At 35.9% G+C, this 72,089-nt stretch overlaps 1 protein-coding gene and 1 non-coding gene across 3 annotated transcripts; one reads left to right on the plus strand and one right to left on the minus strand.

The window, feature by feature from the left end:
• Positions 1-13,177: 13,177 nt before the first annotated feature.
• On the minus strand, positions 13,178-13,249 carry trnap-agg (transfer RNA proline (anticodon AGG)). The gene has a single exon. It is a non-coding gene; the product is annotated as a tRNA-Pro (tRNA).
• Positions 13,250-35,920: 22,671 nt separating this feature from the next.
• Positions 35,921-51,860, plus strand: wnt11 (wingless-type MMTV integration site family, member 11). 2 transcript variants are annotated; one of them, XM_051926280.1, is made up of 6 exons: positions 35,921-36,246; positions 38,476-38,665; positions 40,215-40,450; positions 43,154-43,431; positions 44,823-45,115; positions 50,283-51,860. In XM_051926280.1, the coding sequence occupies exons 2-6, from the start codon at positions 38,583-38,585 to the stop codon at positions 50,455-50,457; spliced, it is 1,065 nt and encodes a 354-aa protein (XP_051782240.1). In that variant the 5' UTR covers positions 35,921-36,246; positions 38,476-38,582; the 3' UTR covers positions 50,458-51,860. The 2 variants fall into 2 exon arrangements, with proteins under 2 accessions (XP_051782240.1, XP_028655950.2); XM_028800117.2 differs by having other exon boundaries at positions 35,921-36,242.
• The last annotated feature ends 20,229 nt before the right edge of the window (positions 51,861-72,089 follow it).

Genomic DNA, 72,089 nt, shown 5'->3' on the forward strand with positions numbered 1-72,089 from the left:
CAGTCATTAATTTGTTTCTCAAGTAACGCCTTATTTTGACACATGTGCTCTTTGACCACCATCCCACAAGCAGCGTTAGAAAGTACATTTACAAATTTGAGCCCAGAAGCATTAGCAGTTTGTCATAGTAAATAGCTGTCTTGTTGGCAAAGTTTTCACAAGGATGAAAGCAGCCCTTGAGTAGAACATGATGAGGTAAAGACGAACAGGTCCTAGTAAGGTGGGTAGGGAGGAGTAGAGTAAATGAAAACACACTGGTAAGATAGGTAGTTAAGCAGGGACAACCATGAGCTGGCATACTACTTCTCTGTAGACAGAGTTCCAGAATGCATCTCCAGGGTCATCAGAATGAGAGGCATGTCAAGGCAGCTACTGGGATACCTTTGGAGAAACACGAGACCACCAGGGCCAGCAAAGACTCCTTAGCCCTAACATGAAGTACATTGTTGGCTACAGTTGAAAGCTAGACTACCAACAAATGCCATGAGTGATGGGATTTTCAAGTAAGAGTGAGACCAAGGAGGAATTTAATGGGCTCTTTAAAACTGGTCTGAGCCACTAGGTGGCAGTAAAGATATTCTTTGTAGTACAAGTGGAATTCTTCTTTTAAAATCAGAGAGCAAAGAATTTGGAAGCTGTCTTTAAGGGCCAGCAGGGCTCAATGATATAATTTCCACAAGGACTATTGGATGCAACTTTAAGATAATAGCACTAATGCTTTGTAGGAGACCACTGAATCAGAAAGACAGCCTGGGATGTGAGTTAAAGGCTGCTACATGTCAATTAATCATTGAGTATAGAGTTGGCAGATGAGCTTGGCAAAGTGTCACTGCTAGGGAGGAAAAAATGAGAGATGTATGATCAGAATGGGATTCTTGTAAAACACGGTGAATGTTGAAAGATCTGGATACCAACACTCATGGCCCTTTAGTCAGATCCAGTGGGTGCCATGATTTTTTTTTCTTCCTTTTATGCATTTTCTTCCACCTTCAGCCATGTCACCTTTGTGTTGTTGGTGCATAACTCTGAATATGAGAATCTCTTCTGTTACAGTGTAATTACAAATAACATAGGGTTATCAAGTTCAGCATAATGTTTCTTGAATGGTGTAGATTAAACCACAAGCACCTAAACATCCCTAAGGTAAAGGACATAATCATAGACTTTAGGAGGGTGAGGCCCACTCTGCTCTAGGTTCTCATTGATGGTGAAGATGTGTAGGTGGTGAAGACATCCAAAACTTCAGAGTGCAGGCTTAAGAGGAGTATCAACACAGAGGCTGTATACAGTATAAGAAGGGTCAGAGTTGCCTCTATTTCCAGAGATATGATATCTATCTATCTATCTATCTATCTATCTATCTATCTATCTATCTATCTATCTATCTATCTATCTATCTATCTATCTATCTAAACAGGTCACAATTTCTAATTTATTTTATCTAATTTCAATGACAGTGAATTTCAGATAATTACTCATAAGGAAAACTCAATGAACAATTCATATAAAAATATTGCTCACTTTATAGCTTCAGCAACTGATATTATATTATTTTAATGCTGTTCTGTATGACATTTTCCCAAATGAGTTGCTCTAACTGTATGACAAAATGTCATACTATTTCATACTATTTTCTTATTAAGCATAAAGTGTACTGTGCACTTGATTTCTTTTAGTATCTTCTCCCAGTTATTAGTCTTTCCAGCCTCAATCTTACTCAGGAAATATTCTGTACATTCATTCTCTAACTGGATTCCTCCAATTCAAGGCCATGGTGGCCTGTAGTTTATCCTGGCAGCTTCGAACACAACGCAGAAACCAACATCTGTCCAGAGCACCAGTCAGTCACAGGGCACACTCTCAGACATTCACTCTTACTGAACCATTTTAGAAATTCTAATGAATGTACATATCTTTGGGATTTGAGAGGAAAACTGTAATATCCACAGATATGCCAAATGAGCAAGAGGAAAACAAAAAGTGACCAAACTGGGTTTTAAGCCCAGCTTACAGAAGCCAAGAGGAAGCAGCAGTAACCATTGCACCACCTTCATTTTACCTACTTTATATGAATATTTTTCCACAAATATGGAAAAATTATTGAATATTAAACTATTTTTACAATTTTTAATCTCATACAAAAACACATGACCAGACCAAAACCATATTAAGCACATACTGCAGTCTTTGTATGAATTATAGCCAGTGCTCAATATAGATGCTGACTTTTGAATCCATTTCAAATGCATGCAAAAAGTACATTTTAAAATGAAGTTTATAAGTTAGTCACTTGCTGAAGGCAAGTTGTTTTCTTTAAAAATAATAATTAAAAAAACCAAAACAGTGAATGCTTATCGCCCACTTTACTTCCATCCCTTATGTCACTATCTGCTTCTATTTTGCTTTGGTCCTTGTTATCCTAGGATTCCTTGTAAGTAGTCCACATACCAGCATAGGAGGCAGTGAACTAAGAGATTATTATTCTCCCAGTCAAGTGAGGAGTGATGTGCCATTATGAGTGTAGTTCCATTATGTACCTGATTTAATCATGTCACTACAAAAAGACCAAAAATGTTCATTAGAGGAGTTCCATAGTAAATGGCACCATTCATTCTAAGATTAAGAAGTAATCTGTAAGAATCTTCAACTAAAAATATTTTTCTTTTGTGGTAACACTTTAAAAATGTCAGTTGTACACTGTAAAAGCTGAATAAATAGATGCATCTGAGATGTGGAGAACGTTTTCAAAATTGTCTTTAGTTTAAGGGAAGGGAGCACAAAAACCAAGAGAAACAAACCAGCTCCACCATTACATCCTTCCTTATTATGTATTTTTTTCTGTTTTATTCATTGGGTTGATGTTTCCACAATAATTACTTGTTTTAGTTCCTTCTGACCACCAGTATTCCGTCTTCTGCTCCTCTTCTAGTCTTTTAGAATTCATGCTCCATACCGGATAAATTATTTTGGGGAAATCAAAAGATCTATTCCTGTGTTTTCTTGATTTGTTCCATCAGCAGCACTGGATCTGTTTGTCTTTTTAGAAAAAAAATTGCAGTCTAAGAAATACCAGCAATCCTCAACCCCAGGTGTCTCTTAAAGGGCCAGTCAACCTCCCCACATTTGTCTGTCCATGTGTTAGTTAACAGGTCTCCCACATGCCACCAAATGGCTTGGAAAACTCCTCACCTAGGCTCTATCCTTCATATTTATGTTTCAGGAGTTGATCTGTTAGATGGGGATGGTGGTCCTGTGTCACTTTCTAACTCTAAATCCTGTCCTTCAATAACTGTCCTGTTCTGCCTAACTCCTGTCCTACATTATGGAAAAGGTTTTACCACTGCAGTACCTACTGGTCCATCTGTCCCAATGTGTAAGTAGTGAAGCTTTAATTTGAGGACACCAGGGAAAACTAGTGAAAAGTGCATTCAGGACAGAAACCAGGAAGAATATCCATCCATCCATTGTCTAACCAGCTGAATCCAAACACAGGGTCACGGGGGTCTGCTGGAGCCAATCCCAGCCTACACAGTGCACAAGGCAGGAAACAATCCCGGGCAGGGTGCCAACCCACCGCAAGACACACACAAACACACCCACACACCAAGCACACACTAGGGCCAATTTAGAATTGCCAATCCACCTAACCTGCATGTCTTTGGACTGTGGGAGGAAACCGGAGCGCCCAGAGGAAACCCACGCAGACACGGGGAGAACATGCAAACTCCACGCAGGGAGGACCCAGGAAGCGAACCTGGGTCTCCTAACTGCGAGGCAGCAGCGCTACTACTGCGCCACTGTGCCGCCCCCAGGAAGAACATCTTCAAACAAAATTCATAAAATCTTGAGCTTGAAAAGATTTTAAAATATCTGTTAAATACTAGAGCAATTAAACCCATAGTTAACCTAACTAGCTTCATGGATTGAACGGTTTTGTCATGTTTGGCAAATGTCTTATGTTCTTGATATCCTCTGTGTGCATGATTTTATACATTTGTGATGCTTAACTGGTTCTACCTTCACACAAATTCTACATTCAAACATGTTACAGTATATGTCACTTGATGGTGTCTTTGGGTAAATATAAGTCACTCAGCATTTCTAGCATCTGCAACTGAACATTGTAATGGGCAGCACTTTGTGACCTTAGTGTCTTAGAATGTGGCATGATACTGGTGCTCGGTATGTTAGGTCCAGCACCTCCCAAATGGCTGTTGTCATGGGCCATTTCAAGGGTTTATTAACAATGGTGCAAAAAAGTAAAGTAACAGTAACGATAGGAAAATCTGTGGATAACAACAGCTTGTGGATCAAAGGAGTCAAAGGAGAATGGGTACGAATCATGTAAGCAAAAAGATGGGCTACATCCAGGAAAAGCACAACCAAATTCAACATTGGTGTGAAAATGTCACGTTAGAATGCATTGTGCATTAGGCTTTGTGTCAGATGAGATACAACAGCTGAAAACCAGGTCATGTTGTTAGCGGTAAAAAAGCATAGCATAGAAGCTCTAAAACTAGACTGTTAAGAAATGGAAAAAAAGTTTGCTTGTTTGGATGAATCCTGCTTCTCATTGCATCATGTTTATAGAAGTCATGATGTTTGGTGTCATCAATTCAGACTGGTGGTGTGTGAGGAAATGTTTTTTTTTTTTTTTTTGCATACTTCAAGTCCCCTTGGCACTCTTCAGGGAAGCTAATACTGACTTAAGAACATATGAAAGGCACAACATATCTGTATATCATTGCTGACCAAGTTCATCCCATCATGGCTACAATTTATTCACACTTGGGTAGACATAATCAAAACAATAATGTGCAAAGTCAAAAGACCACATATCATTAACAACTGGATCTGGGACCTTGTGGGCAGGTTTTCATTACGTCAGTGGCCTGTATCTTAAACCTATTAACCATTTTTGGAACCAGATGGAAAAGGCTGCTCATAGCAAGAATGTGCCACCACTATGCAACCAGGATTCCTGAGCATCACATCCAGCATTTTGTAGTATCCATACACAAACAAAGTGATGTAATTTGTTTTTGAAATTCTTAATAAATAGAGTTAAAAAAAAGTGCGGAAACATTTTGAAAGTCCCTCATATGTAATTCTTAAAAAATAAAGGGAACACTTAATTATCACAGTCTAACACTTAAGCATCAGGGATATAAATCTGTCCAGTTAGGCAGTGTAAGTGATCATGAATCAACTTCACTTGCTTTGGTGCAAATGAAAGTGACAACAGGTCCACTAGAGAGGCAACAGCAACCCCCAAAAATGGAATGGGTTTGCAGGTGGTGGCCACAGACAATTACTCTCTCCTTATCTTTCCTGACTGATTCTTCTCTAGTTTTGAATTTTGGTTTTCACTACTGGTACCTGCAACTGATTCAGGTTACACAGGTAGTCCAGCTCATCCAGGATGGCATATTCATATGTGCCATCACAAAAATGTTTGCTGTGTCTCCTAGCACAGTCTCAAAAGCATGGAGTAAATACCAGGAGATGGGCCTTTACACAAGGAGAGCGGGACATGACCGTAGAAGGGCAGGCACCAACCCAGCAACTTGAACGGTATTTGCTCCTTTGTTCAAGGAGGAACAGGAGAATTTCTGCCAGAACCCTACAAAATGACCTGCAGCTGGCTACTGGTGGGCATGTATCTGACCAAACTGTCAGAAACCGACTCAATGAGGGTGGCATGAGAGCCGAATGTCTTCTAGTGGGACCTCTTGTCACAGCCCATCACCATGCAGCTTGATTGGTATTCACCAGAGATAATGGGCAGCTCTGCCATTGGCACCCTGTTCTCTTCACAGATGAGAGCAGGTTCACACTGAGCACATGTGACAGATGTGATACAGTCTGGAGACTCTGTGGTGAATGTTATGCAGCCTGCAACATCATCCAGCATAACAGGTATGGAGATGAGACAGCAATGGCCTGGGGAGGCATATACTTGGAGGGTTGCACAGATCTCCACATGCTAGGCAGTGGCACTCTGAATACTGTTACAGAGAGAGAGAAAGAGAGTAAGAAATAAGAACAAGGTTAAACCACAGTGTTCAAAAATTGAAGCCATCCTTAATTGGCCCCATCCGATAACCAAGCAGCAGGTACAGGCTTTCCTGGGATTAGCGAGCTACTACAGCCGGTTTGTACCTCCTTTTTCCGAGAAAGCTACACCCTTGACAAACCTGACAAAGAAAAGGGCCCCTTTCAATGTGGTGTGGGATGAAATGACAGAAAGTGCATTCTGTGAGTTGAAGATGTCCCTTACAATGGCACATATATTAAAGACTCCTGATTTCTCCTTTTCCTTTAATCTCCAGAACGATGCTTTGGACGCAGGTTTGGGTGGCGTGCTGAGCCAAAGCATCTATGGGGCTGAACACCCCGTGATGTATCTGAGCCGGAAACTGCTTGACCGGGAGACAAGTTATTGGGCGGTAGAATGGGAGGCACTGGCAATAAAATGGGCGGTGACGCAACTGTAATACTACCTGTTGGGTCGGGAGTTCACCCTCATGACGGACCATGCTGCTCTCCAGTGGATGGCTGTTCATAAGGAATCGAACCCTCGGGTTACCAGGTGGTTTTTGGATCTGCAGCCATATAGGTTCATGGTCGTATATCATTGGGGTGCCCTCCAGGCTAACGCCAATGCTCTCACCAGCATTTATGACATTTCGGTTCGGGTTGCCCGACCGGATAGATCTGGGCCGAGGTTGGGGGTTGTGTCACACATGAGCGATTTGGGAACAGTGAATTTCGTCTCCAAAACCCTAGTCAGAAGTCCGAGCCGCTTCCGGGTTCCTTTATTTCCTCCGGTCCTGCAATGCAATCCTTTCCCAGCATTCCCACTTCCGTTCCCACCTCATAAAATGTCCGTGTTTTGCTCTGCTCATTGTCTCTTTTGATGTACTTCATGACTGACTGTGCGTTACTTGGAACAGGTACTTTACAGTATACAGGGACCCTTAAAAGTTGTTTCTGTGTTTTCTTCACAATATATATATATATATATATATATATATATATATATATATATATATATATATATATATATATATATATATATATATATACAGTATATATACAGTATATATATATATATATATATATATATATATATATATATATATATATATTTATATAGTGGCACCCGGCTGGGGTTCATGCCCGGGAGCTGGAGTGAGGTGGAAGTGGACAGAGCTTGTGAAAGAGGAGTGGAGGTGGCTGAAGGAACAAGGACTGAGTAATTTGAAAATAATATTGTATATAGTGTGTGGAATAAACGAGTGTGTGTTTTGGACATTCCGGTGTTGTGTCTGCCTATGGCCAAGCTATTTATTACAATATATATATATATATTTATATATATATATATATATATATATATATATATATATATATATATATATATATATATATATATATATATAAAATGTATCAGTTTTTCAATGTTGCCTTATGTTCATGTTTTAAAAGAGTGTTTCCATAAAGCTATAAAAAATACAAATTAAATCACTAATATCCATGCCAATAAAATAATGATAAGTCTATCATACAGTACCTTGTACATCTATTGATCTATCTATCCATCCATTACTACTGTATTTAAATTTTTATAGTATATTTGTAGCTTGGAAGTTTTTAATATATCTAATTATAAGTTACATGTACTGTTTAACAACTGATTACATACGTACAGTATACACTCTGTATATGTTGCCACTTCATTAAATCTGTCTTTTTAAAGTTTCTGTTTTACATAAGAAACCAAAAATAAATAAATAAATAAATAAATAAAATAAAAAAACAACTTGAATACTAGTTACTAGTTTCTAATTTCAGAATAAAAACAAAATATATACTGTCATAGAAAATTAGAGTTTATTTCTGAAAGGCTGAGCTGAGTTGAAAACCTATAAATGCCAAAGGAAAAATATTATATAGGAAACTAAGCAACAGGCAGCAGACTTTGGTTAAGAGCAAAGCATTCCATCCGAAGTAGTAAATATTGTACCGAGAAGCATTTTTATAATACTCCCATTTGTGTCTAGCCATCCTTCCGTTTGCAGACGACTGAGATCTTCATCTGATTTTGAATTGCCTTTGAAGAGTCTCTGTTTTATCCCTTGAAGCGATAAACTTCAGTGACTCTTGGAGTATCAGATTTTGGTGCATTTTGAACAGTCACATATAGTTAAAAGGTCATATAGGTCTAAAATAAGTTTAAAATGAACCATGTATGCCACTGTTGCACCTGTGCAACCCTCCCGTTTACAGGAACACCAGATGTGCCTAGCGCTTATGCAACATAGACTCTTGCATATTTCATTACAATTATATGTTTGTAACAAAAACAACAACAACGCAATGCTCACTTTTTTGTTTTTTATTAGATACTTCTGAAATGAGATTAAAAGGTTCAAGAGTTCATCTTGCAGAGCTCACGGCTTTTTGACAGAGAAGTATGAAGTGAAAAATCTGTAGTACTTGTATACTGAAAACAGAGATGTGCCATTGCTTAATATTACTTGAAAAATTTCAGAGCAGAAAATATTTTTAAGAAAATAAATACAGAAGCTTAAACACTCCAGCCTGGACTGCCCAGAATATAATTAAGATGTGCTGAAACCTGGGGACTAATCAGCCCCTTATGAGACATTCGTGTTTTGAGATGTATATCTCTACCTATGACCCCATCACTTTGTGGATTTCAGTCATTATATAAATATATTTACTGTGATAGAGATGAAGAAGATATTCCTGAGGCATATAACAAAAATTCAAATGATTGCCCAAAAATGCAGCAGTAGGTCCAAAGCTGAAACACAACACTGATTTTGACCAGGTGCTTGATTGGAGCTCTCCCCAGTTTGCAAGGAATTTTACAGATATAAGCATGGTAGAAGAATTTAGTCAGTGTATCTGCTGTGAAACTTTTCACAAAATAAAATTTGATTTGCTTGATTTTGGTCGTTCTCTCTTATGTAAGGTGACACGCACACTGCTTAACTAAAAAAAAAAGTATGCAAAAGGTCTCCTAGCTTTCTGTTGGGCTGTTTAAAAAACACCGAATTAATGCCATAGCATGAAAGACTTGCCTCACTATGCATAGCCCTTGTTTTCACTTAAGTATCATCTGTATGAATTTATTATGTTCTCCTTGTATCAGTATGAATATCTTTCCACAGTCCATGACTTCTAAATATGTTGTTCAATTCAAATATGGGGCTTAACTAATGGGAATTATTTGGCTTTTAAATTGCTTTTAAATTTCTAGTCAGTTCTTATTTTTGTCTCTGAACACTTGAGTCTATAGATCAGATCTGTTTAAGAGCACATAAGTAGGATGAGCTCATGTAACTTCAAATAGTTTTGCAGTGGGAACGACCAGATTATGTAGTTTCTCGGAGAGAATGAAGAGGACAGTCTAACACTCTATTTTACTGCTTATTTTTAGCAGGAATTCATTACTCATGGAATCAGAAAATGAAGAAACCTCTAAATCATAATCTACAGCTTTTACTGGGCACTGCTGAACCACTGAAAGAAATCGTCATAAGACAATGAAAGTCTAGGGCAGAGCTTCAAAATTCTAAAAAGCATCAATAATTACTTCTTTTTGTGTGCTGTTCTTTTAAAATTGAGTCCTAGATCTATTGGCAGCCTGGTTGTTCAAAGTTTGATCTAGAATTTAAAGGCTTCTAATTTACCCATATGAAATTGTCATTTGCTTGATTGTGTTGTTGTAAATCATTATATTAACCACTAATGGGGAAAGATTGCATTTCTTCTATTTCCTGACCCACAAGTCTGTGGGCTTCATATTTTTAATTGAATTTTCTCTGCAAACAATGATTCTTGTAAATCATAAGTTCACACAGTTGATGGTGTTACATATACAGAGTATGGTAAAATTATTACTTGTATAAGCTAATCAACATGCAACATGTTGGCACTACCTGACACCTTGATCACTTATAATTACTACCTTACGCTGAATCTTTCTTACACCAGAACTTCTGTCTTTCTTATCTGAAATGACACATTACCTTAACTTAGTAGTTGGCATTGGGACACAGGAAAAATATGCAAATTCCACTAAGCCAGTTGTCATGTATCTTGCCTTTGTAAATTAAGTTATTAACATTGCTAATTAACAAAGGTAAGATACATAACACAAATTAAGTTATTAACATTGCTAATTAACAAAGGCAAGGTACATAACACCAGTGACCAAGCTTGGAATTAAATGCAGGTCTATTAAACTACATGCATTCCTTTATTCATGAAGTTCCTGCAAGAGGATTATTCCAAGGCCATAATGAAAAAGTAAGAACTGTCTTTGTCTTATTTTTTGGCATGCCAGTCCAGGGCATGCAACTTATACTGCTTACTCAGGGAGTATGAATACAATGCCTATAAAAAGTGTTCACCTCTTTTGGAAGTTTTTATGTTTTATTGTTACACAATATTGAATCACAGTGGATTTAATTTGGCTTTTTTGACACTGATCAACAAAAAATAACTCTTTAATGTCAAAATAAAAGCAATTCTCTGCAAAGTGAACTAAATTAATTATAAGCTATAAAGCAGAAAAAATATGTTTACTTAGGTATTCACCCCCTTCAGTTGGTATTTAGTAGATACGCTCTTGGTGGCCATGACAGCCTCAAATCCACATGCACAGGTCTCTATCAGGTTTGCACACCTAGACACTACAGTTCACCAACCCCCCACCATTCTTCTTCGTAAAACTTCTTAAGTTCTGTCAGGTTCCATATCCAGTCTCAAATTCTCAATTGGATTGATATCTGGGCTCTAACTCAACCACTCCAAGACATTAGCATTGTTGTGTTTAAGCGATTCATGTGTAGCTCTGGGTTTATGCTTGAGGGTGTTGTCTTGCTGGAAAACAAATCTTCGACAAAGTTGCAGATTTCCTGCAAATTAGGTCTTCCTCCAGGATTTCCCTTTAATTTGCAACATTTATTTTACCTTGAACCCTCACAAACCTTCTAGGGCCTGCTGCAGAAAGACATCTCCATAACATGATGCTGCCATGAATACAATGCCAATAAAAAGTATTCACCTCTTTTGGAAGTTTTCACATTTTCTCACCATGCTTCATGGTGAGAATGGTGTGTTTGTAATAATGTGTAGTATTTGGATTATGACAAACATGACATTTAGATTGTTGTCCTAAAAGTTCCATTTTGGTCTCATCAGACCTTAGCACCTTCCTCCAGCTGAATTCAGAGACTCCTACGTGGCTTCTGGCAAACTCTAGATGAAATTTTGCATTTGGCAGTTGTCGTCTTCACAGGCTTTCCAATCTGTCTCACTGTAGGTTGTAACTCCCTCAAAGTTGGTGGCCTCTCTCACGAGTCTTCTCCTGGACAGTTATTCAGTTTTGGTGGACGGCCTGCTCTAGCCAGATTTACAGCTGTGCCATACTCTTTTCAGTACTTTTTAACTGTTTTATTTGGACTTCAAGATATATTCACTGACTTATTTTCTTGTATCTATCCCCCAGACTTGTGCTTTTCACTTTTAACAGAGTTGTTTGGAGAGTTCTTTTTGCCTTCATTGTGTGGGTTTGGCTGTGATACTGACTCATCACAAGCTGGACAGTATAGATTAAGGGACATTTTTATTGCAGTCAGTTAAAACCCCTTGACTACAGACTGATGACCTCCATTTAACTAATTATGGGACTTCTAACATCTAGTGGCTGCAGATGCATCATATTAAATGGGTGAATACTTATGTGATCAAGTTTTGGTATTTTATATTTGTAATTAATTTAGACAACTTTGCAGAGATCTATTTTCACTTTGGCACTATTTGTTGATCAGTTTGAAAAAAAGCCAAATTAAATCCGTTGTGATTTAATGTTGTATAACAATAAAATGTAAAAACTTTCAAACGGGTGAATTCTTTTTATAAACACTGCCCATCAGTCAGTGACACGACATGCTTTTGGAATATGAGCATAAGGCAAATAATACTGAGAAGACACAACAGGACACAAAAAGAGCATGCAGTCTTCATGCAGAATCCTTCCTAAGCAATCAAGAGACAGAAGGAGTCAAAGTTAACTTATCACTGCATAGAACTTCCCTGAGATATACTGTAGACAAATTCCAAATAAATCAATGTTTAAGCCTAATTAGTAAATACACAGTATAATAAATAATTAGTAAATAAACAATATTATAAATAAATGTGTAACAAAATGTTTAAATTACTAGATACTTCACAATCAATAATCTTATCTGTGGAAGTTACGTCTGAGTTGTTTAGGTCACTTACCTTTGCTACGTTTTTGAGCTAATACAGTTTAGGCACGTGTTTTTTGGTTCATGATATGTATAAATCAATTCATCCATCGTTATCAGGAAGCCGGTGGTTATCCCGGTAGCATCAGGCACAAGGCAGGAGTCAGCCCATCACTGGGGCACCAGTCCTGTTTAAGGTACTGTATACTGAATTACAAAAATACGGTTACAAGACACGAAAATGTTCGTTCTATCTTGCTTCCTCGCATATTTTATCCCCAGGACTCTAAAGTGAGGAGTAATACAATAAGATTGTCATTTTGATTTCTTTGCATTTCAATTCTCAAGGCTTGAAAGAAGCTGCCTACATACTGTCCATACGGTGCACGCGACTCGACAAGCCGTCAATATCACACTGAAGCCGACCGCAGACGGACACACCCGCGGCTGGCGTGACAGTCTTGTCACCCGTGCGTCTTCTCTTTTCAAAATTGTAAGTAGCACTTAACACGGTCTTGTTAAAACTGTCACAGATCTCTCCCTTTGTCACATAATAAAAGTGGGAGGCTTTATGATTAGCGCAGTTTAAGGAGGTTCCAAAACGAGCTTACACGTCAGCGAATGAAGATATTTACGTTTACAATCTTTTGTAACTGTGCAGGTCACTGAAAAACAAGAATTACTATTTTTTTTCCATCAACGTACGTAATGCTGCTATTCATTAGTATTACTCATATTTCATTGTTTCCTAGTTTTGAACTGAATTAGCTATTTAAACCATTCACGGAAAACACACTACGTTCGTGTAATCGGTACCGTTTTAAAGCACGCAGCAGTCAATACTCTCGTGAAGTGAAGTTCAGGCAGGAATGACTAAGAAAAACGGGCTCGTCCGGGATTTGAACCCGGGACCTCTCGCACCCTAAGCGAGAATCATACCCCTAGACCAACGAGCCGACAACGAAAGAGATGTTCATGTTTACTTACTAAGATGACCCTGTCAAAAAATGTTTTTCTCAATATGATATAGTTAAAAGTTTTATTCTGGAAACTTATGAAAACGGAAATGTAGGCTATGGGAAATAGTATATACTATCCATTAAACAATCACTCAAGCACTCAATAAATTAAGACATGAAACGTATCCTGCTCAGCACTGCAGCGTCTTATAAACAAGTAATGGTTCTGACTACAGCCCATAGATTAGCACAGTAAAACTGAGATGGCAGAGGAGATTGTAAATAATGCTCAACTGAAGTTTGATTTCTAAACAAACATCGATAATTAGATTTCTCTCACAGTCATTATAAATTGTATCTGAAGTATCTGAATAAGAGAAACGGACATCTTCACAGATAGAAAGGAGTTGCAGCACCGTTATTCGGACTTTAAAAGATTTGGTTGGGTAAATAACTTCACTTTATAACATTTTCTGAACTTATACTGGTATTTGAACTATGCTGAATACACTTATTGTATGTAAATGCTAATAACTGAATTTATTCAGTACGTACTGTGACTAACCTTTATAAAACTCATCACAGAGAGAAAAACATCACATTAGCAAAGAAGTACGCAATATGAGAAAATACATGATTATTCAGTACATGAGTTACAAACTTTAACAGAAATGGAAGCTTTTGATTTAAAAAAACATAAGCTGAAAAAATAAAGGGAACATTTTTAGTTTCTTTACTTTAGTGTTGTAATATATTATTCCATTTTTTCTATTTTTTCTTTACTTCAGTATTGTAATATATTATTCCATCTTTTCTATTTTTTTAATGCTGCCATATCTATCTATCTATCTATCTATCTATCTATCTATCTATCTATCTATCTATCTATCTATCTATCTATCTATCTATCTATCTATCTATCTATCTATCTAGATGACCATTCAAAAGAGTACAAGAAATCTGGATAAAAATGGACTAACCATTTTTATTGCTGTTCAAGGTGCTCATTAAAAGTAAACTGAAGGTAACTTACATAATGTATTATAAAGTACCTATTCATATAGACATATTTAAAGAAATGTGAGGTAGTGAAGTTTAATGTTATACAGAAAATTAATGGTAAGCAGTAAAATGTGAGTAGAAAGCTTGTAAGTTGTGTGCATTTTTTATTTATTATAGACTGATGTCTGTTTATACGACTGTAAATGTTTCATTGTAAATAAAGATGTGTTTAAAAATCTTTAAAAAATCTATCTATCTATCTATCTATCTATCTATCTATCTATCTATCTATCTATCTATCTATCTATCTATCTATCTATCTATCTATCTATCTATCTATCTATCTATCTAGTGCTTTCTATATTTATTAGTATATCTACTTACCTTATTTTAGCAAGATGTTGCAGAGAACCTTATGCGGTTACATGAAAAAGTAAAAGCTGAGCATTTCTAGATAGATGGGTTTGAATCAAATTGTATGAACATATTCCATTTTTAACATAAATGGTATAAGAATCAGGTGAAAATGTATTCATGTCTCTAATTAAATGCCTTGACCTACTTTGAAATCGTGCACAAGGTAAAATGAGTCAAGTGTGAAGGACATTCCAAACTGTGTGGTCCGAAGGGGTTTCAGAGCTCAGAGCACTGTATGACCTTGAGCAAGTAATTTAACCTGCTTCAGATGTGATTTGAAAACTACAGTCCCTTTGGAAATGAATGTACAGCAAAGTGTTGATGCCTAGTTCACACACAAAAGTGCCCCGGGATCCTTTTGTAGAGGAAGGGCTGTATGTGAATGTCAACACACTTGAAGGTGTTTTCAAATGGCAAACTTGTTTGTGAACTACAAGTAATTTTTATTTTCTTCTAAGAACAGAGTAGGTGGTCCTTTAGTTTAAAGGCATGTGTAGCTTGCTTTTACTTTACCCCTTATTATTTTTCAAGTCAAAATGATTATACTATTAAAATATGGGGATGTCTTTGATTTTAAATGAAATATTTCTGTTAATTTCCATTCAGTTTTAATGGGTATTATTTAATAATTGCACAGAATTTATAATGCCTTTGAAAATAGCCTATATTGAAGTGCCATGTAATATGTTATAAGCAATTACTTATTTTTTAAAGGTATATGTTTTTGTGAAATTCATTTTTGTGAAAATAGCTAAATAAGTATTCTAAAATATATAGGCAATGCACTTTGTACCGCTCTATGTGCAAACAGGTTTACAAAAAATAAAGGGAAAAACGCAGAGCTAAAAGAGTCTGTTTAAAGGGTATGAGTTCATGGGGCAGGAAATCATTTAGCAAATGACAAGCTTAATGCGGGCAATCAGGGATTTTTCACACTGGCTACACATCATCACCTGCAAGAAGCTTTAGCCTTGTGTAAAACAACAATAAAGAAACCACTTCATGCTAAAAATGCTAAACAGTATAAACAGAGAAACAACCTTTTGCCAGATTTGTGTACTCAAAACTGAAAACATTTGTATTTTAGTAGCAAAGTTGGCATTTTGCACTAAAAGATATCTAACATGTAATTATAATCAAAAGCCAAACGAGGCAGGGGATCAGTTGATAAAAGAAAATACATATGGCATGGTAGAGATAAAAGTAAACAGAACATGACATATCATGGAATTATTCAATTGCTAACACAGTATTATGCTATTTATAAAAATGGAGCAAAGAATGCTGCATATCTCCAGCACAAAAATGATCCATAATAATAACATGAGATAAAAAGGAAGACGCTAGAACCCCAAGACAATAATGTGGCCTCCACAGAGTCCTCAGTCCTATCAATTCCATCTGGGACAATATGGAGACTGAGAGACAAAAAAGGCAGTCAACAAAGAACAGCAATGGAATGTGCTTCAGGATATTTGGAAAATACAGTATACCACCATCATTGATGAAAATGTCCACAAGCAGCAAGGCAAAACATTCCAGCTGTCATAAAGGCATACTTCACAAGGTCTAAATAGTGACACATATTAAAATTTATTGTAATTATCTGAAGATTTAGTTAATTTTTCATTATAACATTCTATTAATTATTTGAGCTAGAGAGTAAGAACAGAATTGCTTTTATACATCTGGATACAACTAGATATTAATGCAACAAAGGGAATCTGAGCTCTGTACATTTCAAAGTAACATTTAATCTGTGAACAATTTACAAATTCAAAGATTATTTTGCTGAACATTTTTCCTTCTTCAGTTTATTTTCTCACTCATAAACACGCTTACTCCCATGCAGGCAGGTCTGCATTACTAAGCGATTTTGTATTCATTATTGTTGTGTTTTTTATTTTTTCCATCCCAAAAAAGACTGTAAGAAACATCATCTGAAGATTAAAATATATATATATATATATATATATATATATATATATATATATATATATATATATATATATATATATATATATATATAGCATAACATTTTCAAACCCACTTAATCCAATTTTTATTGTCTTTATGAGAATTTATTTCTTTTGATTCCTTTCTTTTCAAATAATTATGCCCTTTCCCCTGCACTATTTGATGTCCTACTGTATTCTCAGGGGGGTATCAGATTTTCTCTTTGCTTCATTTTTATTTCCGACTGATGACTGCAGTCAAACAAACTTCTACACCCGCGCTGGGGGACGTTTACTGCAAACACAATTATTTTTAGAACTTGCAGCTTTTTAAAGAAAGGTTTTTCTTAAAAAGAAATGAAGTGGATATCCCTGTTATACCACTAAGAGTACAGTTCATATTGCTAATTGTGCATTTTATTCCCATCATTTATTTTTACATTACTTGCCCCTATCCCCAACACCTGTTTTCAGCTTATCAATGGTGAAACATCGTAATTATATTCACAATTAATAACAAGAAAGGAATTTGTTCATTAATCCATCCTAATAAGATCTATAATTTTCTAAATGGGGTGTATTTGCTAATATTTGCATTTTACAGCTTTTAACTAGTAAAGTGCTCGACATTGATAAGATCACCCATGCATACCTGGAAGGCTAATGCTGGATGCTACTATGAAGACTGACTCAAAGATTAATTGTTAACAGTTTTATTGCTGTTTCCAAATTGGTTTAATGGCTGCTGACCAGACGGTCCCACCTAAGGCTTGTTCAGGTCATTTGAGGGCTACAGTGCGTTGGCATGCCAATGTTATGTCTGGTGGGGCTGACTGGAAGGGAAGTTGTGAAAGAACAAATCATACAATTGAAATGATTTCTGTGTAAGGCATTTTTATGAGTACTAGTCTTTATTAAAAACTAAGAGCAGAGAATAAATAAATAGTTAACCTTAAAAACAGTGTTATCAATAATTACACCAAAAAAAACGTTCCTCTGCTGAACAGCAAATTGCAAACTACTGTTACAGAGAAAACAAACCTAGAGCACAGCTAACTCACAATGTTAAATTCTAGCTTAATACAGAGAAACCTTTAACAAAAAAAAAAGATGTTTGAGAGCTTTAACTAGAGAATGCCTTCAGAGGAAAGTACCAGGAATTTTAGAAAACAATAATTTAATGAAGCAGAAGAAATCCGGCTCAAAAGAAGGAGAGTAGAGAGCAAGAAGTACTCAATAACCCAGCAATCAGACCGAAGCCAAAAACCTACTTATTTAAGGGAGCAACAGAGGTTTGCCCCAATGGCAGTGCACCACAAGATTAGGAGGCCCCATCCCGTGGACTCCACAGCTAAAACACAAGGCAGACGTTCTCCTCCGTTGTTTACTGGCCATGGCTCAATGACATTATTCATGGACAGATATTTTTAGGATCTGTGTATGTTAATCAGTCGGAAATGGCTTGGTTTTACTGGATATTTGAAAAATCTGTGTATGTGTCATGCAATTACTAATTTGTAAGGTTTATAATTGTATTTTACTTATGAACTTGTTACAGTGCTTTGAACCTGGAGTGAAAACCCATATACAAAAGGAAATTGAACTGAACTAAAAGAAAACAATTACAAAATAAAGTTAAATAAAGTAAAAAAAATAAACAAAAGGATAATCATAAATAAATATTTCAATTTCAAAAAATCAAAGAACTTAAATACAGAAAATAAACAATCATCAAAAAGAATAAACATAACCTATAGAAATGATGCAATGGAAAAGGCAGAGCCACAGTGTGGTCCTGACATCTGAGCTTTTGTAGTACACACTGTCAACCTATGCTAAACTAAGTTACATTTACTTATAATATTGTAAAGTGATAATTTCATCTTTAGTCAACAAAAAAAACTTCAGTAAAAAGAAGTATGTATTGGCAATGAATGGACAGATTAACTGTTAATATGAGTTATTTAACACTACAGGAGAAAAGATCCCTTTCCCATATAAAGACCTAATAATGTGTGGCTGTAGCTTCCTGATTACTTTAGCTGCATGTTGTACACATTCAGACAAAGCAATTACATTCATATTCATGTGAGACAGTTGCAGCATATCTATAAATTAATGACAAGATACCTTTGCTTTTTTGAAAGTTAATCTACACAATTCATCCATCCATTTTTGATCCAGTTAATTACTGGCTGAAAAAAAAACCTCTGTTTTGGCATCAAGATGTGTTTAACACTAAATATCGATGAGTTGTGGTTTAAAATATCAAATCTTCCTTTAAAGCATCATGCAAAAGACGTTCATCCCCCCTCTTCACAACGTGAGTGGCAGAGACGCGAAGTGGCTGGTGCATAATGCAGGCTTGGGGGGTTGGCGAGTGAAGCGAGCAGGCGGCGAACCCCCTAGTATACAGTATATATATATATAGTATATATACTGTATATATTTATATAAATGTTTATAGTGTGATATTTTGAAGCCTGTTTAATCTATCTTAGGTTTGATGAATGAAAATACACTACATGTAAAAACTTTTGAAAGTGGTAATTTCCACACGAAGAAAACAACAAGCAGACGTCACCAAATATACCATAAAGAACACTGATTTGTGAAAGTGATAATTACATACACAAGGCTCCAGGACAGTTCTAGCTCAATGGTACACTTGAACTTGAGATATCCCTTAGTCAATAAGGATCTGGATACATTCATATGGGACAGGGGTGTGAAACTCCGCTGCAGGTTTTTATTCTAACCCTTTCCCTAATCAGTGACCAGTTTTCACTGCTAATTAACTCCTTTTACCTTCATTTTACTGGACCTGTTTTTAAGGATTTAGTCCTCTGAATTGATTCCTTTCTTCATTAAATGACAGCCAAACAGAAATGATATGTGAACCAAGCCAACAGATGAGCAGCTAAACTGGGATTTCAAACTCCAACCAATTTCACTCCAACCAATCTCTTAATGAGAAGCCAATTCTTGCTGTTAATTAAACCTGTTATTTAATTCCATGGCTTGTTGCTGCTCTCATTCTGCCATAGCAGACATTTCCAAAACTGTTGAGTTTTCTGTTTTTTTCTAAGAACATCATCAAGATGTTTTGGTGAACTGAGCAGATCAGCCTTACGGAGACCATCACTTTTCTTTATTTTCAGATATTGTGTGATGGGTACAGGTGAGCTGGTCATGTGGCGACTCACTTTGTGTCTCATTGGCTGCTAATTAAGGAATAACAACTAAGGGGTCTGAGTCACGTTAATTAAAACTAAGACAAAAGAAGTGAATTAGCAGCAAAAACTTGTGACTAATGAAGACGATGGTTAGAATGAAAACCTGCAGCCACTGCGGCCCTCCAGGACCGAGTTCGACACCCGTGATGTAGGATGTTATTTCATGCCTGTTCATAAGAGCTTATTACAAGAATCTTCCAACTATCCCGAATACATTTTTTATTAGATTCAGAATAGGTGATCTCACAGATTACATAGTGATCTGCTTCTTTTTGCTATGTTTTTGGAACACAATGAATTAATTGAAGTCATCATGTATATTTGTTTTCTATTGACACCATCATTCTATGAATCTTTTTGCTATGCTGCTGAGTGATTGTTTGATATAAAAAAATGACCATTTACATTGAGCAAGCATCTGAAATTTAAAACCCTTATTGCGAATACCCAAAGTACTCTTTTCATTAATACCTAAAGGAAGACATTTGCTTTTCTCTGCTGCTCCTAAAAAATCTCTTTCATCCAATTGGAATTATTCATTTTATCCAATTCGAACATAATGGTTTCTCAATAGTTGTCATTTTTCAAAAAAATGTTCTTGTTACGCCAACAGTCTGTGGCCCACATCATCATGCTAGAAACCCAATTCTGATAGTGCCTGTTAAGGAAATAGTAACAGCGTTGAGCGATCATTGAGCTCTTGGTGCTCTTGATGATTACTAGATGGAATCGTCTGTCTTGTACTATAGTTACCATATCTACCAGGTATTGGTGACGTATGCTTGTTGACATTGGTCTCACAAAGAGTTCTTTTTTGCAAGAGTTCTGCAGGTTTGAAGATGCTGAATATTCCATGCAAAACGAAAAATAAATCAGTGCCACTATTCTGTTTAACACATGAGGCAAGTTTTTGCATAAATGTTCGAAGTATATATTGCATTGTAGTTTGTTAGCTTAAGGTGATATTACAAAGACATCAGCTAATGGTCTAATATGTGAAACTTTATGATGGTAAATAATGTATTTTTGTTTTATAGCTGTGTTCTGATATAACTGTACAGCTTAAGTATAGATCTTCCCAGGCTGTCATCCTCCTGTTTTGGGTATACAGGTATGTGTTCCTCCAGCTATTCAAAACATCACACAGTGAACCATTCAGTCCAATTCACTATGCAACATCTGAAACAGACAAGCTACTCTCACGCATGCCAATTATCCAACATCAATCAACATAAGACAGCTGTAGAACTGTGCTCTTCTAGGCTTTTTTAGGCATGATCTGTCGAGGCAAATGTTGTACGGCATTACTTACCAAAATTAAATTAGGGATTGCTTCTCCATGGAATGTAGACAAAGATTACATCTTCCACCATAACGTATGCCACATCCTGACCATCTCTACAGATATTGTCCTGAAACATTACAAAAAATCTATAAGCACTATGTCAGATTGAACAGTGTATTTATGGCATATATTTTTTCAACAGATGTATAAAGTATGTACATAAAAAATTTTAACATTCACTATATTCAAGCTAATTTGCATCAGACAATGAAGAGATTAGCTACATGCTTAATCAACATAATTTGTAATATCACTTATGCATTTATGTAATAATATTTTCTTGAGAAGATTATTGCGTATTAGTTTACTTGTTTCGTTTTTTTTGAGAAGAGTATTGTACATTAGTTTACTTGTTTCATTTTTTAGGAGTGGTAATTGTTTCAGTTTTTTATGGTTAAATCACTTCACATCTGTGTTAAAAAGGAGGTTGGAATTTTCCATCTAAAATGGACATGCTCTCTGTCCTTTAACTATACATGCAGTGAGAATCTAACTAAAACTGATACCAAAAGATCTTGTGGTACATAATAAAAGAAGGAATTACATTATCACATACATGTAAGGTAAACACAAGGTGACCACTTTTGTTTCAGCCCTGCAAACAGAATAAACCCATAGAAGCCAAAATGCAAGAAAAGAAAGACTTTATTAAACCCAGAAAAGTAGAATCTGAGAGACATGTACACAAATCATTTGCTCACTTTGGTTTTCACTCTCTCTGTGCCCTGGCCTCTATTCCCCCCAAGGTTGAATGCTTGAAATTTTTATTATTGTATTTTTTGTTCTTTTATGTTTTTTAAATTCTATAAAGGTGGCATCAACAATGAGCCATTTTAAAATGTTTTCTACTGTGTTTGCAGCCATTTTGTGGTATCTTAGCATGGCTGCAGCTATGTTAATTGTGGTTACTATGCTCTTTGCTGGTCACGTGAGACACAGAGATGAAATGACATCTTTGTGTGGTCACACTCTGCTTTTGTAAGATTGCTGGCCACTTAGTTATGGGAAAGAAAACTAATTTAGTTTAGAATCGTTAAATGTTCTTCTTAATTAGTGCTATAGTTTTAGTGTCTCACTTTAATATGATGTCTCTGGTAACAAATACTCAGCTTGTTATCTGATCTTAACTTTTGTCTTTTCCCCTATAGTAGTTTTGATCCCCTGGTCCAATCATTAAAATGTAAAAGTTTCAAATATTTTGGTGCCAAAAGCATTTCATTACAGACCCAAATTCTTTTCCCAACTATGGCCTCGAAGACTAGCTTTAAACTCTGTCTTGGGCTTACTTCCAGAAAAGTACCAGAAACATATCTGGGGTTGGAATGGCTGTGTAGTTTAAATCTGGAAACCAGGATAGAGCTCTGCCTAGCAACTCTTGGTGTTCCTGCTCCCCTTTTCTTCCAGAGCAGAGCTTGGCCTCCATACTGTTGTGCTGGCACAGTACAACTGCATGTCTTCTGCTCATGATCCCTTTTTCCTGTAATGGGCAACAGCTAATGCCATCTCCAAAATTTCATTAATTCCATGCTGCAGCTCATTTTGGTATTCCTTTTCTTGTGGGTGTTACTCTCCATTCATCTGCCTATTTCATTTCAGGGTCATTGATAGGTACAATCCACCATAAGGCATTCTTGCACACTTTGTCTTACAACAAGCTTCTCTTTCCCAATTTATATTTTTACAGCATTGTGAATATCAATACATATGATACTGAATTTAAATGAATTTGTGTATTTTTATGCATTTTATTAAAAGCATACTGGCTAACCTGGACAGATATTGTCATTATCCAAGCAGTGATGATTATAATATTGTATGAAGAGGCATGACTTACTGTACTTTTCCTGAACTTCCTTAAGATTCTAGATATATATTATTACAACAGGTACCTATTAATGAGTACACAACTTTATACTTTATACAAACTGATGTAATTAAGGTATTTTCTTTTAATTACAAAAAAAAAATCAATTGTGTAAAAACTGCAGAAAGAAATGCTATTTTTGTCTGTTTCTAAATTTTTCATTTCTGGGTGCAAAATGGGAGAAGTCACAAGGATGCTAATTAAACAAAGATTTCTGCTTCAGATGGGAATAATCCATTGACTGTGAAGCTGATTAAAATGGAAATCTCTCCCAGTTATCAACCAATGTAAGTAATATTGCTCTTAATTAAGTGTTGAGAGTAAATGTAAAGCTAGTGATGTGTTTTTCATGTTATTTTAATTTTATACTAATATATTACCAGTGCACCATGGTGTCCCAGTCGTTAGTACTATTGCTTCACAACTTTGAAGTCTTAGGCTTGAATCTTTGCCCAACTACTGATGGTTTGAAGTTTGCAGTTTGTCCCATAGCTGCATAAGTGTTCACTGCATCCTTCCACAACCCAAAAATGAAATGCTCTGGGTGAAGTGGTAGTCCCAAATTGGCTCACACGGGTGTATCCTTTACGCTTGCCTATGGAGAAGTTAATGGGTTGGCACCCATGTATATGAAGGCTGGTGTTATTTGATTATGTTGACCTGTTTTGTATTTGCTTTGGATTAAAATGAGTAAATGTAAATGTGTATTTGTATGGGTTCCCTACAAAGAATTGGCATACCAATAAGAGGTGGCACCTACCATATGCCTATTACAATTAAGACAATTTTAGGTCCCCATGGTTTGAATTTGATACATGAGTACAGAACACTGTAGAAAGTATAATGTTATTGGTTGCCCTCCACAGAAGGTTAGTCCACTACATAATCAGTAAATTTATGATCCTAAAGAGGAAGAGAAAGGAAGAGAAAAGAAAAGAGGAAGAAAAAGAAACCTTCCTATTATTATCTGATCTAAGCAAAATGTCACTAAGAAACAGCAATGGGTTATGTGATTTTGGAGCGCTGGAAGTAGAAGAACAGTAGTTCTTAAGTCCTGTAAATGCCAGCATCAGAGATCAGAGGTTTAATTAGACCTAGAGGCATCGTATGGTGTGCACAGGAGTTGTAGCTTGATCCTTGACCTCGGAAGTAACTCCTACAAAAATCTTTAAAAGGCAAGATTGGTGTGAGAGACAAAAGCAAGTTTTCTCTGAACAGGAGGAATAGCAGAGAGTATAAAGATAAGAAGGAAAAAGTCAGGTTTACACTATCCAGTGTAGATAAGAAGTCATGTTTTTTTGATAAATATCAGCTTAAATAGATTAGGTTTGTAACTCACCAGAAAATGTAACAGAATTGAAAACTGAGCATTTGGTGAACCCCAAAACAGATTTATTTCAACACCTTCTTCACAATTTGCATATAGCATAACCACAAGTCAAAGAGAAGGAGTCAAACAGGCACGTGAGATGAATGTGTTCCCTCTAGGAAATACTCATATTTGTACAAAATGCTCCTGGAACTGCATTAATTGTTATTTACGTCCATGTAGCCACCCATTCAATCCTCTCATTTTCTGTATTGCAGGACTCAACAGCATGATGATCACTTGACAAATAAAATTCAGTTTATGTTGTAAACTATTAATTATATTACTTCTATAAAAAGCAGTTTAGCGGCCATCATACAAGACGCAGACAATACCAAGGGATTTCATATAAATTTCTTATAGCACTTAAGCAGAAATTGTGAGTAATCTGACATGTGGTAACACACTTCAATGTAACATTTAAATGTATATCTACAGAGTATGTTTATGTACCCTTAGATTAATATTTGTTAGTAGTAACATAGGCAAAAGCAGTACTAAAATGATAGATAATTTGCTCAATCAAATTTTATGTAATTCATTTTTACAGAAAGCACCATTACAAAGTGCATTATATCCAGGTAATAAAGTAACCTGAAAATCATTAAGTACATGCTGACATGACCATCACAAAATATCTGTGTGCTGTGATAATCTCCTTAATAGTATTTCTTTCCATATAATGACAACCTCTAGGGTTGAGTTTGAGTATTTAGTGTATTTCTCACAGAACTAGTAGTGCAGAATTTGTTTTAATCAATTGCTGAAATGTGTATTTCACACTCAAATTGAAATATTGTTTCACCAATTCATCAAATGTCAACTTGAAGGATCCTCTACGAACAAAATACGCTGTTCTTCCAATTGTAGCATGTTTGCACCCAAGAAAACACACAAACAAAAGAATTAACAAAACATAAGAAAACTTGCACTGGGACTTCCTCTTAGCTTCACTTGACTATGTTTGTTGTTGTTGCTGCTAAGTAGTATGGGACTACATTTTCGTGTGCCTGACTGATCATTTATACACAAAGTAAATAACAGGAACTTACTCTGGTTTAGTCAATAGTGGATGAGCTAACGTATCATCCTGTGTCTAACTTCCAACTTCTCAGCTTTTAAGTCAAGCTGTCTTTATGTAGTAAACTTTCTTAGGCTTTTCATAGGTAGCACAATTAAAGGATACCTAAGACAGCTCCACTTCCTCATTTACCTTGCAACTGATGTCTTTTATAGATTTGTGTGCATATTTCTTAAAGAAAATGTGATGGAAATGATTGTGAGGACAGAGAAATTCCAAAATTAGCTTCTAGCTGCTCTGAATTTGAGTAGTTTTACCACTTCTGCAGAAGCAGTCACCATCTCCATGCAATCATTAAGGAGACCATGCCATGAGGATGGAGAGGAAGGCAACATTCCATCATTCTCAGTAGGCTATGCCAGCCAATTGTGAAGTGCAAAACTAGATGAGCAGGAAGAAGACATCCCGTGGTGACAGTGACTGTCTGCTTTAGACTTATCCAAGAAACAAAGCAAAGAGCTCCAGTCATGCACACCTTTATTTTCTTTGCCACTTCTCTTACATGATGTCTGCATGAATATCATTGCTAAGCAGTATGCAGAGAAAGGAGCCAGGGGAAATCTTCTGATTAGGGCTATGTGTAGCTTTCAAATGGCTGTACAGTAGTTCTGCACATTTAATTTTGGCATGGTATTTCTCTCTGTTTTGTGCCTATTTTTATATACTTGCTTAGTATAAACAAACTTTTTCGACTTGTTAGATGATAGTCGTCGCTCTGACCACATTGGGTCAGCTGGGTAAAGCAAGTCCCTTTGGCTTCAACCATAGCAGTAGAATTGTAGCTTTTTCAGACTACTGTTTACACAAACTTGCTTTTTTGTTATGCCACATTCTGTTCACTTTTTAGTTTCCCTGACACTGCCATGATCCCTGACAGCTTAATAACACGTTTTCATGCATACTGAGTCCTGACAGTTCCCAGTTTCATTTTTCTGTGTGTTGTAATACAGATGTATTTTAGCACTCTTTTTTGAGCAATATTTACCGTATTATATAAAATTGCATTAACTTACTGTTTAGTTAGGCTACTCATAAAAGAAATTAGTCTAACTGTCTAAGTCTTAGGTAAACTTTCAAGACGTCACCCTCTTGATTAGTCACTTATACCTAACATGAAGGAACACTTGACCACTGAGGATTTCTTTAGCAACGTGTAAATGAGATTCTGTCCCAAAAACTGTAGGCAATGCATTCTTACCTTACGCAACCAAGTACTTGAAACCAGATGTATTATTCATAACTGGAATGTTAGCCATTCCCATTGGCTGGTAGCCAGGTTCCTCCGTATAGGAGAACATCTACTGTAATGTAACAATGTAATGATTTGTTATACACAATATTTATCAACCTACATTAGTTAGTTATAGCAAGTCCTATAACTTCTTCTTTTGCTGTTGTTTACATTGTCAGTGAAGAAAACAGCCTTGTACATACATTAATTCATCAATAGGATTTATATGGACACATACAGTATACTAACGCACAAAATGATTAGTACAAGTAACTTGGTAGTACCATTGATTTTTTGATGAATTTTAAGGAAAGCACTTGATTCATAACAAGGGATATAATACAAAAACTAAATAAAGAATGCATTTAAAATTAAAAAATAGAATTTCAATTAACAAATCATCAAACAAAAAAATGTATGGTAAATAAGCAGAAACCAGTGCAAAAATAAAGATGGTACACAGTTTTCTTTTTCCTTTGCCAAAGGTGATGGGTATCTGATATTAGAAAAAAGCCCTTATCTTTTCAAAAAGAAAACTGAAGCTAGAATGAGAATTGCTAGAGCCCCTTGGCTAATGCATTAGATGGCAAACCATTAAATGAATTGTTCAATGCCACCGCTGATTAACTGTAGGAGGCTTTGAAAGTCATTTATCCTGCCAGATATACTGTACATAACACAGATATTATACACTTGTTATTTGTAATCTGTCTCAAACAACTTTCTGGCAGATTTGTTCACAATAAAAATAAGAAAATTCAAATAATTCCACTTTAAAATTAACTTTTCATCATGTTCATAGTTGCATCTGGAAAATGATTAAAAAAGATCTGGATTAAATTTTATAAAAACCAGTAGAAATAACAAAGTTCTCTTTAAGTGTGGTGTTAAACAGGAACTTGAATCCTTGAAGGTTCAACTTTGTACTCTTATTAAAACATCATCAATGCACAGATGAATGAGCAAAAGCAGGGATGAAAACCCATGTGCTCTTCAAAACATTTGCTTTTGATGCTGTGTGTTTTATATTTATACATAATTATTATGAATAAACCACCATGAGAAAATCAACAGCAGGAAAAAGTCCCAGAGTTCTTTTGCCAGTGCAAACCATTAAAATGATTCTGGAAAATATGGCCACAAATGGGAATTCCAGAATTCACAGAATATGGGTGAGTTTAAGTGCAAACACAATTCTTTCATGAACCGATGTTCTGCATTGCATGGTCCTGGCCTGCTGATTGGAGACTTGACAACATCTAACTCCAGATTTATCTTCTCATTCCATCTGACTGCTTGGGAAATATGTATTCAAGGTGTTCAATAATGTATTGAGAGGCATGAGATAGTCTGTAAGATGAAAGCCACACTGTGCTCATTAAACCGTGTCGAGGCATAAAACAGCTTATTGAGGGAGGTTATTATCATCCAATAAACCCACTGTGAGGAGCACTAAAATGCTGACTCCACAGGACATTCTTGCCAGTGCAAGTGATCCTTTTTATTCATGAATGTTTCCTGCACTCTAATAAATGTAATGAGTTAAAATGTAATGAGGTAGTAGTGTTCTGTCTAGAGTGATATGAATTGTTATTTATTATAATATTACATTGTCAAATTATTAATTATTGGTTCTTTTGAGTGCTCTTTGGGAAGAACTCTATTTGCAATGTTCAGTCATTTCCTTGGCCCTTTGTAAATCATCTCTTAGAAATTTTCAGCTTGCTGTAGCAAGTTGAAACGGGCATTCTGATAAGTAATAAAGAATGGGACTTTTAAACAGTGCATTGTGCAGTATCTTTTTACAATTGTGATTGTCTTTTATGTAAGTCTTGAATTACTACTACTACTACTAATACTATTATGTGTGTGTGTATCGGTACTATCCTTATAATATATCAAATAATGCTAATTAATCACTTGTGTGTGCTTCCTCTTGTGGGCATCAGTGAGGAAGCAGTCGAAAGCAGGGAGAAATGTTGGTGTACCATCCTGGTAACCCTGTTTAATTAAACAGAAAACAAAAGAAACAAAACAAGTTCTTAAATGCTCAAAAATACATCAGATTAAGGTCAGTCTTGCAGATATTCTAATTCTCTGATCTCTCCATTAATCTCTCTGGTATGAGTCTCTGGCTCTTAGTAGACTCAGGTCCAGGTCTGCATAAAGAGCCACCTTTCCCTGTCGTTACTTTATATGGCAGATCTGTGAGAAGAGATAGGGCTTCTTCCAGAAGTCACAATTTGTCAAGAGTGCTGCCACTGTGCATCTTCTCTGTGTTGTAGAGAGAGGACAGTATACCATGTGTGATAGTGCCCCCTCTCACCCTGCAGTGGTATTGGTGCACACACACACACACACGCACACACACACACACACACATATATATATATATATATATATATATATATATATATATAGAGAGAGAGAGAGAGAGAGAGAGAGAGAGAGAGAGAGCAGTTTCATTAAATGGAGTCATAATTATTGGAATTTAACAAATGCAGGCAATGCCTATGAGCTTGGGGAACCAAATCTTTATTGCTTTCTTCTAGTCATTTCACAAGATGTACCCTCTTGCAAAATACCAGAAATTTCTGTTACTTTTCATTGTAGTAATGTTTATTTGGATTTATTCTAATGTTATTTAGGGGCAAAAAGAACTTACTGCCCAGATAACTAGCTGTAAAAGTAATTTATTTAGAGACCTAAGGCCTTTGAATGGTATTTATATACAGTACATGTATATATAGGGTTATAGTGTCATTATTGTCATGTGTCCAGAGTTCAGTGAAATTCTTACTTGTATGTACTCATCAACATGCAACACATTACCATTATTTGGCACTATACCTCCGGTTATTTGCCCGTTCATCCAAACAGGACCTCCCACCTCACTCATCTTTGCTCTTTTATTCTCCTGCTTGTGTATAAACATAACATCCACATAATGCTGTCTAGCTTTACCGTACAGCATTGACACATTTTGCTTTTTTGACAGAAGGCAATAAATGTTAAATTAGGAGTGTAAATTGGATCCCATCCTTTTTTGCATCCTCTTGTGTCTTATTTTGTCTATACTGTACTGTAAAGAGTTTTATTGGCAATAAAAGAATAAAAAAATTATTGAACACTTGAGAAGTTATTTTATTTTTATAACAGAATGTTACTAACCAGCAAAGCAAAGTTCTATGCAACATGACATGCCCTTATGACCTATCTGTGTGTTGCGATAATCACTATGTTGACTGATGAAAACTTCTTTCCATATAAAGCACAGTGTTGGCAACAACCTTCGGGCTATGAATGAAATGGTCTCTTGGTTTTTGACAATACTTGCACAACCAGTAGTATCCCACTGCTTTACTAGTTACCGAATTGTTTCATGTATCCCTCATGTGTCAAATAGGAGAATCCTGCATGAACATACAATTCCACAAGCGAAATATGGTGTTTTATATCTTTTCCATGAACCACACAGAAAAAACAACTAAGAAAATAAAGTTCTGTGTGCTTTCAAACAGAATGATAGATACGTAGAATAAGTTTGTATTGTAATTGATCTAATATTCAAATATACGTACTGTATATGCATATAATGTATGGTTGGAGAAATGCCTTCTGGGTGGTCACTAATACTTACTTAATCCATTTCGAGGTCACAGAGGACCAGGAACTACCTCTTTGGCCCTAGGAGGAGCATCATTAGTTAACGGCAGAACACATTCGCAGACATTCCCAAATGAGCCAATTTAGAATCTCCAATTAACTTAATATACTTCATATGGGAGAGAAAACCTAATGCAATTAAAAGTAAGTTGTACCCTTGAGCATCTCTCTCTTATTAGGCTAGGCTAGGCATAACTGGCAGTACCTGGACCTCCAACTGTCCATATTAGGCAACAGCATCCCATTTCTTCTACATAGAAATCCTTTACTGACATCCTTCTAGCCTTCTCAAGCCTTACTTCAAAACTAGTACTTTCAAACTATCTACTTCACTGCACTTGCTTCACTGACAGGACGTCCCACCCATGTCGTGCCTTTCTTATTCATGTATGTCTTGCTTGTAGGGATACACTCCATCGGTGAGGCTCTCTCTCTATCTCTTTCTGACTCATTGACTCTGGTCTGGCCCATTTGTCATACTGTAAATCTTTTACTACTGGTATTTTGCATTAGAGACCCATGTTCTAAATCAACAGTCTCCATTTCACCTTTTTCCACAAGGAAAAGAATATTCTGTACCAATGTTATTTAATGCATTCATTTACATTTCTAGTAGTCACAATTCCAGTTTTAAGCTTTGTTTGTCGTTAAAATATTCATTCAAAATATAAGCATGTTTTCAATAGTCTGTAAGCCTGTATTTTATTTTGTTTCACTGTAGAATGTCAGCTTTTGATCTTGTCCAAGTTGAGAATAAGAATGCATGGTGTATTTAAACAACAAATCAAAAACTTAACTCACAAACCAAGAATAATTGTTTTGTTTACTGGCATTTAAAACCATTTCTCCACTTGCAGTATGGGAGACTACTTCCTTTTTCTATTTCTTTCCTTCAAAGACATAATGCATATTAAAGGGAAAAGACAGGCTTGATCTGACTTTGTTTGCAGAAGTCATCGATATTGACACAGTCATCAGAGGAAGTTAAGAGAGCAAAAGAAGGGATGCTTAAAGCAAATGAGGAAAGGGCAGTGCAAAGTCAACTGTCCTCTGAGTGCCTTATGGTGTGTAATCCTTTAATTTTCTGAAAAGAAACAAAATCAAGAAAGATTAGTGTCTGTAGAAACCTTACTCATATTTTGAAATATGCTTTTATTTAATTTTGGATCCTAAATAACTCTTAACGATTGTACTTGTAATCAATTTGCAGATAAAGACCCATGTCTGCAACATTCAATTGATTTTCATCTTCTGTTGGTTTAAAATGCCATCGGAAAACTGCAAGTTAAAGAAAGTTTGGGGAGTGATTGTGACTTATTGGGGCTTGACGCCACACTCGGTTTACATTGTTTTCAACAAACAACCTACATAACTTACAGTATCCATTAACTCACATCCAATAACCTAAGAAGATTTTGGATAGTACCTGATTCTCGACCTAATGGTTCTATATTTTAAATGTACATTTTGAAACTTTGAGGTAAACTTTATCAAATTAACTTTTAAAAAATGCAAGAACATAAAACTAGGATGGTACAGATTGCATTTTAATTTGCCAGCAAGCTGCCACTTGCAGATGAATGGTTATGTACAGAATGTTCGCTTTGCTTATCCAGTAGGTCAGCTACGCCATATTCTTCAAACACAAAATATTAAGGCTTCTATTATGCAATAACTGAAAAAAAAACAACTAAAATGTTTACAGATGTGCTGTTTCTCAGGATATCAGAGTGCTGAAGATTATACAACCAACCATGTGTGGGGGACAGAACGAACAAAATTGATCTTGGAGACAGTGATATTGGAGACTGTGGTATTTAAAAGAGAGATGACACTTTAATCAAGAGCAGGGTTTTATATCCCACATTTATTTTTCTGAATTTACATTTTCATACCATATTATATCCATTTATCCATATAATTATATTTACCTAATGTGCCTGTTTCATGTTTCTACATTAAGGATTGGTTATATAAATAAATAGTTTCTGCAGAATTGATGAATAATACAAGCCAGAGACTAAACTACTGACATCCCTCGTCCAGTTTATTCCCGAAAACCATATTGGATTCTTTATCCATCCTTTGTTTTTTTAAAGCTATAATAATCGTGTATAACATTCGTTAAATGATAGTTCTTTGTGTCAGATTCAATTCACTTAAAGCTCGAATTATGAACCGAAAAAAAAAAATTCATCGAAAGACTGACGATGCAAGTAACAGGATCGCTACATCTAAAACGCATCTCAGTTTATTTTGAAAGCAATGTACTTATACCTTGCTCGGAACAATTAAAGTGAAGAAAAGGTGAAGGGGTGGAAAATTAAACCAGTGCTCCTTTTTAATACGATCAAAGAAAGTCAAGGGAAATTGGAGAAAGCCACGAAGAAAGCCACACAATTTTCAGAAAGAGAACTCACAAAACACTCAAGTAAATAAATTGCATGGGTTTAGGTAAATGTTTCTCTGAGTTATATGCCAGACGTTATTGAACTCCATATTATGTTTCATCTAATAAAAAAGAATACAACAGTTTTGTACAAAAATCATTTTCGGGTATGTTTTTGGCACTGCAGTTTAAGTGTTTCACAAATTAAAAAGGCATTGAAGATGCTAGTACTAAGAATGTAAAAGCAATGAGAATAAAGAACTTTACACACTAACTGACAATATAGAGAGTATACCTTAGTTTTTAAAAAGTTAATTCGGGTTTACATTCTATCTATCTATCTATCTATCTATCTATCTATCTATCTATCTATCTATCTATCTATCTATCTATCTATCTATCTATCTATCTATCTATCGGTCTGTCTGTTTGTCTGATCCTGTCTAACCTATACCCTCGTAAATAGCGGTTCTTTAATGGCACTTAACTGGGTTGGTTTGCTTGACAAAGAACTGTGTAATTACGGTAAGGGCTCTTTGGGCTCTGAAAACGTTCCTAATATGTACACAAAACAAAATTGTTTAATGTCTAGTAGGGTAAGTTACGAAGTAATTTTCATTTCACAAATATGTTATCAATTCATTGTGATTTATGAAGCATTTTACAGATCTATGATTCTTTGGGGAGGCAAAAATGGTTCTCCTGATGTGGCATCGCTCTGAAAATCCGCTTTGTCACCTTTAGTATTAACAGTGTATGTGTTTACAAAACAACTAAAATGTTTATCGGTTAATCCTTGCGCCTGCACTAACAAAAAAAAAGTAAATAGTAAAGTCTCTGAAATTACCTTAGTTATTTTGAATTCTTTCAGTCAGGCTTGTGTTGTTTTCTGTCCACTATACTTATAATTTAATATCTACACTTAGCGCATAATCCATCCAGCCCACACCATGCGCCAATCTGTGTGTTAATTTTTGCCGCACAAAAGTAATGTAGCGATATTCCGGGCGCATTTGCAAAAAAGATTTTTTGCTGTGAGGGCAAAATATCAATCAGCTTTAGTTGTTTTACTACTACTCTGTTGATAAAGTTTTTTAACGTAATAAATATAAGCATAATATTATTTACCTACAGTATTAAGAATTTAAAGGATATTTTAAGTTGTGTTCATATCTCCTTTCCACAGTAATAATAATAACAACAACACTACTAATACTAATACTGCTTGAACAGGTGATATGGAAAAGAAGTACGTTTTACATCAGGTAAACTGATTGTGTTTTCTTTTACTTAAAATGAAGTTCTGTAGTTTAATATATTCATAGCGCGGAAAAATAGGATTTGTTCATTGGTCCGACATTCAAGTAAGAAAGTCACTGTACACTGTGGAGTAGCCTACTATTACTGCTTTTCTTCTTCTACTACTACTACTACTACTACTACTACTACTACTAATAATAATAATAATAATAATAATAATAATAATTATTATTATTATTATTATTATTACTTGATTGTCAAGGTTGTGTTCTTCATTATTTTCAGTCAATACTACTGTAAAAAAGTTAGCAAAACTGAATATCATATTGAATGTGAAGTTAGTAGGCATGTTTATCGACAACAAAATAAAAATATTTTAAACACTTAATCTGAGGGGAGAAAAGAATCTGCCAGTTCATAGTATTTACGGATATACAGTAGTAACACACGGCTGATGCTTTACTAAACTATAAAGAAAAAATTAAGCATGTGTAATAAATTCTCTGTAAATATTATGAGGCACTTGAAAATGTAATATGAAATTCGTTTTTTTGGCATCGATTTTAGAGCTTTTGATTACTGATGGAAAAAACGTAACATTCAGGATTCTGCAAATCTGCAAAATTTACATAGACGTTTGAGAAAAAACACATACCATTTGTTTTTTTTAATATTTTGTCACTTGGTTTTGAATGATGAGCATAGGGTGTTTGGAATTTACTCTATTTTACTTAGTTGTTCATAAATATTATGAGATTTAATGCGAATTAAAATATAATATCTTGTGTCCGTTTATGCAAATCTGGGGGCCATTGCAAATGATACAAAATAAGGAAAGAAATCAACACATTTAATATACGATGTAACGGTACTATCACTGAAGAAAAACGTAAATATATTGTATGGTAACCCTATTGTATTTTTGCGACGTGTAGTAGGTAGAACATATGCACTATCCTAAGAATTTAAAGTTAAGCAAAATGTAAAAAAAAAACTAGATACATGCATGAGTCCCAGTTGAAGTGTTCTGAATAATTTTAATGCAATTTCACAGTGTCGTTTAAAATGTATTATTTTCTTAATTAGCATTGTAGATATTTTATCTAAAGAAATGTATTACATCGACTTCTTAATACACCGTTTAACCTGGACTCGATAGATAGATAGATAGATAGATAGATAGATAGATAGATAGATAGATAGATAGATAGATAGATAGATAGATAGATAGATAGAATTTTGCGTAGATGTTTTTCCATCAACAGGAGACATAGGATGGCAATACAGTCTATAGTATACACGATAGCTCATGTTATCTATCTGACTGTAAATTTAACCTTGTAAATAAAATCAATCAATCTATCTATCTATCTATCTATCTATCTATCTATCTATCTATCTATCTATCTATCTATCTATCTATCTATCTATCTATCTATCTATCTATCTATTTTTGTTTAAAAAATATTATTTTCTAGTTATATAAAACTTGACAAAGGGAACTCGGTTTAAATATACACATTTTCATTAATACGCAAGAAATCGTCTCGTGAATTACTGTGGGAAAGATGTTCAGTGCATATAAACGAGATTATATATTATAAAATATGTAATATGTGAATAACAAGACATGAATGGTTGCCATGAACAAATATAATTAATCTTTTTGCATTCTTAAACAGTGAATTCATCGAATGTAAACGTGTTCTGAAAGTAGGATCAAACACTCATTAGCTCTTCTTAAAGCTTAACTCCGAAGCGCTTTCTTATGCTAATTAGCGCTGACATCACCGTGAGATCAAAGGCGCCGGAGGTGAATATAAGGCTGGAGTTGGGCAGCTCAGCCTCTCGCGCACATTCAGTCAGGGAACCGATAGCTGGCTGGGAAGCGTCGCGCTGGAAAAATAGGAAAATAAGTATAAGAAAGAAAGAAAGAAAGAAAGAAAGAAAGAAAGAAAGAAAGAAAGAAAGAAAGAAAGAAAGAAAGAAAGAAAAAAAGAAAGAAAGAAAGAAAGAAAGAAAGAAAGAAATTAAGGAGGAACACGATACCAATCTATACGGGTCTGACCTAATCTCTCTCCGGGAACAGTGGATTTACAATCAGATGTTTTTCACGGCAGGACTTCGGTTCAAAACATAACTTTTTTTTCTTTCTGGAGCTATCAGGAGTTGTAGGTGGGTATGAATGTGGCGTGTAATCTGTTTCTGAGGGAACTGTCTTGTCTGCTGCGTCTTGGAGCTTAACAAGTCCCTGGGAAAAAAACCTGAGCACCTTCTTAAACAATATGAATCCATCGATACTTTTGAGGATAACTGTTTTAAAGCTCATATGCATGACCTTGAAATTTTACAGAGCAGTTTTGGATTTCGCGATGTAAAAGAGTAGACGAAATAGCAACTCCTCGATGCACACATACGTTTTCCTTAACACTAAGAACACGTCTTTGTATTTATTTATTACCTCAAACAATAAGCAAAGTTAAAATTTCACTCATGTTATAGCCTACAATAAATGAGCTTCTTTGCGTAAAAACAGCTAAGGATGCCTTTTAGCAGGAATTCTGTTCATTCACGTACAGTCTGTGCTGCTCCTGACGGGTATCATATTTGTGCATCGATGCACAATGAAATAGAAGCTTCTACGGAAAACGAAGTCAGACTAGTTGCATGACAGCTAAAGACCGTTCAGACAAGAAAACAAGAGTAACACTTTATTATTATTATTATTATTATTATTATTATTATTATTATTATTATTATTATTAGCAGTAGTAGTAGTAGTAGTAGTAGTAATAATTCTTTGCATTTATATAGTAGTAGTAGTAGTTTCTACATAGCGTTAATTCCGGATCGATCTGGGAACATCATGCTACCTTTTAAATATATATATCTTACGCTGAATTACTTAATCAAATTGCAATGTGGTACAGTGTGCTGATGTGATTCGTCTTATAGGTAGGTTCACTAATTCGAAAACTATGCAACCATTTAGAAGGGCATAACTTCTTAAAAATCATTTCACTGTAAACTGTCAGTGAGGAAATAAATCGATAATGGTCAAAAGCACAGTTAAATCAAGTTTAATCAGGCATTTGAAAATAATCCACGTTTACGTGTACTTTAAATGTAGCTGATGAGCCGTTTACTTTTGGAGATCTTAAAGGCCGATGGGTGGGTGTATAGTTTGATCGATAGACAAACGGTGTCCAAGTTTCGCAGTGTACAAACTTGGTTATGAATCAGGAAACCTACGAGTTTATGTACAATACGTGCCGAGTTTTTCCGTGAGGTGAGATAGGCACGAGAACCCTGCGATCTGCGCCCTGGGCTTGAAAATGAATGCGTAAAATGAATTGTTCTTGATATAACCAACGTATTTGATATAAAACGTCACGTTTGAGTAGTGAACCTGTTTATAGATTTTCGTTTTGGGTTCTTTGAGGTCTTTGGTAATATACATTAAGCAACTCTATTTTTGTTTACGTTATAACAGATTAATTTCACAAAAACACTTCAGACTGGTAATAAAAATAGTCGGAACACTGCACATGAATATCCGAAGAGCTCGTCTGATGTACCATAGGTTGAGGCTTATTGTTATTTTCAGAGCTCTGTTCTGTCCCAACGGATAATGTAACAGATCTTTTGGATTCTTGTTTGACCTAAATTTAGAATAGTTATCGTCTATTGTAAGTTTTTTAAAGTGGCGAATTTGTTCTTACATTTAGCATTTATCTTATTTGCATGTATCATATAGTCTTTTTTATTCGGTTGATTAGACTGAAGTTGAAATTGTCTTCTGCCTTTGATGGGTTTGCCACAGTGGAACTGAGACAATTTTGGGAGAATCCATCGCGAACATCACTACACCTGCGTGTGTCACATCGCTAAGCTTTTGAATATCTGACAATTTTTCTATTTATATGCAAGCTATATTTTAAAATCACTCTGTAATTCATATTAAAATCGAAAGCATTCCTGATGATTTTCCGTACTTTCCAGATCACAAGAGAAAGCAGAAGAGCGCAGCTAAGAACCTATAAATGGGGTTTAGACTTTAAAGTTAAAAATGTTTGTCAGAAAGAGCGGATAAACACGTCGGCCAAGTTCTGTTTATAATAAAAAACGTTGTTTTTCTCCATCTAAACTTTTTAGTGACACAAAATATTTCTGAGGGTCATAAACATCAAAACATTAAAGTTGTACATAAGTAAAACCAAATGCTAAGAAATTTTAACTTTAAAGATACAGGAGGATAAAAAGTATTTCATATGTGATATTTTGCATGTAGAGTATAGCTCAAAGATTAAATGGTATATGTCTGTGATGTAGTTAATGGATTGTGGGCGTCTGCATTAACAAATACTTTGGCTCCTTTAAAACTGATATACTTTTACATTTTTAACAGGTTGCCACCAATCTTATTGCTGAAAAAGAGGCATTTGTTAAAGATCATTACATTCAAATACACTTGAAAGTCATAAATTCATTTACCTGGACAGCAAACATTTAATAATGAAAGAGCTTTGGAGTTTCCCTTTGATGAGCCTTGTCACTCTTCTTCTACAGTTTAATGTTTCCTCTGGAATTAAATGGTTGTAAGTAATTCATATCTTTTATAACTTTAAAATGGTTTTTCCTTCAGATTGTTCACTCACCACTGGAATATTTAGCCACAACTCTTGATTTCTGCTTATCAAAAGCAGTTTATGCTGCTACAATAAAGTTTATGTATTTATAATCCTTGTCTTTTAAACTTCCAGTGCATTTTTAATAAATACAAGTTAAGGATTTTACAGCATTGACAGTGTGATGGTCTATTTAAAACAGATGCCAAATCAGTATTAAGCACCTGTTCAATGGGAATAGCTGAAAGAAAGGCATAGCACAGCATGGGCACAGTGCCGTTCACCCATAATTTGAAACAGCCTTAGATCAAGGGCACACTCATGAATTATAAAATTGCAGGATATCCCATGAAATTGTAATCGGTAGCAAAAGTCAAAGACAGCACTATCATTCTTTTCAAACATAGATGATAAAAGGGTATTTGGAATATTACCCATCTACTGTTCACATTTCAATGGCAAAGATGATTTAACACCTTTAGGAAAGTCCATCACCATGTAAAACCTTGTATTGTTACTTCATGGTTTATGACTGCTCTGAAGAGTGTCTGCCAAAGATTCTACAAATTTCCTGTAACTGTTGTGTCCTGGAAAGAGTTGAGCTTTTGATTCTCTTACAATTTATAAATTAGCCAGATGTGTTTTAGAGTTTTATTTAAGGTCAGACAGCTCCAAGAATATTTCAATTGCCCAAATCTTTTTTTTTTTTGCCTGAGCTGATTCAATTTCTTTGTGCAATTTTAAGACTAATGGTTCAAAGTATTTGTCTTAGGACACAGTATGACTAAAGAAGAATTAGGTAAAAGAGGACATTAATTATAAAAGGCTTTGTATTCATTATGATATCAGATCCTACATTTATTAACTTTAAAAATGAATGAGGCTTTTTTGCATAATGTTTGTAAGTAGATTTGTTGTACTTTAACAATGTAAATATTAGTTACTTTATTTTCACTTCTGTGTTGTATTAGGCCAAAGCTGTGCAATATAAGAGCTTTAAGATTAGCAAAAGTAAAAGAAAGTAAGATGAAAAACACAGTTACTGTACAGTATATATTTAGAAATGTGATGTCACACACATATATATATATATTCTCTCTAGCTGTGTTTATGTAAATATATATTATATGTATGAATTGATAGATAAAACATTTCTTAAATGATAACTTACTGTAAATGGCATTTAGCAGCGTAATTTGAAGAGTTGCTGCCTTTCAGCCTCACACTGAGTTAAAGAAAGAGCCTCCTTCTCTATCGAGCTGGCATTTCTTTCCATTTATGCAGAATTCCAGCTGAGTTTTGATTCCCCTTCATATAAGGATGTATCTTGGTGTAAATAAATTGCTCTTGTGTGCCTGTCTTTTGGTACATCCTCATCTAACTAATCACCCTTCACAAATTGGATAGATCAATAACTTGACAGTGCACTGTCTTCTTTAGCTCATTTGTTAGTTTATGTAAAATAAATGGTTCTGTTATTCTAATCAGCTCTGACCATTTCTCATTTTATTTCTGGTAGAGCTCTTGCTAAAACCCCAGCCTCATTACACCTAAACCAAACACAGCACTGCAAGATACTGGAGGGACTGGTCTCTTCTCAAGTGCAGCTCTGCCGGAGTAACCTGGAGTTAATGCAAACCATTATTCAGGCAGCAAAAGAAGTCAAAAAGACATGCCAGAAAACATTCGCTGACATGAGGTGGAACTGCTCGTCTATTGAATTGGTGCCCAACTTCTCACCTGACCTAGAGAGAGGTACTTAAGTCTTCTATTTAAACATATTTCATATTAACAGTAATTAATGCTGATTGGAGGCCATTTGAATACCTTTGATTTTATTGGATGAGGTTCATTTTGCAGTAATGAGGACAAAGGGAAGTGGTGTAATGAATGAAAAGCAGGACTCTGCTTACTCCCCTCTTTTGGAATTGATGTGCTGTTTCCTTTCTGTCAGTGGGATTTCGCTCATGATGATGGGTTCACTTTGTACAGCTGAATGTGCAGTAGGAACTCGCAGTGCGGCCTATGCTAGTTGAATATGCTACTCTTTGTCTCACTGATCAAGTCCCTATTAAATCACATTTGCTGTGATCGAAAAGTCCTTATTTCTGCAGATTAAAAAATTTGATAAGCCAAGCATGATTTTTTTGGACTTGCTATTTGGCATAATTGTTACCTTTAACACCACATGGATGGAACAGCTACAGTATTTTATAGTTGTTATCTTTTGCTCATAGTAGTTGAAAAATTCCATTAATAGTACTACGCAGATAATATATTAGCTGTGTAATATTTGTTTAATGCTTATTTCATGTCAAACATGAATATAAAAAAGTTCAGTACTCTCCTTTCTGTAGCTATCTTTCACTATTCACTTACAGTCTCAAGAGTAGCAGAGCACCATGTTGGGTATTCTGTGGTACTGCAGACTATGTTAGAACAGTGTCCTTGTGCACAAATCTCTCTCAAATGATTTGTATACTAAATTTTACTTATAAAAGATTGTTTGAAAAGTTTTAACCTTTACATTATTTACCAGAACTATTATGTGAGTATTGCAACAAGTTTATAAAAATAATCTCCAGATGAGTTCAGAAGAATACAATATTTAAGAAAAAATACCAACCAAAACAGACAAAATGAAATTCAAGTGCATTTGAACATTTTACAGTTCTGCATGCCATAATTCCCTCAAGATAGCCTTAAAAGCTCCTGATTCTTTCTCTTTATACTTGCCAGCAAGATCTTAAAATCTTGAACTATATGAATGAAACTAAGTCATTTAGTCCAAAACAGCTCATCAATCCTTATTGCCTTAAAGTTTCAAAATGTGTCAGCTTGAGATTTGTAGATTCCCCCAAGTATTAATATCTACTATACTGCTTGATCTCTTTGTGAGAAATACTTTTAGGGTGATCTTATGTGTCTGTGGAGGATACTTGTTTTCTAACAGTTAGGTGGTACAGATGATTTGATAAACCTATTGATTGTGAATTTCCCCTTGGGATTAATAAAGTATCTATCTATCTATCTATCTATCTATCTATCTATCTATCTATCTATCTATCTATCTATCTATCTATCTATCTATCTATCTATCTATCTATCTATCTATCTATCTATCTATCTATCTATCTATCTATCTATCTAGTTTTATACAAGTCAGCATTCTGGAAGAAAGTAATTTTTAAAGGAGAGCTTGTGCTTGTCTGTCTCCTTTGTGTTTAATAGAGTTATTGTAATTTTGGGTGATTTACAGTATATTTGTTAGATGTATATTCACAAAATACATCAAAGACTAATTTAAATCATAAAGTGAATAATTTTGCAGATTGAAAGTTCTCTTTTCTATTGCAAATCTGTTTTGTACTTAGATATTAATAGCTTATACCCCACTAATTACCATATTATTGCCTAATAAAAGGTATCACTTTTGGCTGACGACAATGGATTTGAGCTGCACTTTCAATTTCTTCAGTCAAGGAAGAAATCTAGTCTTCATTGATAGACAATAACATTATCTGAGGCCTGCTCAAACATTGTATGAGCACTTTCTGTAGATAAAGGTTACTGTCAAATAGTGAAGCAGGAGACAGTATCACGTGAGCTAGAAATGTTGCACTATTTTTCCACTAGAGGTTTTTTTTTACCACCTATGGTATTCCATAAGGACCCTTTTCTGATGAGGCACACCTGTATTTATTGAGTGATGCAACTGATCACTAGTGCAAGACCAAACCATGTTTTATTGCTTGTGGTTTCTGTGGGTTATCTTTTTAGAGCTCAAAGCGGATATATTTGCTTTTTGTTATGCTGCCAGTGGAATAACAATAAATCTGAAATACCGTGAGCTTATTGGCAAAAAAAAAAAAAAATCTAAAAACTCTCAAGATAATTGCAGACACACTTCAAACATTTGGCTTTGAATCAAACAAAGAGTTGATAACTTGATGACATCTCTTAAAGGAGACAGTCTTCATAAAGTTGCCCACCCTTGTAAACCACTGCCAGGATTAACTGGCTTAGCATAGACAAGCCTAAGAGCGTCTTTGATGTGTACCATGTTGAGTCAAGGTGGTGTTCTGTCAACTTTGCTATTAAGTGCAGCATATCAAATTAATGTATGTAAGCTACCCCGCAGTTACTGGATATGGATTTTTTTTTTCTCTTTACAAGGCTACTATATGTTGAACTGAATGGGACTGTAAAATTAATTCCAGACAATGTGTTAAAGACTTGAGTGCAATGAATCTCTTATGCCTTCTTTTAAGGGCTGTATCATTTTAATAATATGCACTCCCTTTGAAATAGCATCTGTATATAATTCTCTAGTAGGCAAAAGGTAATAATTTCAATTGATAGAAATCTGCTTTACAAACATCACAAATTAAAATGATGATATCTGGAGACTTTAAGGAAATACTTTTGTCTGACTATGGTATGTGTTCAATAATACAGGGACAAGAGAAGCTGCATTTGTGTATGCATTATCAGCAGCTGCTATCAGTCACTTTATTGCCCGAGCCTGCACTTCTGGTGATCTTCGAGGATGCTCCTGTGGGCCTATTCCAGGAGAAATTCCTGGGCCAGGCTACCGGTGGGGTGGCTGTGCAGACAACCTGCATTATGGACTTCTAATGGGTTCCAAGTTCTCTGATGCCCCAATGAAGATGAAAAAGTCTGGTTCACAGGCAAACAAATTGATGCATCTCCACAACAGTGAAGTGGGACGACAGGTAATGTTAATAGTCTGATGAAAATATGATTATGTGACATGTGGAGTCTTGCAAAATGGGTCCTGTCTTATCCGATGTTAAAGATTATATGTTAGTTTAAAACATTAGCATGCAAAAATTTATGGCATGTCTCCTAACAAGGACAATATTTAAATCTTTAAGAAGACAATTGATTTTGATTCATATTATGTTAGATGTTACAGTTAAATATAATCTTGTAGAGTAGAAGGATATATTTTAAATATGTATAATTTAATCTCTTAAATAGCATATGTTTTTCCATTAAATCAAGTGTATTCTCAGAAAATATCATGTTGGTGCACAGAATAATTGAAAACCCAGCTGTAAGGGGTCTGAAAGAAAGGGCATGCCAGGTGGTTTGCATCTATTTATGAAGAGGGTGTTTTTTTAAATGTTTTGGAGGGAACAAATGAGTGTATATATCTCTTTTCAAAAGTATACATCCTTGGTTACAACTTGAAGGCGTTACTTATTTTTCATTTTTTAAGAAATGGAAAAAACAGTACACGGAATTCAAGCCCATTAATCTTCAACATTAAAGGAACAAGTACAGTGCATGCTGCATTTGGCCCTGTGTTGTCTTCATGTGTCCTACTTGATTTAAAAGACTGCAGCAGATATCAATAGCGATTGAAGAAGCGATGTTCGTGTAGTTTAGTGGGTTATTAGGATGCTGTGAATGAGGGGCTGAAAACATTGTAGGCAACAAAAGTTTACCAATGTGAAGCACAAGAATGTTCCTTGCATTGTGCTAATAAAAATGACTTCTGCCTCGACTTAAACCAGCATTTGAATATGAGTATTTTAAAATCTTTTACTTAGCAAAATAAGACGTAAAGCAAAATGATTCAAAACAACAGCAACTATTTAATTTCCTGTTGAATCAACATTTCCTTAAATAGTGCTTTTCAAAACTTATGTTACCAGTCTTATACTTACAGCAATTTGCTGCCTACACAATTGCTGTATTTTCAGGTCATTGTGGTATGGTTCTTTTGCTCTTCATATGCAACTCTTACAATAAATCTGTATAGTATTAAATAAGGATAAAAGGTACCAAGTGGGTATGTCAACACTCTTCTTAATTTATAAGTATTTCTAAAACACGTTCAATGAACAGAAAATTGCTTTTTTGAACTCCACAAGCTAAATGACCTTTGAAAATGTGATGTGAAACTACATATAACCTGACACGTACTTTATTTTTTACAATACAAATTAAGGATTGAACTGCTTTTCATTTAATGTTGTGATGTTAATCTATATGTGAAAATAACAGCTTACTATCACTTAAAAGAGAGACTGAAGTTGCAGTAATATGATGTCATGAAAATAGTCAACAAGCATATTTATTATTGCTTTAATTGCAGGCATTAAGTGAAGCTCTTGAATTAAAGTGTAAGTGCCATGGTGTTTCAGGCTCTTGTTCAATAAAGACATGCTGGAGGGGCCTCCAAGATCTTAAGGACATTGCCATTGATCTAAAGACTAAGTACCTGTCAGCTAGTAAAGTAGTACATCGACCAATGGGCACTCGGAAGCAACTGGTTCCAAAAGATATTGACATCCGTCCAGTACGTGAAAATGAATTGGTATACCTTCAGAGCTCTCCAGATTTCTGTGCCAAGAATGAAAAACTTGGCTCCCTCGGAACTCAAGACAGGTATGTTTGAATGAACATTTAGATATCAGGGTTTTAGACTGGGAAGAATTAGGGTAAAAGAATAACCGACATTTATAAATAGTCATTATTTTCTCCATAGGTCATCATTAATTAAAGCTAAAAAAAAGATATAAAACAGCAGCATGGTGGCACATTTGGCTTCTATATTGCCCCTCTTGTTACTAAGTGTATTCAGAAAATTAATCCATCCATTTATGACTTTTCTTGAGCTCACTTATTCCAATTAGTGTCGCAGGAAGAGCTAAAGGCCAAGTAAGGAATTACTCCTGAAATGGTACAAATAGATAAAAGGGGATGAGTAAATAGCATTGATCAACATTAAAAACCTAACGGACAGTAATTACCATTTAGAAGCCATTACACGCGGACAGGAATTACAAATGTATCTATTTAGTTTCATTTTTGAGAACTGTTTAGAAAAGCTTCAGTGATCAGTATCTGTTAACTGATATCTAAATTCATGCTAAAACGAGATGAAGTTTTCTGATTGTAATCTGTGTTAGTCATTACTGAACATAATCTGCTGTGTAGTGTAGGTGAGCAGATACAAATTGAAAATTTGTATGTAGAGTCAGTAGTACCATGCCGCATGTAATCTCAATGGGACATTATACATACAAGTGAAAACAGCTCACATGCTTTCCTAAGGCTGAGATGTTTATCGTACATTCAGCTGGATGCCACTAAAACAATCTGTAGCTAAGTATTGTACATTTTTATTAATAACTAAGGTCAACCCATCTTGTAGGGTGTGACATTCTCTGCTAACCTAATCTCTTTGACAAAGTTATAACAACACCCTTATTTGCCTCTGCTAACAAAGATCACACTAGTCATTATTTTTTCAAGTTTTGTAAGATATTATAAGAGCTAGAACTATACAGTATTTTTGACTTAAAGATTTCCTACTATGACTCTGCATTGTGGGTTCAGAAAAGGAATGAATGATTATGGTTCCTATACATTAAAATTGGCAATGGGCCTCTTTTTATAATATATCAGATTTAGATTTTAACAAGTGTTGAAAGAATTGACAGGGATCCCACCAGAATCATCCTTCTAGCCATCTTTGATCTTGAAGAGAATGACAGAATTCTTCTGTTAGAAAACAGATAATTGCAATAGCATATCTGAACTTTTTTACATACTGTATGATAAAACAACTTAATGCTTTAATTAAAGCATATTACAATAGATTACTTAAATTAACTAAAACATTTAAATGTACTATCTAAATATTTGAAAAGTGTGTTTACTGAAGCAGAAATTTCAACAGTCATCTGAAGGAAAAGTCATCCGTTTCAGACCTACAAACTTAATTGCAAAAAAATTCAAAGCCTCCTGTCTGTGGAAACATAATTTTATTGTAAACAAAATAACATGTCCAAGCAGTGAACAAATTAAATGAAATCCTTCCAAACGGCAAGTTACCAATGCTCATGAAATTATTCATTTTGAATTGTACACTAAGTTTTGATAATATAAAAATGCATAATCTGTGTTGCCAAAGTGCATACAAGACAGAGACTAGCATTACGGCTCCAAGACCCTCACATTACATGTCCGTATAGGCCTGAAATTATCTAAGTTACTTAACTTTAATGAGCCCATGCTTTAACCTTCTGATCTTTGAGGATTACGTTTATTGCCCAGTAGTAGCATATCTCAGTAACACAAAAAGGATTTAGTGCTTTCAGAAGACCAGGATGATCTGGAGAAAAAGTACGGATATGTTACAAGTGGATATGTTATAAACATCTATCTATATTCTGATTCGTCTTATCCAGTACAGTGCTGTAATTTGAAACATTATCTTGGCAGCATTATTCTGAACTTTTGCAATTATAATGTTTATTTATAATTCAACCATATCTATAAAATTAAAATTACAGCACCGCACAATTAAAATGTTATGCCACATTTAAGAAAATTAGTTTTGTTTTTAATTGGCATGAATGCAATATATATAAACCCAGATGGTTTTTAATGAAATTAAAAGACATGGAAGCATAATTATGGCTTTATGGCTATTTCCGTGCAATTACTATGTTTGGTTAATTAACCAATATAATTATATTAATTATTGTAAAAATGCTCTAAATACTGTAGTTATCATTATAGAGTAAAGGAGTGTAGAAAGTAAGCATATCCATATAGAAATGTTGAAAAAACTACCTATCAATATAAAGCTAGTATAAAAAGAATAAATGCATTCATATAAAAACTTTCTTCTCACTTATATAGTATTAGAATGAACTTTGAATGCATTTTAGCAGTTTTCAAAAAATATGTTTCATTTCTGAATGCTCAGTAATGGTATTTGGCATAATACTGAACATTTAAGCAACACATGAACATATGATACAAAATCTTGAATTATACAAGTATATGCTATCTGCTATTAATGTTGAACTGAAATAGTGTAGATTAAAGCAAAATGTACTGTTTAAAATTCAGCATACAAAGATGGTAGTCTTCTATTAAAATTCATGCGTTTTAGCAAAATTCAATGTTTGTAAATCGATCCACTATTTCAATATGCAAAGGCTCAAGCATTGTCTGTGTCTAGTTTGTATGTCCTGTACTTGTTCATATAAAATAAGAAATATATATATATATATATATAACTAATTACTTTGATAATAAAACATATTTCTTATAGTCATAGAAAATGATAACATCTAAAAAGAAAGAAAGAAAAAAATGTTGTCAAATATGTTTCCTAATTTACACCTAGTGATGATGGGGTAGCCTTCAACCACACATAACCCTGAATTGGATTAAGCAGGTCTGAGAATTATTTAATAAGGTTTTGATACAATAAAAAAGGAAAATATATGATAAACATAAAATACAATAAAAAATAATTTGAATGTTATCTAATAGAAAACACATATATAATATAATGGCATGAAAGCTTTAGTGTCAGTGTCTAAACTGAAATTATATTTTTTTCCTTTAGAACTATATAAATATTAATGTAATAATATATTTGTCCCTTTCTAAGTTTATTGACTCTGTTAAGGGATTGCAGAAATCTAAAACTATCTTGGCAATAGTGTTTCAATGCAGGAAATAGCTCTTTATATCGACTTAGGAAGCAAACACGCGCTCAGCCACACTCACTCATTCTGAACTACAGTAGTTAGCACAATTTGTTCTTCTTTGGTTTATGGAAAGAATATGGGGTATCTGATGACAACCCCAATGAAAACTCCACACTGACAGAAACCGCAGCATTAACCATGCCATCCTAAGAAAGTCTAATGCCAGGAAATACGCACTCAGCCACACTCCCATATTCTGGGTTAGTTTGCACAATTTCTTCTTCTTTGGGTTATGGGGAGAAGCTGGGGTACCTGATGTTCCCAGGAAAACTCCACTTTGACAGTGATCGCAGCACTAACCAGGCTGTTCCAGTAAAGTCTAATTCTTCTCTTAAATATACATTATTATTTTTATTTATTTCTTTTGTACTTATTTAGCTGACACGTTTATTCATGAGGACTTAAAACATTTGGTGAATACAACTGGTTACATTTATTTTTGTTTTGCCAATTGGAGCACAGGCATGTGAAGTAACTTGCTTGTTGTCAAACAGTGTCAGTAGCAGGATCTGAATCCACAGTCTCGGGGTTTGATGTCTAAAGCCTTACCAATATGCAACACTACCTGCTGTATTTTTTTAAAAAACAAAGCAAAACTTTATGAGTTATTGCAGCCAAGAGTGCTTCTGAAAGTCAATTAAATTTGAGCATCTTATACATGTGCACAATACGTCTCGCTGTGATCCTAAAAAAAAATTTTGTTTTGGGACTGCAATATTGATTTAGATATGTTCTCGACTTGTTATTGTTGTAGTGAAGAATTTGGTCTATTCAAGTCCAGAATGTCATTGACAAGTTTTTGTAGACCTTTTTCAATTGTCACAATGTGCATGCCAGAGAGAGAGCACTTACAGATAAACAGAGAGAAGCAGTTTGCTCCAAAAATAGGACAAGGACAGGCCTTGCTGATTTTCTTTAGTTGGTTATCATCTGGAAACAGTGACTTGTGATGTGTGCTGTTGAAAAACAAGGCAAAGATATGATCTGGATTCACTTGCAACTGTCTGCATCCGGCAGGTTAGGAATGCTTACAGTGGCTTTTGTGAGGCCTATAGACTGGAATTTTCAGCATGCACACGAAGGTCACCCTATCTGACTGGTTATTGTGAGCTGTCTGTGTGCGATTTAGTCGACACAAAAAGGTAGTGAACTGGAGCTCAGTATGGAGAACTAATGTGCACTAGGGTGGGAGGGTGGAGGGGGGTGGTGTTGCATTACAGTATCTTGATTGTGAGTTAATTTACAGTTCAGGTATGAGTTTATTTAATAAGTACCTGATTTCAGTTATGAAGTGAAGTGTGATATATGGAAACTGCATGTACAGAAGAAAACAATTGTGAGTATGTGAGAAAGATATAGAACATCTGGATTATAAACCGGTGTGAATGTAATTTTTTTTTTAGAAAATCCTAAATTATGTTTTTTGCAGCACTTTTGATCAGTCTGCTTCCTTTCAACAATACATCAATGGCTTTTAATAGCTCATTCTGGAATGTGCTGTAGTGTAATTTATTTGCATCTTGGACAGCAGTCATGAATACAGTTATTAAGTTGGTCATACAGCTAATATTACAAAAGAAACACACCCGGTTACACTGAACAGTCATTTAATTCTGCCATTCAGTCAATTCTGTTTGTGAACAACTTAAGGGGTCATTTGCAGGTCAGGCATAATTTTGTGCAGGACGCTGTTTTAACTGAATAATACAAATGTTAGTGTTAACGTGATTGGGGGATTTAAATGTGAGATAAGATATTTTAACTCCCTTGGTGCCAAGCTGGATCAAGCTTCTGATTGGCTGTTGTGTGCATTGGTGTGTGTAAGTGTGTGTGCGTGGAATGGTAACTGAAGTGGGATACTAATTGGAAACACATGGCAGTCCGCAAAATGCATTTAAAGTCTCGATTCAACCAAACCGGAGGTAAATTAGATTCTAAAAGCTTAACGTAAAGGACATTTACCCAGGTTGGCACAGTGTCATTCCTTGTTTGTTTTGTTTTGCTTTTTCACCATAAATGTATGTTTTTCCCCTTTACAGACATTGCAACAAGACATCCATTGGCAGTGACAGCTGTGATCTTATGTGTTGTGGACGAGGCTACAACCCCTACACCGAGAAGCTTATAGAAAGGTGTAACTGCAAATACCACTGGTGCTGTTATGTTACGTGCAAGAAATGCGAGAGAACTGTGGAAAGATACGTTTGCAAATGACCTGTTTGGCTTCTACTTCAGTCTTTCCAATATGTGAGGCTGCAATATAACCAAAGCACTATGTACTGAGATGATGGATTTTGTCTTAAGCTTGACCATGTTTATTTTATTAAGGACTTTATTTTAAAGAGCCAACCAGTGGACCTTGCATCTACAAACATCAGAAAATGGATTTTTGCTTAATGCATGTGGATGTTGAAACATAATGTCACTGCCTTATTCCCTTATGAATAAATACCGTAGACATCTGCAAAGAAGGGAAACATTTAGCTAAACACATTGCAAGCGACATTGGAATTCTCAAAGGAAAAAAAAAAATATAAAATTATATATAATATAAAAATTGTAAAGTACAGCCTGAACATGAACATTCTCCCTTTTTAATAATGATGTTAAAAATCACAAATGGAACTCGGAGCGAATGGTTTGGATTTCTTCTGCAGTAAAATTTGGGTGAATTTTTCGAAGAAAACCAAAAATGGTTTGCTTTAGTTTTGGAAGAAGTGACTTCGCAGTGACTGGACTAGAGTATAAGCTGAGATGGTGGAGTTTGGACTAGAGAGCTTCAGCTTAATCAATTAGAGTGCTTGTCAGCACTCTCAAAATCTTAAATCAACTTTAGTACAAGTCTCCATTTGCACATGAGACTGAGTTAAGGCCAGTAGGAGGTGAGATATTTGCGCTGGCAAATTTGCATGATGTGAGGAATGTAAATAGTTGAAATCGACCCAAGCTGGTGCAAGTGAGCTGCAAACATGGCTCTCCCATGGCAACAGAATTTGAAACCACAGTTCTGTGGATGTATATACTATCTTTTGTATGCTGAATTTTAAAAAGATATATTTATAAACTAATTAAAGAATCTTTAACAAACATGCCAGTGTTAAATACGCATTTGAATACTGTCATAATGTCCAATACAATATCATTTATTTTCTTACGTTTTTAAGAGTGTATAATGGTTTCTTTGTTATGTTTTAACCTCGTCGTCTCAATACTTTTCTGGGGTGAACTTCTTAACCTGCTTTTTAACAAGCATAGTGGCATGGCGTACCTATAATCTAGTTTGTTGAAGATTTTATTATTATACTAATGAAAAACAGAAGCTAGTCCTATTGTAGAAATATTACAAATGGCTATTCTCAAAAAATGGAAGGTTATGTCAGTCCCACAATGTGCAGGTAAGTCAAGTGGACATCACGTTTGTGTCTATGACTATAGAACTGATATTCTTGTAGACTACTGATGGAAAAATAACCTTTTTTAAAAATGTAATTATAAAGTGTTTTAAAAAATCATTATAAATGATTATGGAAGTTATAAAATCTCAGTGAGATGGCAAACATTTTTGAACTATTGAGTCTGAATTAACTGAAATATTAAAAGCTTTATTATATAAATCACTTTGCTGCTTTGACTCGAATGTGTATGCAAACTGCAGAGATCGTATTCTTTACCCAATTAAAGTTTGAGTCATCAGTTAAAAGTACAAATTTTCCTTGTTTAAAACCTTATTACTTTATCATTTATAGTCCACCATTTTGCTATATTTCAGAATAAATGCAATTGTAGATGCAAACTGTCCATCTGTCCTCTGAATCTGCTTTATTCAAATTTAGGTTCTATTAGTAATGTAGGCAGCAACTCTGAAAGTGCTTCTAGTTAATGTAAAACAGAAAATCTTTTTTTTTCTTAGTCTTTTCTTTCCCACTAAAATACATGGCTATTAATTTTGCTGTTGAGTATAAAATTTATTTAATAAAAATACTGGGAAAAGAGCACTCAACACACTTGTTTAATATGCATTGCAATCTTTCTTTGACAACTTTTCTTCATTGGAATAATTTAAATGAAACATGGTCCTAATGGCACATTTTGCATTATAAGCTGAGGTTCTTTGCAGGGATTCAAGTAGAAGGACAGCACCGTGATTTACCCGTTTAAAATCTGTGAATCCCCATTGAGATCCTTGGAATTTTTGGTTATCTTTATTTCAGTTCTTATCACCACCTTTGCTGCATGGCTAGGTCTCCTACTCCATCAGCCACACTGTTCTCTTTAAACAAGATTAATTATTTTTGCTAAAAGCTAATTGAGAAGTCAGGTCCTATACAAGAATTGAATTATCAACTGATTACCACCGGCGCTTAACTAGCCAAATGTAAGACTTATCTATTCCATCTTTTCCCAGAGAAATATGGATAGCAGTTCACTCAGATACAAACGAGAAATGATGGCGGATCAGGGTACACTACCTGAGAAGATTTAGGCACAATCTGTTCTGTGGGGATATCAAAGTCTCCCTGTCATCGTTTAATGCATATTTGTCTTAAATGCTTATGAGCTTGCGCTCTGTGTTTGCTGGGATTGGCTCCAGCAGACCCCCGTGACCCTGTAGTTAGGATATAGCGGATTGGATAATGGATGGATGGATGGATGCTTATGAGCTACATTCCACTATCAAGGCTGAAATTTCATTTTAAATATTTAAACATTTGACAAGAAAAGGATAATTTTGCCAACATTTTATGAAACTGTTGTGGATTTCAACCAGCTCTTTTAAACAAAAATCCATTTTTTTTTTCTAATTCCCTAAAATTATTGGGAGCGCAGTCGTAATTTTGGTCCCCCATTGTAAATACAGTTAAGATACCTTAGTCAGTCAGCTTTCCTCTCAGTTGAATGATGCTGTTCTTCTCTCCACAGAAATATACTAATGTGTTTTCTACTGTTTAACAAAATGATTGTATTTTATTTATGTATGTATACACTTATGTATGTATGCATTTTTTTTAACCACTGAATGAATACTTTCTTCCATAATTGTTGTCTTTTTTTCATGAGGCCTCTGCTTCTCTATAATTAAAGTGCCTGTACTGAAGAAAAGGAATCCTGCTTTTTAACAATGTCTATAAGATATGTTCTGCTAAATGTATTTATCTCTCTTGGAGCTCCTGTCTTTGTGCTTCCCTTGTTTTAGTTTATAGTAAATTAGACATTTTTGGAATGTTAAGCACTCTTTCCTTTGACTACACCAAAGGGCAGATGTATCATTCTAACAAATATTTCCCAAGCGGTTTTCTGTATCTAAAAACACTTTTGTTAATCATGTAAGTACTATCAAGCACTATTTCAAAATAATAATATAGCAGAGTCCGTTATATGCTATAGTAATACTATAAGAATGTATATGAACTTGCAGTGTAAACTGAGTTTATCACTGTCTGTGAGCACAGGTAGATGTAATATTCTATCTAACCACTGACAAATAAAATAATTTAACTTTTAATAATTGAAGTTCTGCATGTGGCACTGGCTAAAATTAATCTACTTCTGCCAGTCTGTTCTGTTGTAATGGTACTATTAGGAAACAGTACATACAAACAATTAACTGATATTCATTTGAAAGGGATTTCTTAAAACATAAAAATTCATCCACCCATTTTCCTAACCTAAATAAACTAATTTTAAGGTGCCAGAGCCTTTCTTTATAGCCCATTCAAGAAACAAAAATGAAGTTAGTTATAATTTTTGTGAATTTTATGGACTCAAAAAAAAAAAAACAACAACAAAACTCTACTATAATCGTATCTTCTGTGTCATTCCAAAAATATAGCAACAAAACAGCCAGCAGTATTTCTTCATCAGCATTATAATCTTACTGCACAGTTTGTTTTATGCTACTTACAGTACATCACTTCTCTTAAATCTTCTGGGATTCTGCATCAAAAATAACCAAGAACTGGAATATATAGAGACCATAATCATAATTAGACCTTACATTAAAGTAAGCTGTTCCAGGAGGTATGCAGATATTAAAACTGGGACTCATGCAAAATTGTTAAACAAAAAGGAACTTCTTTAAAGCAAACTTTATGAAACTATGTTTGGAATTAACAATTGTTGCAATTCCTCAATAAAGCTATGTTATTTCATACTGTCATATTAAACTTTATAAACTATTTTTGAACTGTCAAAGATAATGGTCACTCTCATAATCATATTTTACATCATTTTATCACTCATTTTAAGTAACCATAAAAATGTTTCTTTTCTGCTAAATAAAACATACATGTATAATTTAAGTAAGTATTGTTTTGTCATGATTTTAAAAGATAATTAATAAAATGATTTAAATATATATATATATATATATATATATATATATATATATATATATATATATATATATAATGTGTATGCTGCGGTGGGTTGGCACCCTGCCCGGGATTGGTTCCTGCCTTGTGCCCTGTGTTGGCTGGGATTGGCTCCAGCAGACCCCCGTGACCCTGTGTTCGGATTCAGCGGGTTGGAAAATGGATGGATGGATAATGTGTATGAAACCAAAAAATTTAAAAAAGATATTTAGTGGACGCTTTCATATACCATATAGTAGGTTTACACTTGTCCATATGGAAAAGTGTATGCAGGTTATGATTATTATAACAGCTTTATTATCTCAATAATTGTAGATAGATAGATAGATAGATAGATAGATAGATAGATAGATAGATAGATAGATAGATAGATAGATAGATACTTTATTAATCCCAAGGGGAAATTCACAAATTTAATTGTATTAATTTTATTAACTCAAAAGAATGTCACAATGGCACTATGCACTTAGGTACAATCTCATAAGTGCTCAAATTTCCGGCCATCCTTATTTACATTCTTGCAGTCTACTTCCTACACTCAAGCACACCTTAATAATAATAAGCGGACAAATAATTAAAAAATAAAAATAAAATAATTAATACATAATAATTCAAGACCTACTTTTGCCCTCTCCTGCATATATATATTTATGTATGTAAATATTTATACAGTATATTACCTTGTCTTCTGTTCTGTTTGGAAATAACTTTTAACGTTTCTTTTTCTTTGTAGGTGCAGGCTGGCACAACCTTACATAACTCTCTCACTCACTTTCTCTCTCTCTAAATACAGTATATATATATATATATATATATATATATATATATATATATATATATATATAATATATATATATATATATATATATATATATATATATATATATATATATATACATACAAATAAGCATAAATAATTTTTGTTTTTTTGGTTTCAAAGAGAGGTATGAGGTTTGACAACACTAAGCTCTATTCAAATTCTATTTCAATTCTGTGGCACACATTTACATAGGTATGATAACAGTGGCAGTTTGGCACCACCCCTACCAAATATTTTAAAAATTCTACTTAAATTAAATGGGTAATGCATGAAATCATGTAATAAATTTGTTTATCTGCATAACATGCCTGGAGTCAGCGCATGTCAGCATCCATTAACTATTAGTACCGACTTGTACTGTAATTGTTTAATTTCTATGTGAATACCTGTATTTTCTGAATGAAGGACAACGGCTAAATGCGAGTGTATGTGAGTCCTTAATCTTTTGGCCAGCAGGTGACCTGAGGCTGCCCTGTAATTGGCTGCTTTCAGATTTTTCTGGTGACGCAGCTCTCTGCACCCCAGACACAACCACATTTATTGGAGGTGAATTAGTATTGTTTTAAGTTTTTTAAATTAATGTCATTGTAGGCCTCACATCAATGATTCACAGATCACATACACCATTAATGTAACTACAGCTTTAGTGAGATGGCAACCTCAAGTTGAACTTCAGAAATCAAAGAAAATTGGGTTATTTCTGTATTGAAATACTACTTTTCAGTTGAGGAAAAAAAAAAAAGATAAAGGAACTTGGACCAGATTGATGTGACTTGAGAATTCATCAGCAGCCAAGTGGTCGAGGACAAGCTTACACACAGACTTTTTTCTGCTCTTGCTACGACAGAGTTAGCTAACTGGATGTGGTGTAAGTAATACCATTTTTTACTTTCCCTGTTTGCTATTTCAAAGTGTTAAAGCATTGTGAACAACCTAAAATATGTTACTGAAAAATGCAAGTGGCATGAAAGTAGCCACAGTCATCTAGGCTGCAGTGCTTTTCAACCAGTGTACCACGGCACAGTGGCGCACTGTTAGAGCTACACAGGTGTCCCATGTGATGGAAGTAAGAATGTAGCTCACTTGGGTCTGAACCTGAGACAGACAAGCTCTGCAGGTAGTCGGGCAATAGGGCAAAGTAGCTTGGAGATGCCACCAAAGTGCTCAGTAAGTGCAGCATATGTGAACGCTGATCTCGGAGCACCTTTTTTACCGACTTCTCCTGTAATCCCTACTTTGGGCAGTTTAGCAAGTGTATGAGATATAATGTGTTTGTGGTTAGTAAGATAGTGGTTTGCCTTGCGATGATTTTGGTTACCAAAAGTGTGCCACTACAAAAAAAAAAGCTGGGAAACACTGATATAGGCAATAGTATGAAGCTAATGTTTTTGGCAGTCTTAGTTTAATGACTCCATTTAATCAGAAAGCAAGTGAGAAATTTTCAGGCCTGAAGGAAAGGAGGGTAAATGTATGCTCAAGGAAGTATCCTGATTGTAAAGGCAGAATAAGATTTAGGTTGGACTTGTCCTGTGGGTTTAGTACAACACAGGTTGGGGTGAGTTATATTTTAAGATGTGGAGGTCTGTGGATCTTACAATGTGAATTTGTGCCCAGGTGAGGTAAGTCTGGCAAACTTGCATAAGACTGGGCAGACTTGCAGCAAGTGTAGAATAAAATTAGGGAGGGAATGACTCTATGAGTGTAATAAATTATAAACTGGGATGCAAGACTTCAGACAAATCAGGGACTAGTGATTGTGTGATGTGGATTTATGAAATGCAGTGGAAATGGTCAAGGACTAGGCACTGGATTAACAGAGGAAGAATAAAATTTGGATTGGATTTATGGAGTGGATGTGTTATAGGACAGGTGGAAGAGCACGTTATTAGGAGATAATGAAGGTGAGGGTGAGAACATTATGGTGTGGGTTTTGGCAGAATGGGGAATTGGGCAAGTTGGCAGAAGATTGAGCAAATAGGAGACAGGTGTCATATAAAAATATGGGTGGCAAGGGCATCTGTTCCTTTCCACAACTATAGGAAATGTATATGGGAAGAATAAGAGGACTGCTTCAGATATCATGGACTGATGTTTTGGAGCACAGTAGAAATGGGAAAGCTGGTATCAGATTGGGCAGTAGGGAATAATACATTTTAGCCTAGATTTGTCCTAAGGGTCTGGTACTGGACAGGCCAAAACATGCATTGGCACTGTGATGAGGACCACGAGAGTATGGGGAATGACTGAATAGATAGATAGATAGATAGATAGATAGATAGATAGATAGATAGATAGATAGATAGATAGATACAGTGGTGTGAAAAACTATTTGCCCCCTTCCTGATTTCTTATTCTTTTGCATGTTTGTCACACAAAATGTTTCTGATCATCAAACACATTTAACCATTAGTCAAATATAACACAAGTAAACACAAAACGCAGTTTTTCAATGATGGTGTTTATTATTTAGGGAGAAAAAAAATCCAAACCTACAGGCCCTGTGTGAAAAAGTAATTGCCCCCTTGTTAAAAAATAACCTAACTGTGGTGCATCACACCTGAGTTCAATTTCCGTAGCCACCCCCAGGCCTGATTACTGCCACACCTGTTTCAATCAAGAAATCACTTAAATAGGAGCTGCCTGACACAGAGAAGTAGACCAAAAGCACCTCAAAAGATAGACATCATGCCAAGATCCAAAGAAATTCAGGAACAAATGAGAACAGAAGTAATTGAGATCTATCAGTCTGGTAAAGGTTATAAAGGCATTTCTAAAGCTTTGGGACTCCAGCGAACCACAGTGAGAGCCATTATCCACAAATGGCAAAAACATGGAACAGTGGTGAACCTTCCCAGGAGTGGCCGGCCAACCAAAATTACCCCAAGAGCGCAGAGACGACTCATCCGAGAGGTCACAAAAGACCCCAGGACAACGTCTAAAGAACTGCAGGCCTCACTTGCCTCAATTAAGGTCAGTGTTCACGACTCCACCATAAGAAAGAGACTGGGCAAAAACGGCCTGCATGGCAGATTTCCAAGACGCAAACCACTGTTAAGCAAAAAGAACATTAGGGCTCGTCTCAATTTTGCTAAGAAACATCTCAATGATTGCCAAGACTTTTGGGAAAATACCTTGTGGACTGATGAGTCAAAAGTTGAACTTTTTGGAAGGCAAATGTCCCGTTACATCTGGCGTAAAAGGAACACAGCATTTCAGAAAAAGAACATCATACCAACAGTAAAATATGGTGGTGGTAGTGTGATGGTCTGGGGTTGTTTTGCTGCTTCAGGACCTGGAAGGCTTGCTGTGATAGATGGAACCATGAATTCTACTGTCTACCAAAAAATCCTGAAGGAGAATGCCCGGCCATCTGTTCGTCAACTCAAGCTGAAGCGATCTTGGGTGCTGCAACAGGACAATGACCCAAAACACACCAGCAAATCCACCTCTGAATGGCTGAAGAAAAACAAAATGAAGACTTTGGAGTGGCCTAGTCAAAGTCCTGACCTGAATCCAATTGAGATGCTATGGCATGACCTTAAAAAGGCGGTTCATGCTAGAAAACCCTCAAATAAAGCTGAATTACAACAATTTTGCAAAGATGAGTGGGCCAAAATTCCTCCAGAGCGCTGTAAAAGACTCATTGCAAGTTATCGCAAACGCTTGATTGCAGTTATTGCTGCTAAGGGTGGCCCAACCAGTTATTAGGTTCAGGGGGCAATTACTTTTTCACACAGGGCCATGTAGGTTTGGATTTTTTTTTCTCCCTAAATAATAAAAACCACCATTTACAAACTGCATTTTGTGTTTACTTGTGTTATATTTGACTAATGGTTAAATGTGTTTGATGATCAGAAACATTTTGTGTGACAAACATGCAAAAGAATAAGAAATCAGGAAGGGGGCAAATAGTTTTTCACACCACTGTAGATAGATAGATAGATAGATAGATAGATAGATAGATAGATAGATAGATAGATAGATAGATAGATAGATGTGAAAGGCACTATATAATGGATAAGTGCTGCTTCAATTTGCCCCCCCCAAAAATGCGCCCACACTCAAATTTTTTTTATCAGCTGCCACTGTATGTTAATAAATGTAACTTTTTGGTACAATGAGATATAGATTAGCTTTTCCCAAAATAAGGTCAGTTGGAGTGAAAAGGGATTCATGATACGTTGTTAACAATACCCACTCACTTATATTAGAAAGTTGAGTGTGGAAGAAAAATTGCATGCTTTTATATTCTGCATGGAATGAGAACATTGTACTGTTTACAACATCTCTCTAAATACTATTACAAATTCCATCCATTTTCCAACCCTCTGAATCCGAACACAGGGTCACGGGGGTCTGCTGGAGCCAATCCCAGGGCACAAGGCAGGAACCAATCCCGGGCAGGGTGCCAACCCACCACAGGACACACACCCACACACCAAGCACACACTAGGGCCAATTTAGAATCGCCAATCCACCTAACCTGCATGTCTTTGGACTGTGGGAGGAAACCGGAGCGCCCGGAGGAAACCCACGCAGATACGGGGAGAACATGCAAACTCCACGCAGGGAGGACCCGGGAAGCGAACCCAGGTCCCCAGGTCTCCCAACTGCGAGGCAGCAGCACTACCCACTGCTCCACCCCTCTTACAAATTAATAAATGTAAATGAAAATAAAAATAAATAAAGGTGCTTTTCTCTATAGTGAACTAAAGTGTCAGGTGTAGTTCCTCCCAACATTATTATGAAGGGTTTTATTCAGTTTTTTAATAAGAAGCAAGATCACACACATTGAGTTTACAGACTGAACTTCTGACCCCCAAATCTAGTATTGCTGGATCACAGCACATTATTTTTTCTAATTGACTGTTTTTGTGGTTTTAAGTTAATGACAGAGCAGGTAATTTTACCACTGTTTTTGTAAACTCAAATCCACTGCCAGTCCCAAAGGTTACTTTCCAACCTGACCCTAGATAAAAATCACTTGCAGTCCCCAAGGTTAGTACAATTAATATGTCTGTATTCACTAAGATTGTTGATGATTGTTGTGATTGTATTTGATTCTTCATCAGTCCAGGATTTGTATTTTAAGTGACCAAAATGCATAAAGTGAGCCTTTGGATTTACACAGCAGTTTTGCAGAGAATTGGTAAGCTAAAGCACACATGGAAAAATTAAATGTAAAAAGAATTCAATATCATGGGTGGATTCTCCAGCATATTAGTTTCTAATTTAATTGACATCTTAATTTATTAAAATTATATTTCTTGTTTATATAAGAATTCATGTTATATAGAATGGCTGCCAAGGTGTCATGGATCTTATGATATGTGCATTCCATTTCTAGCACCTACGTAGCATCATCGTGACTAGACGCAAACACTCAAAACGAAATCTAGACACAAAAAATGATGATGGTGATGTCCCTTCCCTAATGGTAAAAATACATATACAAAATAACAATTAATAACATTACAAAAAATGAAATTGAACAGAACAAAAATGCCGAACAGAAATACTGTATATTTAGACAAAATTTTTGAAAACATTTTAAGGAATCAGATTTAGACCTAAATGCTGTCAAGAATAAGAGACATATTTAAGTAGTATAATTCCTTTTGTGGCCCTTACCTGGAAGGAAAAGGAAAGGAAGGACTCGGGGAGAGAACATGCACAGGGCATGATCTCCCCCAGAGTGCTAGATGGAAGCCCCCCTGGATTGCAGGGATACTTCGGATTTCCAGAGGGCTTCATTGGAATTGGAGTTGCTTCCGGACCATGCTAACAGGCCACCAGACATTCTCATGGATGCAGAATAAAAGAAACCACTACACCAGGAGCCAGAGTCAGGCAGAAGGTGACAAAGCTTGCTGGAGGAGTGGAGGCAGAAGAAGAGAGAGAGAGACAAGGAGAAGAAAAGGCAGTGCCATTTTTGTGCTTTACTGTGCTTGGTGCTTTAGTGTACTGTTCTGTGCAGGTGGGAAACTTTTGAAAAGAGTTTCCCGCAGCAAAAACACCCTCTGTGTGTTGCTGAACTTGTGTCTACATCTGTCTGTTTTGGGTTTGGGAAGCAGGGCATGCTTGTTAAAGTCTTACCAAAAATGTTGCCTTACAACCATAGTCTTACCTTAAACACTGAAACCTTTTGCCCCAATTGCAGCATAGGAACCAACCATCCATCTATTTTTTAAACCTGGAACCTGGAAAAAACAAACACACACACATACCAGGAGCCACTTTAGCATCTGCAATCCACCTAACCTGCACGTCTTTGGACTGTGGGAGGAAACTCACATTCATACAGGGAGAACATCCAAACTCCACACAAGGAACACCCAGGACTGGAACCTCAATGTCCTGGTTGAGAGAAGCGCTATCACTACACCACTTCAGCACTGCAATAGCTTCTATAATTCAGGAAGTTTGAATGTCCTCTGAAGCAGGATTGGCTACATTTCTTATTCTATTAGACTTTAAGCACAGGTTTTGACAGAATGAGTTATAGCTCTCACATGCAAAGGTGAAGTATTTTGTTGAACAATCAGGCACTTTTCCTAAGTGGCTTAGTTCTAACTTTGCATATCATTTTCAATATGTGTAGAAATGTGATCAAAGTTCCTTCTTGTACCTGTTGCCATTAAATTGGTGTACCTCAGGGCTCAAAACTGAAGATGTCTCAAGAAATGCTACTAACGTTCCTCTATTCCAATGGCAATACACTTTTATAATGCCTCAGTGGGACTTTGACTGCTCTTTTCACCTTTGACCAAGTTAGTTTTTCTTTTTAATAATTCTGGTGTGTATTTGAAGTGGGTTGCAGTTGGTTGTTATTTATTTATTGACTTTCTTGTAAAAAGCTAAACTCCCTCCTTGGAACATAAACAGATGCATAACACTTTATATCTAAAGCAGAACTGATATTATTTCACTTATTTGCTGCTGCATATTATCTTGTGGAGACTAAGTTTCAATCCCTGTCTGTTTTTTGCACCTTCATCACATTTCTTTGTGGTTATATTTTTCTGGTTGCTTCAGCTTTCTTCCTACATTTAAATGATGTGCTAGTTAGGTTAAACGACAACTCTGAATTGGCCAGAGTGAACGCTAGCATGTTCGTGATTGTGCAGTGCAGTCGGAAATAGGTGGGTTTCTGCCATTAACACAATTCTGCAAAAGGACTCCAATCCTAAAATTCAGCCGAAAAAGCTCAGAAACTAGAAAGATAAATAAATGAGTGCTGCCATTTGGGGTAAAATTTGCATATACACTGTTTATTCTATTTGGCTTCCACTAGTAGTACCTTTCTTTCTAGTAGTAAGTTGATGAAAAGCAGTTCTCTTACTCGGGGAAAGTCCTTAGAAGGCTGGCGTCCTTCAACATCTGCAATAAGATGCTGCAGATGTTCTATCAGACAGTTGTGGCGAGCGCCCTCTTCTATGCGGTGGTGTGCTGGGGAGGCAGCATTAAGGAGAAAGACGCCTCACGCCTGGACAAACTGGTGAGGAAGGCAGGCTCTATTGTTGGCATGGAGCTGGACAGTTTAACATCTGTGGCAGAGCGAAGGGCGCTCAGCAGGCTCCTATCAATTATGGAAAATCCACTACATCCACTAAATAGTATCATCTCCAGACAGAAGAGCAGCTTCAGCGACAGACTGCTGTCACTGTCCTGCTCCACTGACAGATTGAGGAGCTCGTTCCTCCCCCAAACTATGCGACTCTTCAATTCCACCCGGGGAGGTAAACGTTAACATTTAACATAGTTATTGTCTGTTTTTCACCTGCATTATTATCAATCTTTAATTTAATATTATTTATTGTATCAGTATGCTGCTGCTGGAGAATGTGAATTTCCATCCATCCATCCTTTTTCCAACCCGCTGAATCCGAACACAGGGTCATGGGGGTCTGCTGGAGCCAATCCCAGCCAACACAGGGCACAAGGCAGGAACCAGTCCTGGGTAGGGTGCCAACCCACCGCAGGACACACACAAACACACCCACACACCAAGCACACACTAGGGCCAATTTAGAATCGCCAATCCACCTAACCTACATGTCTTTGGACTGTGGGAGGAAACCGGAGCGCCCGGAGGAAACCCACGCAGACACGGGGAGAACATGCAAACTCCACACAGGGAGGACCCGGGAAGTGAACCCGAGTCCCCAGGTCTCCCAACTGCGAGGCAGCAGCGCTACCCACTGCACCACCATGCCGCCCTGTGAATTTCCCATTGGGATTAATAAAGTATCTATCTATCTATCTATCTATCTATCTATCTATCTATCTATCTATCTATCTATCTATCTATCTATCTATCTATCTATCTATCTATCTATCTATCTATCTATCTATCTATCTATCTATCTATCTATCTAAATAGCTTTGCTACAGTGTACACTAGGAACTCTATGGGCTTGCTTTTAGCTTGTATTTGGTAGTTTGATGCTAACTTTGACACTTGTGTACATTTCCTTTTCTTTTACTCCTCACATTGCTGCTTCATATAAGATCTGCTTTCTCCAGAAACAGAACAAAATCCAGTTGGCTTCTCACTCTGCAGGATAATGAAAACTTGCTAATTTTTTCACATTATATAATATTAACTACAGCTAAAATACAAAAAGGTAAAGTAAGGATTATATCTAAATTAGAATCTACATGTATAATCATATACTTTACTAACTTGAGGTCTAATACATTTTCATTGGCTTCTACTGAAGTTTAGGAATAACTGAAATTTTTTTCTTCTGACATTTAAAGTTATCAATGGCCTTACCCTGTTTTCTGTATGCCACTTATTAATGCCTATGCACAAGTGGCCCAGTGGTTGCTTCACTGTTTGGGCAAGAGGGTTTAGAATCCTGGTCCTGTTTCTATCTGTCTGGAGTTAAATGTTGCCCTTCTGTCACCTTTTTTCTCTGAGTGTTTCAGTTTTTTTCCCACTTTTCACAATGTATACATTAGGTTATTTGGCAACATTAAATTGAATGTACCATTAAGTTTTGGTCCAAGTTTCACACCAGATGATTACAGGATAATCTCTGGCCAGCCACAATCATGAATTTTAATAAACATACAATGAATAGATGTCTGTATTCCTGTACTCCAGATCATACACTATGGTCATAACATGTAGGTCTTCTTTTAATTCCTAGATTGTATAAAACTACAGTAGGAGGTAAAGCCTTCTGTTACTAGGCCCCAAAGTTCAGAATGATCTACCAAAAAACACAAGGAAAACACAATTATTGTTAAAGTCACAGGCTCACATTTTATTAATGTGTATAATTTATTTATTCATGTACTAGCCACAGTACTTGTTGAAGACAGGTAATAGATCAGTTTAAAAATATTTGCCTTTTCTTGCCCTACGTGTACCTTCAGCACCTTTCCTCTGTATTTGTGTGTGTGAACGTCTCTTCACTGGCGCTCTTTTTCTCAAGTGTATTCCCGTAGAGCCTGCCTGTCGGACTCTGTGATTATTTTTGAGGTGCCTGCCTCACCTCCCGTACAGTTTTATACTTTCCATCTTTAAATGCGCCTTTATTCCTCCTCAGACGTCTTGCACTTTCTCTTTCGTTACGTCACCAAAGCTAAACTGACCAATCAGGCTGCCTAGAGGAACTGAATACACAGACCTTAGTGTTTTATTACAGATTTATTCATTTATTTGGTTATCCAGACCACAAATGTGGCAATCATTTTCAGTAGTGTTTACTAATATGTTTATCTTACTGTGGGATCTGATGTTGTGAATATCATGTTGGTAGTCAGTGTTTAGGGTAATCTTTAAGAGCATAAAAAGAACTAAAAATGAGTAGTACCAGAAGGGTATAATAGAAGTGGCGTCAAATTTTTTGCAGTGATCAGAACCAAATGAAAAAGAAACATGTAGAAAAACGACTAACACTAGCTTGTCTTTCTTTCCCATAATGCACACACATTTCTGTTTTTTATCCTTGATCCATTCTTGGAGGTGTTTTGCTATGTGCAGCCATTTTACACTGGTGGAGCAGGATGACAAGGTGCATCACATGATAAACAGTAATCAGAACAGCAACCATAACCAACATGAATGTGGCCATGTAAAGATGCATACAAACTGCATACCTGCAAACAATAATGGTTTTATAATGGTGGCACAATTATGCCACGATGACAGAAGTAATACATTGTAAATACCTTAGAGAATATCCAACAAATTTACAAAATGGCACTAAGTGGAAACAAAGATTCATTACATTTGGCAACACCATTACTATGGCAATGTTAATTAATTTGACGGTAGAGAATGGTTTTAGCAGTTATAGACCCTACTGTTGCATCACTCTATGATTAAATTGAATCATGAGATTTAATTTTCTCCAGGAATTGTAGCAACTTTATGCTTACCATTCATTCATTTTGTTATATAAGTGTATACTGTTGACATCGACTGAGGGAATACAATGTCCACAAAAGAAATGTTGGGTGTAAGTGCAGAAGAAGGTACACTGGCATAACAACTGGGTTTGAGGGAATCTGCCTCAATGGAGGCAAAACCTGGCTGGGAAGATTTTACTTTTCTATCCCTTTCCACTGGAACATTTAACGAATGGGAAATTCATCCCCCTGAATGAGAGGTAACAGTGTTCCTCTGAACACTGACTGGGCTGACTGGGATTTGTAGTTCAATTGGGCGATCCTGTTGAGGCCCTTGGGTGCCACCAGGGGGCGCTATCAGGATAGGACTTATTTGTTATGTACTTAAGTGCTTCTGTCATGCAATGCTGTGGCATCACAAGTGCTCCTGGGTCCAACATAAAAGGAGACAAGTTGCCTCACTCAGGATATAGAGGACAAGGCTTGCCTAGAGGAGAGCGGAGGGATTGTACTTGTGATTACTGGTGTTGGAGAAAGAATCTATGAAAGGTATTTAGTGTAATACACTTCATTTGTAACCTTTACTGTGTTTGCGTACTTGTGTCTGGGGAACCCCATTTTAGTCACTTGGGGCATCAACCTGCTCACACTTTATTTAATATATAGAGTGTCCAAAAATTAACAGGCACTTGGTGGCATGTAAGATAACAACAAAATGTAAAGCAATGCAAAAAATAAAGTGGTTCAAGGCTCTGTAAAGCAGACAATAGGCAAGAGATCTGTTCTTCAGTCTGCTGTCTCCAGAATGAGATAACCCCTGCTGGAAGCATCTTGGCTCTATAGTGGAGGATCCAAAATGGGCAGAGTTCATTTGTCATCATTGGGTGGTTCTTCATTGCTGTGGGAGAAAGAAGAGATGATACCATGAACAACAACGCCACCTTGTGTCCCGGGGTGGCAGTACTTAACTCTGAAGGGCCCAAAAGGTGAACTTCACACATGCATGCATGACACTATATATATGTCTTTATACAGTATAAACAGGCTTGTTTCGCAGTATTTTAAAATTAACTGTTACTTTTTTATTTTATGCCATGCCACAATTCTGTCTACTAAAGGTTTGTAACAAAACAACACATTGAATGTAATTACATTTTTGAAATGCCTAACAACAATAAAGATTTTAAGATAACAGAATTTCATGTTTTATACATTGTATTCATTAATGGTATCAAAAGGAAAATCATGCTGGAAAGAGAAAAGGTACGGCAGTGCTTGATGCATATTTAATTTCTATATGCGTGTTTTACATTCACTAAGGGCTTAAGTGTCAGAGAACACTTGAAACAGATACACATAAAATTGAATTATTAGCGTTAGTGTTAATAAAAGTTAGTGTTTATAATTACACTGTTTAGTAGAAGAAAGCTTTGGTAGTATGTTGTTATATTATTAAAAAGTGACACTTTTACACATACATTTGCCTTTAGAACTCCAGGGACTTGGATTTGATTACCATTTTCTGAATGAAGCTTGCACCTTTTCCCTTTGAATTATCTTCTGCTAATCCAGTTTCTTTACACCTCTCGTAGCTGTGCACATAAGGGTAAACTGGCAGCTCTAAAACAGCCTTCTAATTGTGAGTGTCAGTTTGCTTACATAAGTGTGATTTCACTTCCAGGTTTGGTCTCGGTCTTGCATGTGATGCTGCGGAGAAAGGTGCCTTCTCTCTGAAACCTTTTATTTAAAAACCAGACAAAGGCTCCTGAATTTTATGATATACAGTTCATACTGTATAAATATATAATCTGTGAACATTCCAAGTCTCTCTTACAGGAAACAGGTAAAGAATTAACATTCTAACTTCACTGTTTCTGTAGGAAATATGATCACCCATGGCTTGAAGCTGATTTCTCTAATGAGCCACCATTTCCTCCAACGCATTTTAGACTTATACTAATCAAACACAGCAATATTTTGAGCTTGGCTTTTTGCTTGTAAAAGTCTAGTGAATGCAGAGTTTTTCTGTGTGTTTAGGTACAATGACAAGTTCCAACAAACTTTTCCGATCACTGATAAGCAAAGAAACTATGCAAACAAAATAAATACTTACGTTTTGTGTGTTTGTGTGTAAAAGGGAATTATTTAATCAACTTTACAAATAGGTCACTGAGAAGGAAATTGAGCTCATAATGGATCAAAAAGTTGAGGGAATGCTTTTCAAATGAAATTCTTTGACATACTGGAGATTCCCTCAAAGCACCATTGCAGACAGTAATGAGTAACTTGACAAGAAAGCCTGGAGGCAGCTGTTGAGCCGTGGAATTCTAGTGACTGAAGGGCTTTTCACAGAGCTGTGAAACTGGCCTTTGCCTAATGCAGACATCATTCATCTCAATGAACAAGGTCTTTCATGTTTCAGATGGGCTTATAAAAGCACGGGAGGCAGCAGATGAGCAGGAACATTCGATGCTTTGTAACAATTAGCATCCTTCTGCACTGAGAGCCGTTGATCTAAAATGTTTCTCTGAATGTTAGCTCAAGTTTGACATCTGTGCTAAAAATAGACTGGCTAAAATCACCACTTTCTTTTAGATTATTATTCAACTAATAATACTTGTTTACCCTGCACATAATTTTCTAATAGAAAAAATGACTTGTCTTTCAAATGAACTGAACTTATCATTCAAAGCAAGATTAGTAACTGGAGTCACGACAAAGTAAAGCAATCAATGACATTTACACGTAGATAAGAGGAACAGAGTACTGATAAGAACAATTCAGGCAGCAATAACTATATTTAGCTAATGATTTTATATGCAGCTAATTAGTTTTGAAGACATGGCATAAGATAATATGCGCTGCAGTATTTATTTTTCATTTAAGAAATATGTTTGGCCTTGCTTCCTGGGCAGTGGCCGCAGGACTTTCAGTTGTGACACTGTATCTGCCCTATTAGGTTTCCAACAGAACAGGGATTTAATTTGAAATAAAAAGCAGGCATATCCTGAGTGCTATATTTATGAGTGTCAATGTTTGCTCATGCTGTATAACCAGTCTTTAAAATTCAAACGCTAGCCAAATATATCTGTAAATTACAAATGGGAAATGCAAGTACTCCCGCACCATTGACAGGACAAAAGGTCCCATGTGTTGTTCTGAAAACAAGACCAATCATCATTTCAACAATAAATAACTTCAAGCATTCAATACATGTGAAAAGTATTATTAGAACTGCTAATTTACATCCATACATTATACACCAGCCTTATCCATTTTAGAGTCACTGTGACAGATGAACCAGCATCCCAGAGCTCCTTTATCTGACCAGGAGGCCCTTCATCCCAGGATTTCCTGGTTTTTAATCCCTGTATTCATTTAAAGGGACTATTTCCACCTTGTGTATATTTGGATTTTTATGGCTTTTTAGTTTGGCCTTGTTTGACTTTTCTCTTCTTTTTGTTCTTGTCTTGCTTTTCTTGTTTAAATTTTCCAAGGGAGCGATGATATCTCCTTTCCATGAGAGGACCTGGAACTAAAAGGATGTTAGAGCAGTTTCACTGGGATTGGCATCCTAACAACCACTGAGCAGCACCCAGGATGGACTCAGCACAGTGGATGACTGCCTGCTATGGGCAGAGCACCTTTCCGTGCACTGGGTGGCAACATCTCATCTGGCAAGTTCCAGTATGGATGCCCGCAGTGTAGCATGGGAGTTGTGGTAATGATACAAGGCCAATGGTGGTCCTGCCTAACCTGGAAGTGGTTTCTGAGAGAAATAGATTAAGCACTGGAAGTATTCCTGGGTTCGGAGTTAAAAGAGAGTGATCCACTTGATTCAACGGAGTTGGAGTCGGTTGTGGAGAAAGTACAAAGCTCACCTGGGAGGAGGGGAAGTGAAGAAGAAGAAAAGGAAGAAAAAAGAAGAATTATGCTGTAGTTTGAACAAAGGAATCCTGTATGAAGGCCAGGTGCTGGAATGACAGGTCATGGATGGATAAAAAGTGGGACATCAATCAGGTCATCCCGTTTAATCAAACAAAAGTTCAATGAAAGAAATGCCTCCTGGCATTGTACAGACAGTCATTAGGCGAAATATAAACAAAGGTATTCTTAGCCGAAGAAATAAAGGTCATTTCACTGGAGCTCCATCTGACCATAAAAGATGACTCCTTCTGGGCAGCTAGGCTTCTTATAGTGGACAAACCATAAGGTCTAGGGTTATGTGCCTTCACTGGCTGGTTTCTCAGAGTTGTGGGGAGAGAAGGAGAAGAGAATTTTAGTGACTGCACCCCCTCTTGCCCCAGCGGGTTATCACATACCTTGATAGATCCCGTGAGGAGATCCTCCAACATGCATGCGTGATAGAAGGTGTTGTTTAAATTTAAAGCACTTTTGTTGAACTTGGACTGTTGTGTCTGGGGGTTTGGGGCTCAATGGTGCCCCTTACAGGCCAAATCACACACATAGTGTGGGACAATTTAGCATCACCAGTCTGCACAACATACACATCTTTGAGATGTGGGCACAGAAACTTAGATGCCAAAGGAAAATCACACAAAGACATTTTGCCTCAACTTTTTTCCACAATGAGATGGCTTGTGTTGCATAGATTATAATACAGAACAAGTGTAATCAAATTTACATTTAGATATATTTATATTTAACATTCTAAGTACAAATGAACGGTAGAATTAAATATTTCCATAATCTGAAATTAATTTAATTAGTTTTTTTTTTATTGGAAAAAAATATTTAAAATCACAGACAGTCAAATTATACAAAAATGTTCAGCTTGCTGTGTAGCAAAATATTTTTTATTACATTGACAGGTAAAAAAATGAATGCCAAAGAACTACTTTTTTCCGCATGATGAAATATCCGGGAACTTTTAAGTGGTGATTTTTAACAGCAGCAAAAAAGGGTTGAATCACATTTCAGCTAGTTTTCAATGTCTCAAGGTTGATCAGAGAAGAAGGTTGTAAGTAGACCTTCATATACAGTGTGAGTGCTGTGATGGACCTTTTCCAGGCCAGGACGTCGTAATAGAAAGACAGCATGAAAAGAGGATGGGACTGAAGCCACATCCCTTACAAATTAATGGATAATGTGGGGGAGTTAGTGTATTCAGGGCAGTTCCTCCCCTTGTCTAATAGATGGCAGAGCTCCGCTGGTGTGGACCCAGTAGGGACGCCCACTGGGATATATGGGAGTTGTAGTCCTAAGGGACAATCCTGTCAGGGTCCTTGGGTGTTGCCAGGGGGTTCTTCAGGGACAGGGCTCCCATCAGACCTGGAAGTACTTCTGTTAGGCAAAGCCCTGGTACTGGAAGTACCCCCAAGTCTGACATAAAAACGAGCCATCCAGCTTCCTCCACGGGTCTGTAGGAAGGAGGACAACCTTGCCTGGGAGGTGTGGAAAAAAGGAAAAAATGAAAGAGGGAAGAATTATGTGTTGCTGAAATTATTATACTTCTGAAGCCTTTGTGTAAAGTATTTTGTAATAATAAACCTTTTATTATACTTGGACTTGTGTCTGGGGTTTGGGGTGCTGCAACACCCCCTGCTGGTCACAACAGCATGAAGGAATTCTCCTTCTTGACCTGTGTTAAAGAATCTACAGTACTGAAGCGACAGGGAACAAAACATCCACAGTGATGAAGCACATGATGACGTTTCCCATGATTTAGTTCAAGGGTTATGAAGAGACCAGCTCAGGACCAGCTGTTTAAAGTGTTTTGTAAAAGGAGAACTGCCCGTGGAATCACTCCAAGTTGGGAAAGATGCCAAGATATAAAATGGTCCTTTTATTTTATCAAAATAATACAAGATGACCACACAGAGAGTAAAACCTAACATGAGAAAAGACAAAAATAAAGTAAATGGCTGCTCAAATGAGTCTCCCTGTACAGACGCTTGCTTTTATTTTTTTGCAGGTAGTTACCACCTGCCAGGTACAACAAAGCACAACCCAACTCTGTCTCTCTCCTCAGATATAAACTCAACTACTGACTCTAAATTTACTGGCTTTGCGGCAGGAACAGACTTATAATAAAATGTCACTGTAGCCCCTGGGAAATGCATCCTTAATCTCCAAGCTGTCTTTATAACTCTGAAATAGAGTTAAACAGCAACATGAAGAGGATGACAGTTGTCAAAGCACCACAAGAATAGTAAAGCATTCTCAATGTCAGTTATATTCTCCATTGGTGTTTTACACATGGTTTTTAATGTTACTGTCTTTATTTAAACTAAGTTTATTATTTTATATTGTTATTCTGGTAATGCTAT

This window comes from Erpetoichthys calabaricus, chromosome 4, assembly GCF_900747795.2.
Source record: "Erpetoichthys calabaricus chromosome 4, fErpCal1.3, whole genome shotgun sequence".
Classification (NCBI taxonomy): Eukaryota; Metazoa; Chordata; class Cladistia; order Polypteriformes; family Polypteridae; genus Erpetoichthys; species Erpetoichthys calabaricus.

Bases quoted from the DNA above. Each gene is read 5' to 3' on its own strand.
- wnt11 (XM_051926280.1), top strand. From the start codon at position 38,583: ATGAAAGAGCTTTGGAGTTTCCCTTTGATGAGCCTTGTCACTCTTCTT. The intron at 43,432-44,822 runs GTAATGTTAATA...CTTTAATTGCAG, and splicing joins ACAGTGAAGTGGGACGACAG to GCATTAAGTGAAGCTCTTGA. The intron at 45,116-50,282 runs GTATGTTTGAAT...TCCCCTTTACAG, and splicing joins TCCCTCGGAACTCAAGACAG to ACATTGCAACAAGACATCCA.